Source organism: Lygodium microphyllum, chromosome 12 (assembly GCF_053477565.2).
Source record: "Lygodium microphyllum isolate KBCC chromosome 12, Lygodium_microphyllum_v1.1.10, whole genome shotgun sequence".
Taxonomy (NCBI): Eukaryota; Viridiplantae; Streptophyta; class Polypodiopsida; order Schizaeales; family Lygodiaceae; genus Lygodium; species Lygodium microphyllum.
The window spans coordinates 22,193,799-22,254,746 of record NC_141146.1 but is presented as its reverse complement, the minus strand read 5'-3'; the positions used below and the strand labels follow the sequence as shown (position 1 = coordinate 22,254,746).

The 60,948-nt window shown below is 42.8% G+C and overlaps 2 pseudogenes; both read left to right on the top strand.

Moving 5' to 3' along the window:
• The first annotated feature begins 6,852 nt into the window (after positions 1-6,852).
• Positions 6,853-42,054, top strand: LOC148027535 (kinesin-like protein KIN-13A; annotated as a pseudogene).
• Positions 42,055-47,381: 5,327 nt separating this feature from the next.
• On the top strand, positions 47,382-49,028 carry LOC148027534 (putative glycosyltransferase STELLO1 pseudogene; annotated as a pseudogene).
• Positions 49,029-60,948: the final 11,920 nt, after the last annotated feature.

Genomic DNA, 60,948 nt, shown 5'->3' with positions numbered 1-60,948 from the left:
TTTTTCTCACATAAAGTGAGAAATCTGCCTTGGAAATCTGAAAGCCAATAGTGACAAGATACTGTCCTATCTTGTCAGACCATGCTCTAGGTGCTTGCTTCAAGCCATACAAGGCTTTCTTCAACCTGCAAACAAACTCAGGATGAACAGCATGCACATAACCTGGTGGCTGCTCCATATAGACCTCTTCTTGCAAATCACCATGCAAGAAGGCATTCTTTACATCCATCTGATGTAAAGACCATCCCTTTGATGCAGCCATAGCAATGACTGCTCTTACGGTTGCCATCCTTGCAACCGGACTAAATGTTTCTTCATAGTCAATACCATATGTTTGTGCATACCCCTTGACTACTAATCTTGCCTTGTATCTGTTCACAGAACCATCTGCATTGTGCTTCACCTTATAAACCCACTTACAGCCAATTGCATTCTTACCTTTAGGCAAAGGTACTAACTCCCATGTAGCATTTGCTTCCAAGGCATCCATTTCTTCATCCATGGCTTTCTCCCATTTTTCTTTTCCCATGGCTTGCTCAAAAGATGTGGGTTCTGGTTCCTGTATCACTTTGACCATATATGCATAGTGAATGGCTGTAAATCCATCATATTTCAGCCTATCCACAGGATACCTAGCTCTTGTAGACCTGCGCAAAGTAGGTTCACTCCCAGGTGCTCTCAAAACATCCCTGGTCTTCCTTACTCCAGGTGTAACAATAGAAGGAATACCCAACTCATCATCAATGCTCTGTTCTGAGCCACTGGATTCACCATCCACATAAGAGTGACCTGCATTCACATCAAACATGGGCTGATCAACCTTCTCTTTTCCTTTTCGTGATACCTGCATACCACTATCTGCATTGCTTTGAGAAGATTCTCCTGATCTCAATCTGCCTGTCCATGGCGAAGAATGTGAACCACTGCTAGAGGACGCTCCAGGTCCACTAATATTTTGTGACTGCTGCTGTGAATTCTGTGTAGCATTACCATTTTGTGCATCTTCATCATCAATCACATTTACTGGTTTATACCAGCTACTCATCTCATCAAAAACAACATCTCTGCTCACTGTAAACTTACGAGTAGAAGGGTTATAGCATCTATACCCTTTTTGCTGCAGAGAGTAACCAATAAAGATGCACTTCTCAGCTTTTGGATCCAACTTGGATCTCAGCTCATCTGGCACATGTACATAGGCAATGCAACCAAAAATTTTCAAATGAGAAATATCTGGTTTCCTACCAGTATACCTCTCCTCTGGAGTCATTCCATGTATTGCTGCAGTGGGCGTCCTGTTCATTATGTAGACTGCTGTAGCAACTGCTTCAGCCCAATAAAAATCTGGCAAGTCTTTTTCATTGAGCATGGCACGAGATACCTCTCCAATATGCCTGTTTTTCCTTTCTGCAATTCCATTTTGTTGTGGGGTATAACTGCATGAATATTGCTGCTTTATGCCATGCTCCTGCAAGAACTTTGCAAACTCATTTGAGAGGTACTCTCCCCCTCCATCTGACCTTAGGCATTTTATCTGCAAGCCTGTTTCTTTTTCAACCATAGCTTTAAGAGTTTTGAAATGCCCAAAAACTTCACCTTTCTTTTTCATAAAATACACCCAAACTTTTCTGCTATAGTCATCAATAAAACTGACAAAATAATGACAGCCTCCAAGAGATGCAGCTTTAGTTGTCCACACATAAGAGTGAATTAATTCCAATGGCTTCTCACTCTCTTGAACATGTCTAGGAAATGGTTTCCTTGCCTGTTTTCCAAGCTGACAGGCTTCACATACCTTATGCATTTCTGCAACCTTGAATTTGGGCAATCCTGCAACAATATTTTGGGCCTGCATTGATTTAAGTCGCTGTACATTAACATGACCAATGCGTTCATGCCAGATATCAATATCTGCAACTACACCGGTCCCATGTGCAAACATTGCTGCACTCAATTCAGACATGTCTGCATCCAATGTAAACATTCTGCCCTTCTTCTTTCCTTTTGCTATCAAGCGACCTTTATTTTTCATATCCTCAACAAAGCATCCATGAGGATTAAATCTGACCTGCAAGCCCTGTTCAACCATTTGACCAACTGAAACCAGATTCTTGGTGATATTCGGGACATGAAATACATCGGACAGGTATTTCTTTTTCCCACCCTGCATAGACAAGGGAAATTTTCCAATCTGCACAATAGGATGTGCAGTATCATCACCAGTCTCCACAAATCCTGGTTTTTCCATTTTCCTTGCATCCTCCATCCATTCTGCATGACCTGTCATGTGGTTTGATGCACCTGAGTCAACATACCATACATCATTGCTTTCTTCTGCACTTGTCATAGAATTGTTCATGTGTTGCACCATGAACAAATGCTCATTTCTGTCATCACCCTGTCTACTAGAAGATGCATAATTCCCTTGTTGCAGTTTTCCATTCATGATGTCATTCTGCTTTTTATAGCAGTCTTTAGCCATATGACCCATTTTACCACAGTAGTAGCATTCAACATTACTGTTTGCATTTTGGCCTCTTTGCCATCCACCACGACCTCTTTGGCTCCCCCTGCCTCTAGAGTTACCACGTCCTCCTCCATAGGACTGGTTTTCTTGAGTTTGCTGCATATTCTAATTTCTGCCACGGCCTCCAAATCGGCCTCCTCTACCTCTGCCTCTACCTCTTCCAGCATTTGAGTAGAAGACAGCTTCTTTTGAAGTTCCTCCTGAAGAAGATGCACCACCATTTCTCTGTTCCTCAGAAATTAGAAGAGCAATCAACTCCTCAAAATCAGGAAATCTTTCACGAACTGAAATGGATGTCCGAAACTGTGCATAATCCTTTCCTAGACCATTCAAGGTCACGGAAACTAAATCATCATCTTCCACTGGCGACCCAATGGAAGCAAGTGCATCTGCAATCTTCTTCACCTTCATGTGGTAGTCGTTGATGCTCATACTTTCTCTTTGCACATTATGCAACTCTTGCTTGAGTTGCATTTTCCTGGCTTGCGTATTTGTGCTATACATTTTTGACAAAGTATCCCATGCCTCCTTTGGCGTACTTGCATCCTGAATATGCACAATCATAGAGTCTGAAATACTGATAGACAGCCAATACATAACTTTCCTGGCTCTCTCATGCCATGTTTTAAATGCCTGCATTTGTTGATTGGGAACATCAGGAAGAACTGGTTCTTCTTCATTTCCTGCAACAAATTCCCAATATCCTTTTCCCATAAGGAAATTCGTCATTCTAAACTTCCATGCCTGGAAGTTGTTCTTGTCAAGCTTTTCAGTGACAATCTGTGAAAGAGAATCAGACGCCATTACAGAATATTGCAAGAAATTCTGTCACTGCAAAAAAACACAGCTTCACCCTCACAAGGGCAAATCTGCAAAACTGGCGAAAGTGGTATTTGACCACACAGTCACTTCCTAGTGACGATTTTGCATAAACAGGAACCAAGGATGATTCTGAAACTCCCAATGTCTCTGCGCACAAGCATACGATGCAATTTCTACAGTAACTTTTCACCGACCTGTAGAACAGTGGTCGCACAGCATAAAACTGAGCCTTTTCTTGAGTGCGTGCAGAAAACTTCCGTCTGCAAAACAGGCCCTGAAATGGCCTCAAATCAAAAAAACAAGGTCGCCAAGGGCTAAAGCCCTTTCCCGCAGCATATACTGCCCTCTTGCTTCACCGCGAAGGGCGTCTCAACCTGAGACAATGCACTCCTGCAATTTTCGGCTGTGCTACCTGCAGAGATCTGCTCCCAAAACAGAAAATGAAAGCAACACTGCTCCTCTTACCAGAACACCGCGAGCTTGGCTTGCTTTCTTGAGCTCCTTACCACGAACAAGGCTCTGATACCATGTCAAGATTGTGGGAGAGAAGGAAGGAGTCTCGCTTGAAGCTTTCTTGCTTGCACAATGGGGGAAGACACACAAGGGTGGAGGCTGAAAACAGTTTTCCTCTTCTTAGTTGTGTAAGCCAAAAGAACTCAAGTACAAAGAAATAGAAGAACCCTATATATGGGTCTCAAACCAAACTCAACTAACTAAGGTGGCATACTAACTGAGCCACGAACTAGAGTAGATAAGGATAGCTATCATGTAGCTATTATTCGTGGGCGGTGTACCAACCGCGTCTGCAACTGACAAGTCGGTGACATAAATATACAACGGTCACCCTGGCGTATCACGAGTGGAGCTCGATATCTCAACACTCCTCAGCTTCCCTTAGCCTCAGCTATCACTAAGTGCACATGAGCCTTTACCTCATTCATCTTATCCTTCTTTCCTCCATAGCTGCCTGCAACCTACCTCCATTGGAGGACTTGGGGAGGACAAAGGAGCTCATATAAGCTTATGCTTTCTTCTGGAGATCTCTTCTCCACATCAGGGCACAACTCCTCGTCACATATACCCCCAACATTGTCCACGTCTGAGCCCGGCATTGCGTGGTTCCCAGAAATAGGCACAGGTTTCTGACAGCGTGAAATCCGTATTGCTGTGCACGCAGCAAGCGACACAATCCCAGCAGCTATCTTGGGCCTTTGATAGCCCCCCTAGAGGGCTATCCTCATCTACAAGGGTTCCTGGAAATTCCTCCCACAGAGAGAGATCTCTGCCAAACCCTAACTGTGTATTTTGTGGCAGCCATAGCCAACAAGCTCTAAGCTTGACATTTTGTCATTTTTTCACTCTGAGCTTCATTAACAGTGATTCTAATCACTGAAGCATAGTCTCTGAAGCCTATTCCAGATTCAAAAGCACTTGGGCATGCTCAATGGACATCACTAAGTGCATTGGGAAGCCGACTTCCAACCGGGTTCCATTCAAGCACTTCACTAAGCTTGACAATAGTGTTTCTAAACACTAATCATGAATCATCTAATCATTTGCTTGCTGGGCATTCACTAAAATCTAGTGAGTTTTTTATTCCTCTTCTTATATTGTTGTAAGGTTATGTGTACAATTAACACATAGACCATCATACACTAGAAGTGTATTGCATACCGTGAGTGACTTTGTTTCAAGTACACTGGTCAATGAAATCAAAAGCATGAGTGTCATTGTACTCTCCTTGGAATCATCGGCAACAAGCATTGAGATCATAGACCAACCTTGTCCAACACAAGCTTCATCCACTAAGCCATATCACAAGGAGGAGCCTGAAGTCCAGTCTAGGTTTTACTTCATTAAAACCTAAAAAGACTATTAAACCTCGGAAGAAGTTTGCACATAAGAAAGGACCACCACAGTCATACTTTGTAATATTACATTTATATGATTTTCAGCCTTTCTCTTCATTGCAACTTTGATTTCAAATTGTCTAATTTGCTTTCGCATTTGGTGGAAAGTTTGTAAGGGACTAGACACTGCCCTTGTCCTAACAAGTGGTAAGACCTTTCCAATGACCACAACATATGCTGATGTTTTTTCTCAAATTCGAAAGTTTTCCACCCATGGCAGGTACTTATAAAATAGAAAATGATGGAGAGAGGGTATTGGCCTCTCATTCAAGGCAGTAGAGCTGTAAACTCTACAAATCTGGTTGATATAGAGGATGACCAATGTGCTCAAGCAATCATAATGTTACACTTAGATGAATCCTTGATTCATCATGTTGATAAACTAAACATTGCTAAAGAAAAATGGGATGAGCTTGAAAAGCTCTATGGAGCCACTGGCAAAAATACCAAAATGTTCCTTAAAATTGAATTCTTCAGCTTGGAATATCGATCAGGAGAAGATTTAGGAAAATTAATCTCTCATATGAAGGGACTTATGGCACAACTTGCCTCTGTACAAGCTCCAATACATGAAGAAGATGCTATTGCTATTCTCCTAAAAGTTGTAAAACAGGTGTTTCCTACTCTTGTAACCACTCTCACCAACATTCCAGATCCTACACTGGAAAGTACCATTCAATCTTATTTGGATGAAGAAAAGAGGAACCACAAAGAAAACAGCAACAGTCAGGCAACTTCAAATTCCCGTGATCAAGTATTGGTTCACACATCTCTCACTAGATGTTCTTTCTGTAAGAAAAAAGGACATCTTGTAAACAACTACTAAAGAAGTATCCTAAGAAGATGAAATGTAACAAATGCAAGAAGACATGGCATATCACTAGTAAATGTTCCAACACTCCTGATATACCCAAAGAATTGGTGGCCAACTATGCCTCCAATCCATCTGAAGATCGACTGTTTTGACTTTTTAAATCATCTACCTAAAACAACCTTGTAAGCCTGATTTATAAAGGCATCCCAAGAAGGGGGGGAACCTCTTACATGCTGTGTAATCCAATGCCACCCGAGCATTGAGGGGGGGGGGTGTTAGAAGACATGCATAAGAACCCACTATAAGCAAGGGAGTATAAGGGCAGATGAGTGTGAATAGCCCTAGGGGTAGGGAAAACCCTAACCCTAGCTTGGCAAAGGCTATATAAACAGCCTATGGGTCACTATCAAGTGTGGGAGAGTGTACCCAAGTTGTACTCTAAGCAACTTAGTAAGCAAGATTTTGTTCTTGTACTTTGAGCTCTCTTCTCCCTCTTGTGCACACATTCCAATGCTGCAACTCTGGTTTTCAACAAAACCACCTACTATTAATAGCGTAGCTTGCACTAATCCTTACCCTTGTTTTTGTGGACCACACCATAGTGATTGGGTACTCTAGACATCCAGGCTGAAGTGAGAAAAACCATGGCAATACCCATTTGCAAGGGAGGAGCAAGATCTAAGAGATATGAATAGATATTGACTTGGTACTCCATGGAAACTCCAAAAGGAAGCTTGCAGGGAAGAAAGAAAAGACCTCTTAGAGGGGCTGTAAGTGCAATGGGTGGGCGGGTTCAGTAGTCGAGCACTGTGCCTTATTACGAGAACGTCCATGGCAGCCATTTCTCCATTGGGCTGCAGAATGGAGACGCCACTGATGCCGTCATCTCAAGATGGTTGCAATTTGCTCACCTGCAACATTTGGCATCTCTCACCATATCCCCTGCATTGGATCCTTGCCTCCTCCCAAACTTGCTGAGTGAGGATTACCTCAAGGCACAAATTTTTAGAATATCAAGCTCCCGTTACTCTTTAGTCAGTCTATCTTTATCTATGTGTGTCAGTCTCTTTCAGTTAGAAGGATGGAAGAACAATGAAATAAGAAAAACAATGGGTCGAGGCTCATCTTCCACTCCACTGTGTCTCTCTCCCTCTCTTCCAACATGGTATTAGAGCCTGAACACTTGAAGCTTGAAGGCTTGGCGGTGGTCATTTGACATCAAGACATCATATCTGAACAAAAAATCATCAAAGGAGACTGTGCATGCAGCCTGTTTTTTTGCACAAGCTATATCTTGCTACAGAAATGGTTTTTGGAGAAATGACACATAGGACCTAACCGTTTTGACGTGATCTACAACTTTGCAGAAGAAAGTTTTTTCAAATCTCACAGATTTTGAGATATTTAGCATAGACATGTGCAGACTGGCTATTTACTATAGTAAACAGCAGGTGATTCCAGGGAACTTGTGACTTTCATGCTTAGTTTTGGAGCTTATTTGCAGGCTAGAAATAGTGATTTGGTTGCTGTCCTGAATTTGGAAACAATATACCTACAGGGTTGAAGTATCTACGATGCTTATTTGCTAGTGACAAATGCTTGGATCATACAACTTGAGTGGTAGATGCTTTTTGGGATATTGTGAGTGTTGAAAGTAAAAATTTTGGATTGATTTGTTGTTGGTTATACCAGGGTATTGATCGATTATTGTATGCAAGAAGGATACCTATCATCTTCACTTGACATACATGCAATATATTCTGACCGGTTCGACATGTATCAACTCCTGCATAGAATGGAAACTGAATGACATGTTTTGGGGATATTTTGAGGTTTGAATACTCTTGTTTTAATAGAGAAAATATTGCTGGTTATAGCAATGGGCTGGCTGTATTTGGTACTACTACTTGCATATAGTATAAACATTGATACTTGTATGGACATAGTTTGTTGCTGGGATATTTTGCCACTACCATAGAATGTTTTGAACTGATTTGAGCTTGGTTTATGCTTAGTTGATTGTGTTTTTTCATTGTTGGAATACAATTTATAGCAAGCAGGCTGTCAGGAAAAATATCTTGAATTGCAGGAAAGTGTCCTGAATAGCAGGAAATTGCTCTTGATCTGTAGGAAAAGGAGTCAGATACTTACATGTTGTATACATCACTAAATACCTAAGCTGCAACTACGGAAAATTCTCAAGGCAATGACGATATCACTCAAATTGTGGGAGAAAAGTCGGACAACAAAAATTTTGCTTTATGGAAGTTCCGTAGTATGAAGAATTTTTTGGTTGGCAGAGGTTATTAGGACTTATGTACGGGTGATGAGGCTGAATATGAAATGCATGAAAGGAATCTGACAAATGATCAGAAAAGGGCTCATAAGCTATGGACTGAGAGAGCATGCAAGGTGTTACATTGATTTTCCGTATGTATATCAGATGCTATGGTTATACAAATTACTGGATGCAGTTCCCCAAAGGATGCATGGGACACACTCATGAAGAATTATGGAAATGTAACACATGCAAGAAAGATTCAACTAAAGCAACAGTTTAATAACATGTCTAGGAATGGAAGAAGCATTCAGGCCTACACTACAAGGATCAAGAACATAGCTGATTAGCTTGCCACCATTGGATCTTCAGTGTCTGAGGATAATAGGATTGCAGTGACATTGAATGGACTTAAAGAGTATAAAGCATTTGATACATCTATTTCTGTGAGAGCTGAATCCCTTGATTGGGATGAGCTAATTGCTTTGCTGCTACATGAGGAGGTTAAGATTGGGATGAATACAGGTTCTAGTACGTCTCAAAGCAGAGACACTGTTCTTTACTCTAGCTAGCGTGGCAAAGGCGACAGAGGCCATGGCTCTTTTTGAGGTCAAGGAGACACTCGAAACACTTATGGAAAGCATCGGCAGAATGCTTGGCATGGCACAAATACACAGGGCTAGTGTGGATCTGGTGGCTTTAGAGGCAGGGGGAGATTACCCCATTGTAGAGGTGGTGGATCTAGCTCATGGCAATCAAATGATTGGTCAAACAGAGATAAGGACCATCATTACTGTAGTAGATATGGACACCTTGCAAATGATTGTTACAAGAAGCAGGGAGATATGAAGGCAAAGGGCAAACAACATGGGCACTTTGCAACTTCTAGCGGTGCTCATGATGAGCAGGTTGACAAATTGTTTGCCATGCAACATGTGTCTTAGAATGCATCTAGGTAGAACTGAGATGAGAGATGGTACATTGATTCAGGGGCTTCAAATCATATGACACCCCATGAGAATGGTTTGATGAGATGGTTGCAAGTTCACATGGTTATGTGTGTACTGGGGATGACACCCAACATGATATTCAACACATAGGAATTGTTCCGTTGTTGATGCCTAATGGCAAGAAAAAGAGCATGTAGGATGTACTACATGTACCTACAATAACCAAGAATCTTTTATCAGTTGGACAAATGGCAGAACAAAATTTGTAGGTGAGATTGAAGCATATTGTAATGGCTGCAAATTGATTGCTAGAGGCCGAAGAGATTGAGAATGTTTACTCTTGATGCGTCAATTCCAGAATTGAAAACAGCCATGTTTGCACATGATGATGGTGCTATACGGGATGTTGAGGTATGGCATAAGAAGTTTGGCCATGTGAAAAGCTGAAATCTATATAGTAGAAGGAGATTGTGCTTGGACTGCCTAAGTTCAAGTATCATGACTTTGGACATGTATGTGATGCATGCCAGTTTGGAAAGCAGACACGATTTCCATTTATGAGACATGTACGTAATAGCTTATGACCCTTGCAGTTGGTACATTCAGATGTATGGGGTCCATGATGGGACCTAAAATAGTCCGGCACTGGCTAAGGCACTAGTCGGACCTCATGCACTTAGCAGATAACCCCACCACATGGCCTCGCGGGCCAGGAGCGTTTGTCGAGGGATACACTATCCTAAACACTAATCACTACGAGTTTATAGTGTGTAATCCAACGACTGTTCCCTTTCCCGTCTCCTCCGAGGGAGATTATACATATATCGATAGTAAATGCCACATATTACACACATAGGGGCACCCCATCGATTGATTGTCGTGGCCCTACTGTAGCTCTCCTACATCTTGGGGATTGGCCCCTCGATGCACTACTTCCACATATAGACACATTCAAAACAAACTCCCCTCTTAGTGCCAATATATTTATCGTTCTAGAGATGCATTGATTCTCACTTATCCGTCCCCTTAGACCCACCGTTTAGACCTACATCCAGGTTGCTCACTCTCTCTATGTGGGTCAAGTCCTGAAGAAACCAAGTGCTATGCATCTAGGAGCTTGTAATTGATACCATTTAACGATGTTTGATGCAAATGTGTATATGATTAAGTGCTCAAACAATTGAAAAATAGTCTCGTGCATTGTGCAAATCCATTCTTTTCATGTTTCCATACCCTAATGTGTAATTGCTACGATGAGAGAAGACACCGGGCCTTACACTCGTGCTGTACTTTCCTTTATTTAACTTAACATCATCCAATATGAATAATGCATCAAATACATCATATTTTATATTATATTTCAACACTCAAACTTTCCTCATCCCCTACCGTTTAAGGTTTTGCCTTGTTGCATAGGTAAAGGGGTGATTTCATGTGTATTTCGCACGAAATAAGTAGTAAATACTCACAAAAACATATAAATGGGGATATCCTGAGGCAAACACTCATGCTTTATCCTCATTATACACTCACAGACACATCCATAATTTTCCATTATTTTTCTCGTCCGTTCTCTATTTTTTCTTGTTTTAAAAAATATTTTTTTCCATTTTTTGCTTATTTTTTCTAATTAGCATTATTTCATAGCTATGGCTCTTGGTTCATTGGACAGCAACCATGTAGATTTTATTGGTGTTTTGTTTCATGCTTTCCCCATTTTAAGCCCAAAAACCCCACTTTTCCTCTAAAAACCATGCTTTTTGGGTTTTTCCATTTATTTCCCACAATTTAAGTGTATATTTTTTGATTTTTTTATTATGAAAGACTAAAACCAGCAGCAAACAACATGTCCATCAATTTTCAGCCCATAAGAACATTGTTAAGCCCATCAAATGCAGAAAAAGAGCCATTTTCTTTGTAAAAATGACATTATCGTGTATTTTTTATTATTCTGGGTTTTGAAACTTGTTGCGGGTCTGCAAACTAGGCACCGTTTGATGCTCAGCCTGCCTTCACACTGCCATCTTCAGCCCATCTTTAGTTTGGAAGCAATCCGGTATCGCACGTCGGATGAGCATTCACCAACTGGGCTTCATTCTTCTTCACACGCAGAATTGCCCCTTGCAGGAGAGAGAGGGAGGAGAGAGAAAGACTCAAATCTGATCTCCATTATCGGGCAGCCATTTGACGTGCGGTCTAGAGCAATGGGGAGCGAATATCAAGTGCATCTCATGCATCTAATCGGTTGGGGGTGTTGCTTACAGCCCCCATAGCCTCCCTCAATGATTGGGATGATGGCACCTTCTTCCTCATTGCCTGAAAAAAATGGTGGCCCTCCCCCCTCTCAAATTCTTTTTTTTTTGTGGTTGGGCTTCCTAAAGGGAGATCCCAAAAGGCATACCCCTTGGACTCCTTAAGTCCCATTGTGGGAGCTTTCGCTCAACCGCCAAGACCCACGGATCACTTATTGTTTCAAGCGTTCCAAGCGAGCTCTAATGGCTATCTCTCACCTAGCCGACGCGCCGTCGATCCTACTAGTGTAGTGAGCTTACCTTGATGCCCGATCGAGTACCCTTCTCTCTCTTGCACTCCGGTAGCTCCACGATTCTTGATGCTAGCTCAAGCATCCTCAAGCCTCCTCCATCTCCAAGCTCCATCCTCCATAGCCGCGCGCGCAAGAGAAGAGAAGAGAAGAGAAGAGAAGAGAAGAGAAGAGAAGAGAAGAGAAGAGAAGAGGAGATGGTGAAGAGCTTCACCCTCTTGATCCCTCACTCTCACACACACTCACTCCCTCACACTCTCAGACTCCCTCTCTCAAGAGCACACACAAGCAAGAAGGAGAGAAGAAGAGAGGAAGAAGAAGACTCTTTTTGCCACACACCAAAGAATGAGCTTCTCATTCTCTTTTCAACTTTATATACAAAGCCCTAAATCCTTTTTGGGCGGTCATCCCTCTTTTACATGGCCAGCCGTAGCCTAGGCCCTTTTTCCCATTTCCCACCATTCTAATTTATCCTATTCCCAACTAGTGCGTACACTTTGCACAGGAGCGAGCCTGGCGCTCTTTTACAAAGATTCAGGGGCACTCCCACATTTAAATAGTGCGCCCTTTTTCTCTTTTGTTGTCTCGGGCCAACACCGAGACTTTCTAAGGGTCGTGCTTGAACATTCAAATTTTTCAGGGATTGGTTACCAGTCAAGGCACTTTTCTCTGCTTTTATCCTGCGCCTTTTTGCTATTTCTATTTTTTTCATTTTCTGCTTCTCTGTGCTGCGGAAAACACGGTAACATTACCCCCCTCCTAGCCAAGTGCCAGTCCCATGGCACTGTGGTGGGACGTAGTGGCTAGTTAGGTCGGCTGCTAGGTGGAAAAGGTAGGTAGCGGGCACTGCTTCCAATGTGGTTGGGTGAATGATAAGTGATGGGGTTTAAGGACGATGACCAGGAAAGATTCCGGCGTGCTTTAGGCTCCATGAAGAGACTCGGCATCTTTCACCCTGTTGTGGCGCCCGTTGTATAGCTGGTTGTCTTTTGAATATCCGAAATGCTTGAAGCAATAAGCAATCCCTTAGGAGGATGGTATTGGAGGGATTTGTTCGGGCGAAATCCCCCGAACGCTGTTTGCCTTGAAAACCCATGGCCTTGGTTGAAGATCCTTGTCTTTGAGTAGAAGGTCTTCAGTTTTGAGTTGAAGGTCTTCAGGTTTGTGGAGTCAATAAGTGATCCGTAGATCTTGGGGCGTTGGGCATGGATCATTGGAAGATGAGGTTCCAAGATCTATGCCAATGGCAGCTCTACCTTGACTTGGTTCAATCAAGGTGGCCATCAGCAAGCAAGCAGATGGCCGGATGCCGGTACAGGAAAAGAAGTGTTGATCATTAAAGGAAGCCGTGGGCGATCCTCTTCTGCGGGTAGCCATGTCTTGAAGTGCGAACATAACCTGCAAGAAAAGTTGTGCACTCCCTAAGGGGTGTGTCTGTCTTGCCATGTAGTGTGTGTGGCGCTCGTGGCAGTGGAACTGGGAGATGGGTCTGACCTTGGGCAAGCCCTTGGTAACGTCCCACACTTGAGGACCCAGTTCGTGCTTCATTGGAGGTGCAGTGCAAGTCTTAGGGTGACAGGTTCGAAATTCCTGCCCTTGATGTGCCCTAAGTGTGAAGTGGGGGGGGGGGGGGGCTAGGGAGAACCCTAGGTGCGGTGATTGTGGTGCTTCTTTCTTTTTCTTCTTCTTCTTCTTCTCTCTTTTTTTTTTTTTGGTCATAAAATATAATAGCATAAGGAGGCGTATACATGGAGACAAGCGATACAAGGGCATGACAGGAGTTTACTCCTCGTCATCTGAATGGCGGGTAGGGGATGGCGGAGGGCGAGGGGCCTTGTTAAGGAATCTTTGACTCAACAAGTAGCTTTTGAGGTTGAGGCGGGTTTTGAGGGTGGTGGTAGAAAGGAAGGGGTGGTTGCACTGGGTGAATTTGCTGTCGCTCATATCTTCGAGTAGTGCAACACAGAAAGATGGCAAAAGAGAAGCACGCATCATGAGGCGAGTCATGGTGCTGCTGTCTATGGCGTTGGGGTCGAAATAGAGGGGTGGGAGGTGGCGTTCTTGGGGTGCGGGCTCTTGGTGGACTAGGATCCTAATTAGCCTAAGATAATTATAAGTGGTGATGAATGCGGGGTCGGGACAGGAGGTGAACTCGCTAAGAAATCTATCTATAGAGCTATACAAATCAGGGAGGGTGAAGAGAAGGGCATCCCTATGGGAGGTACTATTGGTGTTATAGATAATGGGGAAGTCGAACCTGCCGTGGATGGACGGATTGAAGTCTACCCCTACCCTTCGAGGATGCAGCATAAAAGTAGGGTCATTTCTCTCGGAAGGGAGGGTGTTGCAAAATGCCATCCACGCGTCAAGGTTGACGTAAAAAATGCGTCTCCTCCAGGTGGGTTGGCAATTATAGCCTTCCACTGATCTAGGCACTTGGAGGACTTTATCCTGCCAAAATTCGCGGTCCTTGGCTCCACAAGCAATTGGGTGAGCCTCACCCTCCGCTAACCACTTGGCTTTGAGCCTTGCACCCATAGCGATGACGTCCTCTACAAGTTGAATGGGCAGTACTCTATTCAAGGTAGTGGGAAACTCAAAGCACAAGTCGAAGGGGTTGCGGTTATATTCTTGCTGTTCCCAGATAATCAATTCGGCACGGAATTCAGCAGGGGGATCTTGAGTGTGCGGTAGGAGAGGGGCAGGTTGTCTTGGAACGGGTCTGGTATTCAGCTTTCTCCTTGCCTTCTCTACCATCTCTTTCCTATAGTTGGCCTAGGCTGCTCTTCTCTCGGCAGAGGTATAGTTGGCCTAGGCTGCTCTTCTCTTGGCTTCATCTCCTTTCGGTCTGATGGAGTGGAGCAGTGTATTGAGGAAGGTGTGTTGCTGGGCTATCATGGAGAGTTGGGCCGCCTCTACCTGATTCTCAGCTAGCACCCTGTCTCCTTCGGCTTTGGCTAGCCGGCGTGCTAAGTCCCGTATTCTCTACTCATTGTGATCGGCCCATTCTTTTACTCTTTTTTCCATATCTTTCAGGCTCTCCCCCCTGATGGAGGGTCATTGCCATGAGTTGTTGCTGCTGGGCCTCGAGCTCACGGTGCAGGCAGGACTGCTCCTGGCGTTCATCTGCGATCTGTGCATTGAGCTGGTTCAGCTTCACCTACATCCTTCGCACCTGTTTTGCCCTTAATTGGTCCAACTCTGTAGCCTCCTATCTGATCTTGTCAGGCTGGCTTTGTGCTTCCAGGTTGACTGCAGATAGCTGATCATTCTTGCGCCGAAGGTGGGCATTTGTTTCCCTCTCCCCGTTGAGACGCTCCATCAAGATTTTTCTCCTTCCTTCCCAAGCAGCGTCACGTTCCTTCAGGGCTTTTAATTCCTCTACCTCCTTAGTGCTGGCTTCCTCCCTGAGCGTAGCGATTTCCCTTTGATATTCTGTGATCTGCTTTGTTCTCTCTAGCTGGAGGGCGGCTTGTGATTCTCGTTCTGCTGCCAGCTCCTCTACGGCTGTCCTCCTTTCTTCCCTGGCTCTTTCCAACTGTGAGAGCAGCTCCTTAATATATTCATCGTATTGGCCTGCTGGAGGTGGGGGGTGGGGCACGGTCGTAGTGGTGACAACATCTTCTATTTTTTGCCTTTTCAGCTCCGGCCTTGGCTCCAGTTCAGCCGTGGCTGCCCTTTTGGCTCCTGATGCTGGGGTGGCCATGGTCGCTTCCCTTGCCAGCTCTCGTTCCACCAAGAATTGTAGCCAAGTGACCATGTTGCTCTCGTCGAATTTTGGGGTGGAACCTTGGGTGGCGGCGGCAAGGGAAGTCGTCATGATAGGAGTGGCTGGCATGGAAGGTATGAAGAGGGTGAGAGTTGGCATCATTGGATCCTTTCCTCTTCCTTTTGTAGAGGTAGGGGTGTGATTTCCGGCACGTTGGTACTGGGACCGGGTGCCTCCGTTCAGTGCGGGCCCTCTGCACCTTCCTCGTCTCTTCTGTGCTGCTCCTCGATGGAGCGATGAGTTGCGAGCTCTATTTCTTCCTCTTTCTTCCTTCTGAGCTCCTCCTCGGTCTTCTTTTTTCTTTCCTCCTCATCCTTGACTGACTCCCTTCGAGCCCTTTCCAGATCTTCCTTCTCTTTCTTCTTTCCCTCCTCTTCTCTTTTTCCATGCAGGGCTTTGGTTCGTTGTTCCGCATGCCTTTGTGGTGTAGCCTGGGATTCTCCCTCTTCGTCTGCGTTCGTCTCTGTTTCATTAGACGACCTTTGCTGCTCTTCTATGTGAGGCGGGGACTGTGACAGTGACTCGCCACTTTCTTCATCGCCTCCCTCTTTGTCTTCTCCTGCTTGTCCTTGCCCTAGCGCTTCTTGGATGATTGTCGTAAGGACACCTCCAAACCCTATGGTGGAGGCCTTGGAGGATGATGCCTTGCGGGTCGATCGGGACGACGGGGACTCCCCTCCCACGGCTCTTCCTCCTATTGCGACGGCCTTCACCGAGGCCTCAATTGTCTTCCTCACGAACCCATTAAGGTTCACCTCATCCAGCGATTGCGCCGCAATGCTGTTGAGCAGAGGTACATTGATTCGGGTCATTATGCTGTTGTACCTCTGGCTTGAGAACAAGGTGTGCACCATCTTTGCCTGGAGCTGAATCTCTTGGTTGGGGATGTCCGCCAGGCTAATTTCATCATTGGTGTGAACCTTCACTTTATCCATCCCCAACATGGTGTAGATGTCTCTTTTCGGCTTCCTTTCCACCTTATTCGGCAGCCCTAGTGCCCTTTCCACCAACTCCTGGGTCAGCTCGATCTGCACCTGTCTGGTGGCTTCATTGTCACGCACCGTGATGGTGCCCCTGTTCCTGTTGAAGGTGCGCAAGAAATCAGCACACAGGGTGTAATCTATCCTCCAGCCCACTGCGTCCAGGTACTTCTATAGGTGGCACTGCTCTATGATTTGGCGTACCACCGGCTCTTCGATGGCTACGTCTTCAAGGTTGAAGACGTGGTGGAACTTTAACTGGTTGAAAGCTCTTGTTTCCACCGTGAGGCCATACTTTACTTATTCCTCCTTCGAGAAGGAAATCTTGCCCACTTTGTCCTGGCTTGCCATGGTCGCCACCTGCACGTTCAGCCATTTCCATTTTTAGTACTTTTGGCAACTAATTTGCTGGAAGAATAAAAGCATAGCAGATTTTATTTAACATAGCCTTAACTTTTCCTTTCTACATTCCACCACATTCCACCTTCCACTACATTCCACCTTACTACCCCTTCCCCCTTTGGAAAAGAAGAATCTGTCCCAGGATTGGAGGTTACAAGGCCATGGCTTTCATCTCTATTTGTGTAGGAGGCAAGCGTAGAAGTTGGGGTTATATTCCATGTGAGCGGCGTGGTCCAGATCAAAGGGTCGAATCCCTATGTGTGTGATATACGTGAGGACATTTGTGAGGAAGTCACCGGAGTCGACTCGACTTGCGATGTGGAGCTCTTCCTCTGTTAAGAGGCGGTCAAGATAGGGATGTTCTGTGATATGCTCATCCATGGGTTGACCCCGAAGAGTGGTTAACACTCTATACGAGGTAGACGCGACGTAGATGGGATCATACTCTGCCGTTTTGATGGCTTGGCGTTGTTCGGCGTTGGTCATTATGCGACATCCGTCAACCTCCCATTGCAACCTAAGAGCATACCACTGCCTTAAGAAGGGTGATCCAGTATCAGCAAGGTAGGATAACCTTGCGATCTCTTGGTCAGTGATAGCAGACATTGTCCGTGGGTCATATGATGTGATGAGGCATTGCTTAATGGCTTGCTCTTTGGAGACCTCGCTAGTGAGCAACTCAGCGGCGGCAGAGCGAGAAGCTTGTGCAAAGGCGAATTCAAAAGTGTCCCAAGAGCAAGGCATATTGCACACTTCTGTTGCAAAGGGTTTCGCTAATAGACCCAAGTCCAAGCGATCATAGCTGAGGGCCAGCAATAGAAAGGTGGAATCGAGCTGTTTGATGCAGTCCACCACATCATCTCCGGTGTCCTCTACAAGGTTAGCAGCCAACGTTAGAAATGACTTTCTTTCATAGGAGGGCGTAAGGCCGACGGGTGGTTGAGGTTTGTTAGAACTAGAGGTCCTGACAGTACAGAGTTGCGGTTGGGAGTCCGTTTGAGCCGGCAACCTGGCTGTTTGCAAGAGGGGTGGGGTAGGGTCGGTCACAGCAGCTGGGTTGCTGCAGTCAGCTTGGCTGCGGAGAGTTGGGTTGACTTGGTTGGATGATGCCACCTGTAGTGGTGGCCGTTGCTTGGGCCGATAGGTTTGTGTGACTCTCTTGGGCCGAAGCATAGAGGAGTCGGATGGCTAGGGCTCTGGAGAGCACTGCGGCCTATGGTTTTGAGGTGTTGGGGGACATGGGCTGATCAGGCTTGAGGGTGGCGTAGGACTAGTGCCTTTGGCCATAGGGGCCTTAGGGATCCACAGCGAGGCATTCCCCTCATAGTAGCCTTGCGCATGCAGGAGGGTTTTAGGGACCCATATTTGCTTAATCAAGCAGCACTTCCGGTGATTGCGTCTTGGTTTCCTAGATTTAGAGTTGTAGGTCTTATGCAAACATGTGCGTCTAGTCCTAGGCAATTCTCGAGGCTGTTTAGGCACCCATTGGAAGCGAGGCTATTGGGCCCTTGCTTTGGTTGCTGCAGTCTGCGGTTTATGGGAATCGGGGAGCGGCAGACGCGCATTACCCCCCTCCTTAGTCTTGCCTACGGATGTTTCTATCAGTGGCCCTGCGGACGATGACGGTGTTACGCAACCCTTGCTGAAGGCTGTGACAATGCGCACGTTGCCGATTGCTAGGTGGATGCACTGCGACTCATAATGAACATTGTAGTGAGTCTGATTTTTGAAGGTTCGCCCGAGCAGTGACTCCATGTCTGCATCCGTAGCACTCGGCAACACGTAAAACAACATTGGAACAGTTTCAGACTCGATAGAAATGGCGACTCTGCACTTGCCGAGAAGTGCGTAAGATTGAGCCCCGTATGGGCTTAATTTGGCAGTTGTGGGTTGAAGTAGTGGTTTGCCAAGTTGGATCCAATGCTTGTGCATTAAGACATTGAAATGTGCTCCCTCATCAATCAAGGCGTTGAAGGAGCATGTTTGCTTGGCAGTGACCATGACACGGAGGTAGGCAGGTTCTACAACTTCCTCCTCATTCTTGTAGATTTCAGTGATTGTGGCTACTCGTATTTTGATCGGCGGTTCTAACATTGGTGGCTCATGCAAAGGATGAGTGGGAGGGTAGTACTTCTTGACACGGTTGCCATTGAAGAAGCCTATTCCTTCACCGTCTAGGGTCTCAAGCTCGACATTACCGTTTCGGCTGATTGCTCGAACCTTGAAGGGTCCAAGATCTCTGAATTTCATCTTTTGCTTATGTCCTTTAACTGAGTAGAGGAGCACTAAGTCACCCTACTCGAACTCGCGTTGCTTGACATGTTTGTCAAACCAGCTCTTGCGTCGGGCTTTCTCACAGATAAGTGTGTGGGTGGCTAGAAGACGAGTTTCTGATAGGCATTCCAGCTCGACCAAGTGTTGCGTCCATGCTTCCTTCCCTTCCCATTGTTCTTGGAGTGCTATTCTCAGGCTAGGGACGAAGAATTCTAATGGTAGAATTGCCTCAGTCCCATATGTCAGCCTAAAGGGGGTTTGGCTGATGGCCATTTTATAGGCTGTGTGGTAGGCCCACAAGGCTGCCATCAACTTGTTGTCCTAGCTGCTTCATGAGGCTGAGACTACTTTGGTCAGGACGTTGATGAGAATTTTGTTAGTTGATTATGCTTGGGCATTAGCCAGAGGGTAGTATAGTGAGGATTCGCGATGGATGATAAGAAAGGCGGATAGGAGATGTGCTATCACTTCGTTGATGAAGTATGTGCCTTGGTTGCTAACCAGTTAGATGGGGCAACCGAAGCGCGAGATCACTTACTCCCATAAAAACTTGGCAGTCGTCCTAGCGTCGTTTTTTCGTGTGGCTCTCGCCTCTGTCCATTTCGTGAGGTAATCCGTGGCCACCACGATGTACTTGGCTTGTGAGTACTACGCCGCGGGGCTGATTGGTCCTATGAAGTCAATTTCCCATTTTTCGAAGGGTTGGCGAGCAATAACTGGGGTTAACTCCATTTGATCCTTACGAATCGGGACTTTTGTCCGTTGGCACTCGTCACAATGCTTGACGAATTGCTTAGCATTGCGGAAAAGTATGGGCCACCATAGTTGGGATTGCAGCACCTTCCATGCTGTCATGTCTCCTCTAAAGTGTCCTCCTGCAATGCTGCTGTGCACCTCTGAGAGCACATCATGCATCTCATGCTCACATACACACCTACGTAGAAATCCGTCTTGCCCCAGCCTATAGAGTTGGCCTGCAATCAGCTGGTAGGGTTGGATCTTCAAGATCAAGCGCCTAAGTCGTGCATTTTCTATTAGTCGCTCAGGTAGTCCGTGCTCGAGCAGTTGGACTATGTCGTCTGCCCAGTATGGCGTCAGATCAGCCTTAAATAGGTCTCTCTCGCTGGACAGGTGGAATAAGTGGGCATCAGGTAACTCGTCAATGATGCCCTGTCCAACGGCTTCTCCTGTGGATATACGGGACATGTGATCAGCCATGTAATGTTGTTTTCCCTTTCGTACCACCACGGAGAAATCGAACTCTAGGAGCAGGAGGAGCCATCGAGCTATACGTCCTGTAGCACAAGGTTTGTTCACTAAATAGAGTAGGGCTTGATGGTCCATGAAGAAGATGAAAGGGGCGGCCAACAGGTAATGTCGAAACTTTTTCACGGCAAACCCCATGGCTAATCCCTCTCTTTCCGTTGTCGAATAATTCATCTCTGTCTCAGTGAGTTGCCTGTTAGCGAAACTCACTGGGTAATCTAGGTAATGCTCACCAGGTTGGCACAACACTGCCCCCATAGCAAACTTAGAAGCATCGATGTGTACGTGGAAGGTAATGGTCCAGTCTGGGGCTCGTAGAATCGGTGCTGTTGTCAGAGCCTTTTTCAATTCTTCGTATGCCCGTTAGCATCCCTCGGTCCACTCGAAGACAACCAGCAGCTTGTACAATGGCCTGGCGATCAGCGCATAGTTCAGCACAAACCATCGATAGTATCCTGTGTGACCTAAGAAGCATTGAACTCCCTTATAATTAACTGGGGGTGGATGGTCAACGATAACCCTGACCTTCGAGAAGTCAGTGGCAATGCCGTTCTTCGACACCACGTATCCTAAGATGCATCCGTGCTTCACCCAAAACTGACATTTCAAGGGGTTCAAGGAGAGACGATATAAGTGGCACCGTTCAAAGACTGCGCGGAGTTTGTCTAGGTGTTCAATCCAGGTTGAATGGACACACAGATTGTCAACAAAGACCTCTAACTCCTTGCGAAGCATGTCTTTGAAGATGGTGCACATGAGGTGTTGGAAGGTGGCAGGGGCATTGGTCAACCCGAAGGGCATGACTATGTATGCAAAGATGCCCCACTCAGTGGCAAAGGCGGTCTTGTGCTTGTCTACAGGATGCACTTGCACCTGGTTGTACCCTAAGAAGCCATCCAGAAACCTGTAGGCTTCCTTGCCTGCCACCCTCTCAAGCATGTGCTTGGTGTACAGCAAGGGATATCTCTCTTTGTAGCAGCGTTCACCTTCCTGTAATTGACGTACACTCAAATTTTGCCATTCTTCTTCATCACAATGACTATGGGTGATACCCAGTCTGTGTGCTCAATTTCGTAAATGAATCCAGCTCTCATTAGCTTGTCAATTTCCTCTTTGACAGCATGAGCGTATTTTGGATTCATGGGGTACGGTCGTTGCTTGACCGGTGTTGCGTCCGACGTCATGGGTATATTGTGAGTCACAATACTCGGATCTACCCCCGTAGCTCTTCTAAGGACCACGCAAATACGTCTATGTACTCCCGCAAGAGAGCGACAAGACTCAACTCTTCTTCACCAGTCAAGTCATTGGCAATGAACACTGGTTGGGGTATCTCCCCTTCCAGGGCTAGGTTTACCTCCTTGACCTTGGCTGGCCCTTCAATTGGTTCGCTCGTCTGCCCTTGATGCTTGGCACCTAGCAGGACCACTACCCTATCGCCTTTTTTGAATTTAGTGAAGCATTTAGGGAGGTCCTATGGCTTTCACTGCTCTTCTGATTGTGCATCCCTGGGGTGCTTTGCCCTATCCTGCTTTGACCGTCTGTGTCTCAGGTGGACGGGTAAGTCCCCCTTGGTGCATCTGGTCATGGGTGGCCTAGGGATCTCTGGGTTGCTATCCGAAGTAACTTCCGATTCAGAGTCAAACCCTCCATCTTTGCTAGAAGAGGTGGTCTCCCCTGGTGGCCGCAATTCGGTTCTAAGTATTGATGTCGTTCCTAATTGGGCTAGGCCTGCTTGCTCAAGGTCTATGGCCCCTATACCTTCCAACCACGCACAATCACATTTCATGCGCATGACTCCTTGCCCCAATCTAAGGGCCTGCCTTTTCTGCGGCTTGGCGTCTGCTCGTATCTGCTCAATTTCTCGTCCTTCAGTGTCGTACTCTATGGTATCCACTTCACCCTCGCTCTCATCATTGAAGGATTGGTAGTCTTCGTATTCATCGCAGGAATCTTTGTCATTCGACTGCCCATTGTCTCCTAGGGCTTGGTATGCCCCATGTTGTTGGTCTGGAACCAGGGCCCAGTTATACATGAGTTTCAGCTCGTGCACCCTGGTCCATTGCCACGTAGGATCCTCTAAGAGATCCTGGAGCGGTTCGAAGTTGGCAGCCGGGTTTCCCGCTAGCTGGTCTGCTAGGTATTCCAGTACCCCCTGGAGTTTCCTTTTGTTGGATGGCATTTGGAAGGTAACAGGCTTAGGCCTTCCATGGAGGCTTGCTGCCATCATGTAGATTGGTGTAGAGAGTGCTTCGTTTGTCTTGCCGATTGTTTTGATGGCCTGCTCATACACCTCATGGTCTGAGAATGGCAGGTCAATTGTAGCGAGAACATGCATCCAATCCCGCTCATCCTCTCGGTATGGGATATACTTAGTCAAGGACCCATAGGGCTTCCTGACCTGAGTGTTCCCTTTGAGCATAGCAAAGATGGCGTCTAGGTCGACTTGTGAGGTCTTCCAAGTGTCCATCTCTATTCTTACGGTGTCAGTTCTATTGCCAAGGAAGATCAAGCCGTTACCCCAATCTTCGATGACTCTAGCGTTGCGCATCCAAGGTTGGCCTAATAGGACATCGTAGTCCACTCCCTTCATGACTATAAAGTTGATAGAGAACTGGACACCTTCGATCTTCATTGGCCAATTCTTCAAGACCCCGAATGGCTTCACTCTCATACTGTTTGCTAGCATGACATTAAACCGAGCAGCTTTGACAGGCGGGTTTCCCCAAGTCTGTAGCACTGCGTGGCTAAGCATACTAACCCCGGCTCCCGCGTTTACAATTCCCTTCCTTGTTGTGTCACCCAGGGCTAGGACCGACATGACTGCGTGCATCTCAAAGCCCTTCCAAAAGGCGTTGATGTGCAAGGATTTAGGCACGGAGTGCAGCGTCAGACTTGGCAATTGTGTTTCTGCATCCTGGTCTTGAGGGTCTGCCGTGGCCTGCTCTTGCGATCCCTCGACCCACTGCTTAAGGTCTTGCCATAGGGCAGGGTGCTGCTTAAGCAAATCTCCCAGGCTAAGTGTTACAGGCGTGGTCACTAGCGTGGTCAAGAGGTCATCAGATACTCGTCCTCCTCTTAGCCTAGACTGTCCCGGCCAATGGCTGTGGTTGATCTGCGGCTCTGTTGCGTCTAGACTTGGTCTCAGTGGCACTACTTGTGGCGTAGTGGCTTTGGCCGACTTAGGTTGAGGTGGTGACATTGGCATGCTCATGCTGGAGAGATCATCGATCTCGTCCTCTATGATGGGTTCAACATCTTTGAGATGCTGTTGAGCCTCCCTCACCCATTCCTTCACCTTTTCTATGGCCTCTAATTGCCGCTTTGGATGCGGGTATTCCCCTATCTTAGCACTTCCCTTTTCGGCTGTCTTAGGGGCTGAAGTCTCTGCCTCTGCGTCTGAGACTTTCTTCCCAGTAGGTAAGGTCGTAGCACTCTTAGTATTTAATGCGACCTTAGCTTCCAATCTCTTCTTTTTCCGCCTACGGCTTTTCTTTCCTATTGAGGTTGCGTCAAGATTGCTAGGTCCTAGCAGAGAGATGCCAGCCTGCTTCGTTTGGGCTCGGGTCATAACTTGCAAGGGAATAGGTGTGGCCTCCCCATCGGGGTTTTCGACACCAAACAGCCCCAATGGGACGGATGGCAAATAAGTTGAGCTAGAGGACAACTTCCGCTTTGGGCAGTCTATGAAAAGATGGGTGATTCCGCACTCTGCGCACCTTTGGCCAGCCTTGTCCCTGTTTGATGCTCTCTTTTAGGGCAGTGTGATGAGACATGATCGGGTGTCCGCAAGTCCAACAAGTGATCGGATCCTGTGGCTACCCTCCTAGGCCTCTACCCCGTCCTCGTCCTAACGCCATCACCGGCACGGGTCAATAATCTATGAGGACCACGTTGCCCTTGTCGTCATGCAAGACATAAGGGTATATGTAGGTCTCTTCATCATTCGGCTCCTCCACATAGTGTATTGGAGCGTCGCTCGGTGGGTGGGTCACATAAGGACCAGGTGGTCTAGGAATGCCGATAGGATTTATGTCCATTCTAGAGATAGCTGGTTTCATATTGTTAGGCGCGGGTAGAGCCAATGGGGCTCCCCTTCTGAAGAATGGCTACGGCCTGTTAGCTAGATAGGGCTGGCCGTAGGGTTGCGAGTATGGAAGTCTTGGTGGCAGTCTGCAATGTGCGACATCGTGGCCGAACCTATCGCAGTTAGCACAAGGTCTTGACCTAGGGTCTTGACACTCGGCCGGCAAGTCGTTTCCGCCACAGTACACACACTGGATGTGCGTGCGCATTGGTCGTCTCAACATGTCTTGTATCTTGACTAATTCCATCTTGACCTTAGCCAAGCCTTGGTCTGTCTCGGTGGCCTTCCCCTTATCTTGGGATGATGGGTTTGACCGCTCACTAGAGGCTGACGTTCTCTCTAAGCTTCGCGGGTTAGTCTCTTCTAGAGTTGAGCTCCTAGAGCTTCGCTCTTTCAGCTGGTCATCGACTTTGATGGCTTCCTCAAAAAATCTAGCCACCACGTCCAGTTGCAAGCTTGAATTGCTTGCCAATGCCTTATATAACTCCTCATCTCTAATTCTGCTGATGAATACATTTGAAACTGCTTTGTCAGTCGGTCATTCACCTAGAGGGATTCTCTTAAAGAGACTTCTCACATGGGTCACGTAGTCACGATGTCCTCCTTCTCTTTCTACTTGACATTCATCAAGCGTACTAGCAGGTTATCGGAGTATCCGAGCTCGGCGAACCTCTTGACGAAGAGATCCTTGAGATTATTGAAGTTGGCTCGTTCCACGACATCCAGGCTTGTATACCACGTCCTACCCTTGTCGCCTAAGCAAAGCTCGAATGCTTGCGAACGTTGAGTCTGGTTGTTGAGGCCGTTGGCTTTGCAGACTTGCTCAAATTGCTCAACAAAGCTGTATGGATCGTCATGCGGTTGGTACTTGTCGAGTTGCTTGGCAACAATCGGTATTTTGGCCTGGCTCTTTGAGCCCTGGTTTGCCCCTAATCCTGCAAGCAGAGACGTCGCTAGTGTAGTGGCACTCTGCTCTACTGCGGTGTTATCGAGCAGCCGTTTCATGAGGAGCTCGCTCAGCGTCAGGTCTCCCTCTAGTGCTCTCTCATGGTCTATTCGGTTCCGGCCATCCAAGTTCAGCACTCGTTGCACCTCATGCAGCTCCATGCTTTGCCTTTGGCTCCTAGCTTGTTGATCCCTATTATAATCATCTATGCCTTGCAATGCCTTGCGGGCTAGCCTTCTCTCCTCCTCTAGGTCTGCAATGATTGCATCTGCTATCCTGCCACAGTGCTTGTACCGGCATGCGCATCGTAACTGCTCACCATCTGCTGTATAGCATTTGGGAATACACTCAAATTGAGCTCCTCGGTAGACCGATGGTCTGAGCTCTCTTCCGTCATGGTCGAATTCTTGCGCCTTGCTACGCTGTCGATTAGGTTGACTACTCGTGACACATCCTTGTCGTTGGCGCTCCTTGCTTGGTTCTACCCTACGCTTCGCGTGTTTGTCTATGTCTTGGGTCCTCTCCTATTGGTAGGTTCCTTGAGTGATTTATCTGAGTGACTTCCTTTGATTATTGAATACAAACCTAAAGTTATGATCACTTGGTGAGTGTGTCATTTCTGGTGCACTTGTGCCCAATCAGGCTTTCAGCTTTTTTAGGTGTGCTTCAAGTGCGAAAATTCAATGTGAGTGTCGCAAGCAATTCCTCGGCGTCTTACTCACTCTCGCTCGTTTCAGGCCTGATAGGCTTTGTTGCTCAAGTCCTGGCCATTCTAGTGGGTTCTAGGGTCTGCGCTGCTTCTTACCGTTCACTAGGGGGTAGGCCGCTGAGGAGTGCTCCAACACTGCCCCTTGGTCTTGACTCCTACGTGGGGAACTGCCTACAAGGTGTTCGTCATGTCATCCTGGAGCGGGTTGCGCTTCCAGTCGCTCGTGGGGGTCAAGTTTTGATGTTTTTTTCCTCTCTTTTTTTTTTGGTGTGTTCGACTCTGGGAATCGAATGTCCGATTTACCAGTGGTCTGATTCTAGTGGTCCGATTTACCAGTGGTCCGATTCTAAGAATCCGACCAGGTGGGTCCGAGTTGAGTAGTCCGAGTCTCAGAATCGCACGGGGGTTAGGTGTCCGATTTTAGAAAATCAAACAAGTGGTCCGATTGGACGGGTTGGTCCGAGTGTTCGATTATGGGCTGGTTCGATTTTGGGAATCGGACCAGATAGGGTGGTCCGATAGCTGACATGTCCTAATCCCTCCGATCGGACGGGGTTGGTCCGAGTCCGAGCGTCCGATTCTCAAAATCGGACTTCCGATTTTGGGAATCAGACACTGAGTTGGGTGTCTAATTCCACCGGCCCGATGAATTTTTGAGCACGGATTCGTCCAAAATCTCCAGATATCTATGACTATAGACCACAAAATTCACCAGTAATGATGTTGGAGTGGTGGGGGAGAGATCTATGTACCTGAGGATCGCCGAATGCAACGTCACTCCGTGCCCTGATCGATCGAACGGTAGCCCAAGCTCTCTCTCTCTCTCTCTCACTCTCAGCTGGTTGCAAATGAGGATTCCCTTGCCCTTTCAGAACTTATAACCCTGCTGGTCATTCCCTGGGTGCTACAGATCACCCTCCTAGCGATTCCTACACATTCAAATGCGCATTTCCTCCATTTTTCCCCTGTTTTCTCCGATTTTCTCCCTGTTCTACAGCAACAAGCCCTCTGCCTCTCGGGTGTGATTTCCTACTGTTAACCTACTCTAAACACAACATAAATCAAAAGCAAAACACTGAACTAAATTCTCCATGTTTTCCAATCATCAAACAACCAGAATATCCCAAAATGCTTACCTGTTTTGAAGATAAAAAACACCCAACTTCCTATCTATCTCAAGCTCCGTTTCGGGGATGAATACCCTACTTCAATGCTCGATACGAGGCGCGCAAGTGCTCAAGCTTGAATCCATTGGTCCCGGTAACGGAACCAAAATGTGGGAGCTTTCGCTCAACCACCAAGACCCACGGACCGCTTATTGTTTCAAGCATTCTAAGGGAGATCTAATGGCTATCTCTCACGTAGCCAACGCGCCATTGATCCTACGAGTGTAGTGAGCTTACCTTGATGCCCGATCAAGTACCCTTCTCTCTCTTGCACTCCGGTAGCTCCACGATTCTTGATGCTAGCTCAAGCATCCTCAAGCCTCCTCCATCTCCAAGCTCCATCCTCCATAGCCGCGTGCGCAAGAGAAGAGAAGAGAAGATAAGAAGAGAAGAGGAGATGGTGAAGAGCTTCACCCTCTTGATCCCTAACTCTTACACACACTCACTCCCTTACACTCTCACACTCCCTCTCTCAAGAGTACACACAAGCAAGAAGGAGAGAAGAAGAGAGGAAGAAGAAGACTCTTTTTTCCACACACCAAAGAATGAGCTTCTCATTCTCTTTTCAACTTTATATACAAAGCCCTAAATCCTTTTTGGGCAGTCATCCCTCTTTTACATGGCCGGCCGTAGCCTAGGCCCTTTTTCCCATTTCCCACCATTCTAATTTATCCTATTCCCAACTAGTGCGTACACTTTGCATAGGAGCGAGCCTGGCGCTCTTTTACAAAGATTCGGGGGCACTCCCACATTTTAATGGTGCGCCCTTTTTCTCTTTTGTTGTCTCGGGCCAACACCGAGACTTTCAGAGGGTCGTGCTTGAACATTCAAATTTTTCAGGGACTGGTTACCAGTCAAAGCGCCTTTCTATGTTTTTATCCTACGCCTTTTTGCTATTTCTGTTTCTTTCATTTTCTGCTCCTCTGTGCTGCGGAAAACACGGTAACACCCATTCACACTTGCCTTTGGTTCTTGGCCTCCCGGACATCCTATCTCCTGCGTCCAGTACCCGAATTGAAGTCTGAAAAATCCTGGGCATCCGTCTTGAAGTCCTCCACTTTTGAGCATCTCCCAAGGTCCTATCTGACATGCCAAATAATTATGAAAATTCATCAACTATCATCAAGTGGGTCTTTTAAGCCTTTTCCGAGCATTGCCGCTTAGAATTGTATTGATTGCCACCGCTGCCTTCAACGAAATCTATTTTTCCCTTGAAATTATGAAATTTTGGCTATTTTTAAGCACTTCTCGGCATCAAAAATCATTTGTCATTGGCAACCACGGGATAGAGCGACTTAGCCCGTCGAATCCCACAAACAGATCTGCACATAAACACAATCATAAAGAGCATCATGCTGATACAAGATAGATACACAACAAAACACATCACAGCTCTCACCCTACACCCCCTGTCAAAACCAAGGCATGAAATCCACGAGGAGTAGGCCTAGCATAATCTGACAGAAAGTCAAAATCTAGTCACTAACCAACTGCTCCAACACAACCAAGCTAAAAAGATCTATCAAAGAGGTCATCCTAAGTGGTGTTCTGAACTACCTACCTAACTAAGGACAACGCAACTAGGAGTTCCTACTAGGTGAGGACTCCTATAGCTTGATCAACAAATATTTTCTTTTAGCACATTGGGCCTTTAGCCTCTTATTTTCCATACTCAGGCATGTAAAAAGGAGGGACCTAAGCGTAGTGACCCAAGGAGAGCAAGGCATCGGCTTAGGTCCTATCTCGGTACCCAAGAACCTACCAAGCTTGCGCAAGGTGACACATAATCCTTTTCTAATACTCACTTTATTTTCACTCCAACCTTTTTTTATTTTCATTTTTCCAACCAGAAGCCACTCCTAGGAAGACAAGGCATTGGCCCTGGGTCTAACTCGTCCCTAGGAACCTACAGGCCTTCGCAATGCGATAAGCAATAGCTCAAGGATTTTTATTTCTTTCCATTTCTATTTTTATAGGGGTTAGAATCCCTTTTTACACACCTCCGTACATTCATATATTGTCTTTCAGATATTTAGGAATTTGTCTCTTTCCATCATTATTTTAGTAGGCTTCTCTAACTGCCTCACAACTAACAGGAACTCCTAGAACGCGGTCGCCTAGTAGGCTTCTCTAACTGCCTCTCAACTAATAGGAACTCCTAGAACGGTCACCTAGTAGGTCAATAGACTAGGGTCACTAGAATTCCCATCTAAAATAGGTCTTTCAATGCCTGACAATGCCTTGCAGGAGGCAATGTCTACTCAGACCTCCCCCAGACATACAGAGCCTAATCCTGGGACTTCATGCCTTGGTTTCCGGTCCCCACCAAATAAAAGAAAATAACCCTTACATACACATATATCATTAATTTCTTAAGGGAAAAAACTCGGAAAGAGGACGAAACCACTTGGAATGGCCACAAGAAGCTCCTTCGCAGCAAAGGCTCCCTCCAACGACTTCATTAACCTGTATGATGCAATCACTACAACAAAAAACCATTAACTGTACCTGCACCAAATAGACGAATGGCCCGCTTGGTGGCCTTAGGAAATAGTACATTGTACTGCAAACTAGCTAGCTCTCTTGGCCTAAAGAAAGCAAACATTAAAATCTAAAAACAACTAGCCCTCTTGGCCTAAAGAAATCAAGAAAACTTGCTCATGTAGATCCCTCCTTAGAAGAAGGCACATATACAAACACATGCTCCACTCCAAGGGGAAAGACAGGGCGCTCAGCCCTAAACTAAATGCATCAAGTTATGACCCATACCTCTTGCATATACAGCAAGAGGCGTAAGCATAACATGTTGTCGAATCAACCTATGGGTCCAAGATAGTAGTGGTAGATGGGTCTCGGCTACTCTTCTCATTACCCATATCAACCATTGCCTACCATATAACATGTGGTATGATAACAATCCCCACAAGCAACTAGGTCCTGTCTTATTATCAATAACAACATCCGAACTAGGATCACAGTTGAAAAAGAGGCCCTCCTCATAAGCAGCATTGGCTAATGAATTCGCAAACTGATTCCAATAACGTGGAATGAGCTGAAGAGATATGCTCTCAAATTCATCAAGTAGGGTTATAGCAGTTCGATGATACATACGAAGGATAGGATTCCAGACTATATATGTCCCATTAATTTGATTTAAGACTAGCTAGGAATCCCCTTTTACTAACAATCGCCTAATGCCACCTTTCTTAGCAACATTCAATCCCATAATCACGGCTTTATACTCCTCCGTGTTGTTAGTGAATCCCACCCCGAGATAAGCAGCTAATTTCATTGTAACTCTACGTCGGGGATCTCGGATAACTACTCCAACACTCCCTTTTCTATTAGGCCCCCTGGACACTCCATCAAAGTATAACGTGTAAGTCCACGATGGGTTTACACAGCCAGCCATCAGGAACTCCCCTATTCATAATTATGATAATCAAAATTCAACATATTTAGAGGATGAATTGACGGCTCCATTCCACCTTCTTCATTAAACTCAACAGGGATGCTTGTCAATATTTGTAAATAGTGATGGTAGAAAACTTTAATCTCCCACACAAAGGTATCGTCTTCTTACTCAACCACTTTGTATCCCTTGCTCCACTAGATAAGCCTTCCCTGATGATATCTTTGCTCTAGATATGGGTGCTCCAAATAAGGGATTAACCGCCCCATCGACCGATTTAAGCCCTCGTGCAGGTCTCAAATCAACCCCAGCATGGACCTGCAATGCATTTAGTGTGTTAGCATATTTAGAAATAATAAGGTTTAATCTTATTAAGATTAATCTTATTCTTAAATTCCACTCCTTGTAGATCAGCTAATAAAACCGTGGACTTATTTTTATCTATCTGAACTATCTTGTAAGGGCCATCCCATCTAGGTTCTAGCTTTCCTGGAAATAGCTCCCTACGCACATCGTAATATAGAACTAATTGCCCTTTTTTAAAGGTAGACTTCTTCGCCTTTAGATCATGCAACCACTTCATCCGACGTTTAGCTATCTCTTGGTGTAATAAACTTTGCAATTTGAGCTCGTCCAAGTGAGCTATAGTCATAAACCGCTCAAATAAGACATCTTCATCACCTAAATAATGATTGATTGCAAACCTTATGGTCGGTAACTCAATTTCTAAGGGCAAGACACACTCCTTCCCATAAACTAATTTGAATGGGGTGTGGCTAGTGGCTCGTTTAAACGTCGTATTATATGCCCAAATCGCCACATATCATTTTGTATCCCAGTCCCGTTTCTTTTCAGAGACTATCTTGGATAGGATACCCACAAGCTACTTATTGGTACTTTCAACCTATCCATTGGCTTGCGGATTATAGGGGGTCATCTTGTTATTCTTAATGCTCCATGCTTCAGTTAGATACTATTTCCTTTGGGGGACCAAAACGGCATATGATCTGCTCGAGTAGGAAGCTAGCAGTCTCTTTTGCATTGTCCTGCCTCATCGCCCGTGCTTCTGACCACTTTGTAAAGTAATTAACTGCTCTATAATGTATCTTTTTTGAGTAGTAGATGACAAGCTAATAGGTCCCACAAAATTGATGCCGCACTTCTCAAATGGAAGGATAGCCATAATAGGCGTAAGTGGACGCTTTCTATTCTCTCGACTGTCATGTCTTTGACATGTATCACATCTCCTAACATAGTCAAATGAATCCTGGAAGATGGACGACCACCAATAACCAGCTCCTAAAGCCTTCTGTGCCATCAATCGCCCAGTAAAGTGGCCTCCATAAGCGGAGTCATGGCACTCTTCCAAAATAAAGGGAACCTCGTCAGGTAGCACACATTGGTGATAGATATCATCAACACCTTGTCGATATAATGTCCCTACAATTAATGAAAATTTCAATACCTACTGTTTAATATTCCTCTTCTCGGGTTTTTATAGAGTAGCTCTAGTCTCTCCTGTAGAAAGATAGTGCGTTATAGCAGCATACCAGGAGGGAATAGATGCCGTATCAATCTTAAACAATGTTTCCATGTCACTTCCTTGAGCCATGACCTCTTTTGGCTCTCCGAAATCCACAAGACACTCGAAAATGCCCTGAAGCTTTGGCGGCTTGCTCTTAATCTCATAATCAAACTCCTACAAAGTGATTAACTAGTTTGCTAAACGATCAGGTGGCTATAACTTATTCAACAAAAATCGAAGCCCTTCTGCCTTCGTATAAATAGCCACCCTCTCATAAAGAATGTAGTGCCTGAACTTCTTGGTCGCAAATACCATCGCAAGGCACAACTTCTCCATATAGGTGTAGTTAATTTTCGATATGCCCAACTTCTGACTAGAAAAAGCTATCAGATGGTACCACTTTTCCTCCCAAATTTGGGCCAAACAGCAGCTAATACTATACATAGTTGCTGCTGAAAATATGTAGAACATTTCAGCCCTTTTAGGTGCTTTTAAAACAGGTGCTTTGGCAAGCTCCTAGTTTACATTGTCAAAAGATACTTTGCAAGCATCACTCCATGAAAACTTACAATTAAAGGACGATAGGTTCATCAGTGGCAACGTTCTTTCTGCTAAGGCATTGATAAACCTTCGATAATACCCTACCGATGACAGAAAGCTATGCACTTCCTTTGGAGTATGTAGTGGACTCATGGCGACTATGACCTTGATCTTTTCAGGATTAGTTGGCAATCCCTACGGAATTGACCACATGGCCTAACAAGAGCCCATAAGGGACTCTGAATATGCACTTCCATGGGTTGAGAGCTATGCAGAATTGTTTGCAATGCTCAAAACACTTCCGTAAGATAATTAAATGTCTATCCCTTACGGTGGTTGTCCCCAGATCATCAATGAATACTTTCAATTCCTCAGGGGAAATGTCACCAAAGATTTTGTCGGCTATTCTCTGCCACGAACCTAGTGCATTACATAACCCAAATGCCATCACATGTTACATGAAGGTACCGAAGACAGTAATAAATGTCATTTTTAGCTTGTCTTGCTCAGCAATTGCCATTTGGTTATACCTTGCAAAGCAATCCATAAACGAATAGATTTTCCTACCTGCTAGTTGATCCAAAATTTGGTCAATAAACAACAACGGGTAGTAATCTTTAACAGTTTGCTTATTCAACTCTCTAAAATCTACGCAAAGCCAGATCTGATTATTATTATTCTTCTTGATCACAACTGGTGAGCACCATTCAGGATGCTGAATAGGGAAGATCAAACCCGCTTTTCGCAACTTCTATAGTTCCTCGAACAACCCATCCCTTAACTCAAAAGGCATATGCCTTACTTTCTGACGTACAAGGTGGGTACCTTCCTTTACAGGAATAGTATGCACAGCTAGACTGGGAGGAATACCCCTAAGTTTGTCATAGCTCCAAGCAAAGATGTCGCAGAACTCCTGAATCAAGGACACATAGTCCTCTCTCTCTTCCGAACTGAGCTTTGAACCAAATTTGATTGGCCGCGAATCATTAGGCGTACCAAGTTCCAGCTCAATAACATCCGGTCTCTTATTCGATCATGAGCCTCTATCCGCTCATTCAAGGTTATTTGATAAATATCCTCTGTAGTGGAACCTTCCTTAGATCCATCGCTCGATGACATCTCACTATTAGATGGATCATCTACTGTTTCTAGTTCAGTGGAGGATAAAGGAGCTCTCTCACTCTGAGGAGACTCAGGGTAAGCATCCACTATTAGACGATGGGCACCTTGACCTAGAATCATTCGACCAGCGGGTATATTGACTACTTGATAGTCTGTTCGTAAAATCCAGGGCCTTCCTAGCAAAACTTGATAGCTAGGATATCCTGCAAACCTTATCACCCTAAAATTGAGATAGCATTCCACACTTGCAACAGTAATGTGGACTTTAGTGATGCAACCTTCCGGTTGTCTTAGACTGTCATTTGCCATCCTAAGAAGTGTGGAGCCGTCTTTTTGAATTTCGAGACCTAGCCGCTCCATCAAGTCTAAACTTATGATATTGATGGAGGATCCATTGTCCACGATAGCGTGCTCCACTAATATTCCGTCCACATATGCTGGAACCCTAGGGCAATCCTTTTTAGCATGATCGAACCAATCTTCACCCACTCTAGCTATGCCCAAAGGTTCTACTATATACCCGATACACAGGATTTTCTTGAATTACTTGCGTACTCCTGGAGAAAGTTTAATCAATTGTAGGAGATTCACATCTGGTTTGACTTTGCAAAGAGAACTTGCTAGGTCAAAGTCATGGTAGTTAGCCAAAGTTCTCTTCTCACGCCAAACCATTCTTTCCTTTGGTCGTTGGACCACCGGCTCTAGTGCCTCTTTTTTGACTTTTGTCTTCTTTCTTGGCACCTCTCTATCCTTCTCGGGATCCACTTTACCGTCAACAGGCCTTAGAGGTCCACCTTCCATATCTGGATTTAGGATTCACTTTTCTCTAGCATCCTACTTAGGGTTTCCCTTGACAGGTTTTACAGTTCCTTTATCACCCTCTTTAATCTTTTTCCCTCTTGTTATGGCTCGTAGATTAGAAGTTTTAGCATCATTGACACGTACAACCTCAATAAGGCTGACTCCACTGCCATGAGGCAACTCCTCTACAACAACCTTTCCTCATTGCAGTATTTGTCTTGGTCCCTCATCTTGCTGGAGATTATTCCATTGTGCGCGATGATTAACTAGACCAGGTTGTTTACTTCCTTGTTGGAGAGAACTAATCTTACTCCAACAGGTAGCAGCTAAGTGGCCAGACTTTCCACAAATATCACATTTGACATTCAGGAAATTCCTAGGGAAATGTTGGCCACCATACCACTTACAGCTGAATCTTGAGGGGCCACCCTCTTCAGGGCGTCGACTCCCTATCAAATTCTGTTGCTTCTTAAGGAAATTGACATCCACAGCTATTTGTCAATACTATTCAGAGATCATATCGGTGTAGTATTTCATCATGTCCTTAACTTCACCAAGGACATTAGAGGCCCTCGACTCGTAGCCGCGATCGTCAGTTTGTCGTCCCATGGGCCTAACCACTTGATTAGGGATTGGTCGTTGACCTACTAGGACAACATTAGGATTCATTGTTTGGCCCCCACTATTTAGTGAGGCCGCCTAACTAGCCATGGGCATAGTCATGCTAGGAGGAGCTGGTAACATAGGCAAATTTGGCATGATACCTCCTCTCCCATTCGCGTTTAACATGGGATCCCCTTGACTTCCATTGGTCAAGGCCAAGTTATTACCATTCCAATTTATCCTTGCTGCATAAGCCGCTTGCAAGCGCGACTCTACTCCTTCTGCTTGGATAATAGCAGTGCTAATGTCAGCCAAAGCAACACTACTCAGCTGCACCTAGATATTAAAATCCAATCCATGTAGGAAATATTGTAACTGAGCAGTTGCTGGAATGGGGATATAAGTATTTAGTTTACGAAGAACTTGCTTTAATTTCTTGGCATAGGCTTGGACATTCTCATTTGGCTCTTGGCATGTTACATTCGACCTGCTTTCCTAGAAAATTCTCGCGGAACTGGCAAAAGATACACAACCAATACTGTCCACCCTTCTTAGGAGCAAACTCTCTATGGAAAGCCGTAAAGAATTGGGCACTGCTAGTTATGGTTTCGGCTTTGAGACCATGGCACCATACTGCCACTCTTCCTTTTAACGTCATGTTGAAGAACATCATTAGGTGTCCTTCGTCTTGGATTCGATAATTGAACATGAGTGTTTGAAACTCCTTAATGTGGAGTTCTCCATCTTCTTCTGCTAACCCATGGAAAATAGGCAACGATGCTCCTAATGCTGGAAAATCCAATGTCCTTGCAGGAATTGTGATGGGTTGTGCCATGGCTACAATCGGATTGACAATAGGAGTTTGTGTAGATAAAACTACACCTCCACTTGTTGTGGGTTGATTAACTGGAAGTAGGGAAGTACTAAGACTTCCACTTGCACTCGAAGAGCTACTCGTAACACTTAGGTTACTAGAACCATTGCCACTTATGTGCAACGGGTTGCTCCTTTGAGGAGAATAACGACTTACAATCTCCAGCCACCGTCTAGCCCTCTCAGCACGTTTTACTTTTTGTATTTCGGCTTGACAGTCCTTGTTAGAGGACATAAACCAACTATTTGGTCCCTAGAAACCCTAGATTCGAGAACCACCACTTGTTGGCAGCTCTCAGCAGACGCACCATTGATGGGACCTAAAATGGTTTGGCACTGGCTAAGGTACTAACCGGACCTCATGCACTCAACAAACGATCCTAAACACTATCCGGCGTCTGTCGAGGGATACACTATCCTAAACACTAATCACTACACGTTTATAGTTTGTAATCCAACGAATGTTTCCTTTCTCATCTCCTTTGAGGGAGATTATACATATATAGGCAATAAATGCCACGTATTGCACACATAGGGGCACCCCATGGGTTGATTGTCGTGGCCCTACTGCAGCTCTCCTACATCTTGGGGATTGGCCCCTCGATGCGCTGCTTCCACATATAGACACATTCGAAACAAACTCCCCTCTTAGCGCCAATATATTTATCGTTCCAAGGATGCACTGATTCTCACTTATCCGTCCCCTTAGACCCACCATCTAGACCTATAGCCGGGTTGCTCACTCTCTCTACGTGGGTGAAGTCCTAAACAAACCAAGTGCTATGCATCCAGGAGCTTGTAATTGATACCATTTAACAATGCTTGATGCAAATGTGTATATGATTAAGTGCTCAAACAATTGAAAAACAGCCTCCTGCATTGTGCAAATCCATTCTTTTCATGTTTCCATACCCTAACGCGTAATTGTTATGATGAGAGAAGACACGAGCCTTACACTCGTGATGTACTTCCCTTTATTTAGCTTAACGCCATCATATATGAATAATGCAACAATTACATCAGATTTTATATTATATCTTAGCACTCAAACTTCCCTCATCCCCTACTGTTTAAGGTTTTGCCTCGTTGCATAGGTAAATGGGTGATTTCATGTGTATTTCACACGAAATAAGTAGTAAATACTCACAAAAACATATAAATGAGGATAACTTGAGGCAAACCTTCATGCTTTATTCTCATTATACACTCATAAACACATCCATAATTTTCCATAATTTTTCTCGTCCATTCCATATTTTCCCCCCTTTTAAAAAGCATTTTCCCAATTTTTTTCTTATTTTTCCTTATTTATTATCAATAAAGATAGAATAAAATTAGCATTACTTCAAAGCTGTGGCTTTTGGTTCATTGGATAGCAACCATGTAGATTTTATTGGTGTTTTGTTTCATGCTTTCCCCATTTTAAGCCTAAAAATCCCATTTTTCCTCTTAAAACCATGCTTTTCGGGTTTTTTCCATTTATTTTCCACACTTTAAGTGTATATTTTCTGATTTTTATTATTATGAAAGACTAAAACCAGCAGCAAACAACATGCCCATCAATTTTCAACCCATAAGAACATTGTTAACTCCATTAAATGCAGAAAAAGAGTCATTTTCTTTGTAAAAATGCCATTACTGTGTATTTTTTATTATTTCGGGTTTTGAAACTTGTTGCAGGTCTGCAAACTAGGCCCCATTTGATGCTCAACCCACCTCCACACTGCCATCTTCAGCCCACCTTTGATTTGGAAGCAATCTGGTGTACCGCACCAAAAGAGCATTCACCAACCGAGCTTCATTCTTCTTCACACGCAGGAACTGCCCCTTACAGGAGAGAGAGGGAGGAGAGAGAAATACTGAAATCTAATCTCCACAACCGGGCAGCCATTTGTCGCACGGTCTAGAGGGAGATGGGGAGCGAATATCAAGTGCATCTCAAGCATTTAGTCGGTTGGGGGGGTTGCTTACAGCCCCCATAGCCTCCCTCAATGATTGGGATGATGGCGCCTTCTTCTTGATCGCCTGAAAAAAATGGTGGCCCCCCCTTCCCCCCCCTCAAATTTGTTTGTTTTTTTTTTGTGGTTGGGCTCTCTAAAGGGAGCCCCCAAAAGGCATACCCCTTGGACTCATTAAGTCCCATTCACACTTGCCTTTGGTTCTTGGCCTCCCGGACATCCTATCTCCTGCATCTGGTACCCGAATTGAAGTCCAAAAAATCCTAGGCATCCATCTTGAAGTCCTCCACTTCCAAGCATCTCCCAAGGTCCTGGTTGACACGCCAAATAATTATGAAAATTCATCAACTGTCATCAAGTGGGTCTTTGAAGCCTTTTTCGAGCATTGCCGCCTAGAATTGTACTGATTGCCACCGCCGCCTTCGACAAAGTCTATTTTTCCCCTGAAATTATGAATTTTTGGCTATTTTTAAGCACTTCTCGGCATAAAAAATCATTTGTCAGTCCATCTCATAATGCTTCATTTGGTGGTGCTCGTTACTATGTATCCTTCATTGATGATTTGAGCAGGTATACTTGGCTTTACATACTGAAACATAAGGATGATGTGTTTGATGCATTCAAGGAATTCAAGAAGCATGCTGAAAATGAGTTGAGGTGTAAACTTTCATGTCTTAGATTAGATGGAGGTGGAGAATATGTCTCTAATCACTTTGGCAGGTACCTTGCTAAACATGGGATCAGAAGATGGTTAACTTGTAGCTATACACCGCATCAAAATGGTGTAGAAGAAAGGAAAAATAGGGCACTAATGGAATCGACAAGAGCAATGATGAATGAGAAGAGTTTTCCAAATGGTTATTGGGCTGAAGTAGTAGTGACTACTGTTTATGTGCTGAATAGAACCCCTACAATAGGGATTCATGATGTAACTCCATATGAGAGGTTGTATGGTCATAAGCTCGACATTTTATACTTGAAGGTATTTGGTAGCATTGCATATGTGCATGTTCCTGATGAAAAGAGGAAGAAATTGGATCTTAAAGCTGTCAAGAGTGTGTTCCTTGGTATGCACAAGACTGGAAAGCTTACAAGTGTTATGTACCATCTACACATGAGACATTGATTAGTAGAGATGTTGTTTTTTATGAGCTCACATCGTGGAATGGTAATCCTGTTGCAGTGGCTATTGATGGATTAGCCAGCACTAGTATTGCTGAAAATACACCTACAGTGAGTATACCTATGAGTGGTCCTATAGGTGATGGACCACCTACAGTAAGTCCTTGGTCAAGACGCTTGCAAAATCTTACTCCTATGTCCATTGCCATGGATATGTCAGTGAGGGGGAGCGTTACACTATCAAGCTCCCATTACTCTTTAGTTAGCCTACCTTTATCTATGTGTGTAAGTCTCTTTCAGTTAGAGTGATGGAAGAATAATGAAAGAAGAACAACAATGAGCCGAGGCTCATCTTTCGCTCCACTCTATCTTTCTTCCTCTCTTCCAACACAAATGTGGAAAAATAATTGTGATGAGACTTATATAGGGGATGGGCAAGGGATTCTCAGGAACTCTATAGTTGTGCCATCTTCAAAGGTCTGGATGACCCAACAGGGGGGGAGGCGACAGGATGTATGGAGGAAGACTTTCTAAGCTCTCTTCTCTCACTTCTCAACAGCAGCAAGTGATGGATCCCCTTCATCATCTTCATAACCATCATCAACAACAGCAAGGAGCTAGCTTTTATTCTTCCTTCTCCTCGCCTGAAATGGCTGTAGATCTGAAGCTCTCTGTTCTTGCCACTAGTCAAATCACTCAAGCATGGCAGTCTGCCTCTTCTTCCTTAGGCATGGCAGATCTGATGCACAATTGTGCAAGGCACAATGTGCATGGCTTGGAAGATAGGCAGAAGTTGTATATGCTTATAAATTCCATGAGCAATGGAGGGGAACATTCTGCCGAATTGTTCACTTCACCTCCCCAGGGTTTCGGAAAACAAAATGTTGTTGATGGCTTATTGTCACTTGAATCGTGTGGGGAGATTAGCACATGGATATTGGACCTGCACTCCATCGATGACATAGAGATTCTATCTGAGGATGCTGTTCATGAACCTTTTGAGGCTTCTCCATTTGCTACCATTTCAGAGAAAGGCTATGCAAATGAAGTACTATGGTCCACCAGCAGAACACCAATCAACAAGCTAAGAAATAATTGGAAAGAAGAGGACATTGTGACAGTTAATGGGAGTGGATGCTCACTTACTATTCATGAGCCCAACTTGAAGGTGGACCTTACAGCCTATGTAGAAAAACATGATTTTATGTTTGATGCCGTGTTGGATGATCAAGTTTCTAATGATGAGGTCTATCGAGTAATTGTGGAGCCAATTATTCCAACCATATTCCAACGCACAAAGGAAACATGCTTTGCTTATGGGAAGATAGGCAGTGGGACGACTTTCACCATGCAGCCTTTACCTCTAAGGGCTTACCAAGACATCCTGTATTTAATGCAGCACCCAACTCACAAGCATCAGGGACTGCAATTATGGCTTAGTTTTTTTGAGATATATGGAGGGAAGCTGGATGATCTTTTAAATGAAAGAAGGAAGCTTTGCATGAGGGAAGATGGTTGCCAACAAGTTTGTATTGTGGGCTTAAAGGAATTCCCTGTCTCTTAGATGTTGATCTTGTAAAAGATTATATTGAAAGAGGTAATGCATCAAGGAGTACAGGATCAACTAGTGCCAATGAAGAGTCTTCAAGATCACATGCTATTCTGCAGTTGGTGATAAAAAAGCATTCCAACAAGAAGGAAGAAAGGGGAGGAAAGCTAGTTGGAAAGTTCTCTTTTATTGACTTGGTTGGTAGTGAACGTGGGGCTAATACAACTGATAATGATCACCAAACAAGGATCGAGGGTGCTGAAATTAACAAGAGTTTACTTGCTCTTAAAGAGTGCATTCGGGCACTGGACCATGAGCAAGGTCATATTCCTTTCAGGGGAAGTAAATTGACAAAAGTTTTATGTGATTCTTTTGTTGGTGACTCTCAAACTGTCATGATCTCATTCATTTCTCCAAATACTAGCTCTTGTGAGCATACTCTTAACACACTTAGATATGCAGACATGGTGAAGGGTTTATCCAAGAAATTCAATTTGAAGAGGGATCCCAGCCCAAATACAGTTGTGCAATGTCAAAGGGAGATAGCAACTAGTTCTCCTCCATTGCTATTACTTGAAAGTTTTGATCAGATCATGGGTAGCAGGGTAGCTAAGACTAGTAAGAGACCTATTGATCAAGAAAACTAGCAAGGAGATTTTGATGGTTGACCTACACTAGCATCTACTCAGGGTCCTATAACCGAGGAAGACAATACAACAACATCGTCCTCTAATGATAAATATCAAGTCATTTTGAGGGATGGCATGTCTAATAGCTTCAATTACCAACGTGATTCTTCAATTGACAGAGTTGACCAAGAGAGAGTTTCTCCTCCTGGGATGCAAAACTATAAGGGATGAAAAGATAGAAAAAAATTGTGCCTAGATTTTGACTGATAAAAGCAGTGTAGTAGCAAGACAAGCTTCAAACAAGGAGGACATTGTTCAAAACATTTCGAAATCTAGGTCGAGGGATACTCCAAACATACTGGTTTCTCAAAATGGATATGATGGTCATATAACTGCTATACTTAAGGAAGAAGAGGACTTAATTGCTGCCCATAGGTTGGAAGTGGAGGACTTGATGGAGAAAATGCACCAACAATGAGACAATAGTATCTGCAAAAACAAATCAGTCATGGCTCATAGTTCCAGTTCCTTTTCTCACTCTTGGCATCCCTAAATGAATGCATTGAGTGCTACTTTACAACAACAAGAAGCTCTCTGAGTTGCGATCCACAACCAATTGATTGAGCAACATAGTCAGTTCATGTCTAAGTTGGATCGAGTGATCTCAACCATCTCAGTCACCAACATGCAAACCATGGCAATCAATGACAAATTTGCAACCCTTATGACTCAAGTTGCTCAAATGGCTACAATTAAAAGGATGGATCAACATGATTATGAGCAGTTGCATGAGCATTCTCATGGACATTATGGGTGCCATGATCACTGGCATGGTTTGGATGTGCAAATGCAACATCATGTGCCTACTTATGGTCAGCATGTATATGATGATTGTGCATATTTTGAGTAGTAGCATGCATCTGGTACTATGTATGTTCTTACGAGCTACATTCTAGTCACATACATGGACAACCATTTAGATAGCTTGATGTATATGGGCAACATCATGCAAATATATACGAGTATGTACATGGGGAGCTACATCATTATCAGCAAAATTGAGTGACTGATATCATCAACCACTTGATCACTGCTATGAGAGTAGCATGTCCATCCTTATGAGCAACATGATGCTTCTCACAAATGATACCATGATGAGAGTATCTCATTGCAGCAGCTTCATGAGCAAGTTGCCCATCAGCCCAAGGCCCTTAACTTTGAATGCCTAGTAGTAGCCATGCATGTGGGACTCATGGACCTGAAATGCCTAGGGGTTGATGCAATGAATGTTGTAGTGATTGCAACCTCGTCTGCTCCAATTCTACCTGACATAGTGGTTCCTAATGAGTTTATGGACAAGTCAATGCATGCTACTGTATGGGTTAGTGAGGATCTTGTGTCGCCATCAGTGCTTGAAAATGACACCATGAATTACTTCTATGATACAGCGGATGCATTGGATTACAATTATCCTTTTGACCCCGGTGGTAGTACGATGAATCATGCTTGTATGGATGACCCTTATGCTCTTGATGCTTATCATGTAGGTTATCCATTTGATCTTGGGGAAGGAATGGATTTAGAAAATCCCTACCTTGATTAGCATTTCACAAGTGCATCCTTCCCCCTACTTCAAGGGTGCAATTTTGACAGAGGATTAGCTAACTTTGCCCTAGTTTGCACTGCAAATAACTTGCAGACAACACACTATTCTAGAACAATTTTTACCCTACATTAATGGCAATCAAGTGTCATCTATATGGGCTGAAAGTGCTTGTCATAAGCTCTGTTTCAACATGTGGTACACCCTATTTAGAGCATCCTATCAGAAGTTATGACCTATTTACTTCAGCATGCTAGACAACATGCGATCCCTAGTCTCTACCCACCCAATTTTCATTGTCAAAGGGCTCAGAGTAGTACTCTACAACCCTTGCTTAGCCACCCATCACTCCCCTCTACTTCTCCTTGTTTTTAAGGGAAAAAACCTTCAAGGTGGGGATAGATTGTAACAAGCAGGATACACATCGACTAGGGTTTATACACCTTGTCACACTAACTAGGGTATATAAGGTGTAAGAGCCCCTGATTAGGGCAACTAGTTATTATCAAGATCATACTCTTCACCTTCATCTCCAACTTCCATGGCTTCCTCCTCCCTTCTCTCCTCTTTTCTCTCTTTCTCTCTCCTCCTCTAGTCTTCTCCCTTTTTCTTCTTGCTCTCTTTCTCTCTCTTTAGCTCTTCTTCTCTCTCCTCTCAGCTTCTTTCATTACACTGCTTGCTTCAACCTATGAGGATACACCCTCCTCCATGATCTCTACAAGGATCAAATTGAAGATTAAGACCCAATATCCTCCTCATAGCTAGACTTGGAAGGGCTACAATTGCATCTAAAGCCCGGCTCAGGTCTTTGGGTCCTTGCTTTATCTTTTGATCTTATGCAAATATGGAATATCAAAAGTATGCTTGAGATATGAACTTCATGCTCAACCACAATTTTTAGAAGAATACAATATTTGAAAAGAAAAGCATTCATCATCCACTCTTATGTTAGGCCACCAAATATGGATGTAGTGAAAAAATGTAGCTAGATTGGTCGTGCGTGTCATGAATGGTACACAAGACATAGGGTTTATTGATTGAATTTTATCTTAAAGCACTCCTCTCAACCCAAATGAAAAAAGAGAATAATCTTCACTCTATCATGTGTTGCGAACTCTTGAATGAATTAGATTAGAAGCCCACTTTAATTTTGTGGAGATTAATTATTTTGCAAAGGGAAGAGAGGGAGAGTGTGTATGTGTGTAATTTTGTGAAAGTGGGGGGGGGGGAGAGAGAGAGAGAGAGAGAGAGAGAGAGAGAGAGAGAGAGAGAGAGAGAGAGAGAGAGAGAGAGAGAGAGAGAGAGAGAGAGAGAGAGAGAGAGAGAGAGAGAGAGAGAGAGAGAGAGAGAGAGAGAGAGAGAGAGAGAGAGAGAGAGAGAGAGAGAGAGAGAGAGAGAGAGAGAGAGAGAGAGAGAGAGAGAGAGAGAGAGAGAGAGAGAGTGTGTGTGTGTGTGAATTTATGGCAAGCATGGCATAGAGAGAGGGTCAACACAGTCCTAGTAGGTCTACATTCCCTCGAGCTAGTGTGGCAGAAAGGATCTGAAGTATCATCATCATCATCATCCATCAGATCATCATTCTTGCAAGCAACATTTCTTCAAGTCTTAGTAGAGAGTTGATCTTACAATCCATAGCTCCCCTTTGCATTCAATCAAATCTTACGAAGGCAAAGGCAGACTATGGATGCAATACTTCAAAGATCCTTGTAGTTGTGGGAGTCGAGACAATTGCAACAACAAGGTAGTTTGCCCCAATATATCTAATTACAACATATTCAGCATTTGCATCTAATTATGACGTATTCAACCTTTGCAAACTGCGTATAATAAGTCTCAAAGCTAGGCTACAATAAAGAGGTAAGTCCTTTCCTGCTACATCTCAATATTGATTTACATTTATCATTTCTTGGATAGCAAAGGTAGGTGTAATTGGTTTTAGTAGAGCGTGAGTTGAGGTTATGTGCGAGAGGTAGTCACAACTATATGTGGTTTGAAGCTCTTAAAGGAATAAGAGTTAAGTCCATGCGTGAAGCACAACTATACTCTCCTAGAATGTGACATGTTTGAGCACTAATAGATTGTTGCATCTTATACATTCTTATCAGGAGAAAGGGAAAGTTAGGATGCACTTTGTAGGCAACATGGTTTATTGATGTACTGCATGCAATCGATCAATCATTATTGCAATGCTTTGCATGGCATAGTTGCTATAAAGATTCATCATGGAGGGTAGCAAGATTAAATAGAGCATATGTAAGCCAATGGGTTGGTGGCTAGCCCTTCATATCAAGGTGATGCTTATCCTAGCTATCCTGGCTTTTGACCACTATCCAATCGATGTAGTCTTCAAAATCGCCTCCATGTCAACTCAAGGTATCCTTCCTAAAGAAACATAAATTCATTGAGTAAACCCAATAAGCTTTGGCTTACTTTGGTTGGAGGCAAGTTGGACTCGCTCTTAGATTAGAAGGCTGTATGTTTGTATCAAATTGCACTTTCAAAGGAAGATGGCAGAGATCAAATTGCATTTAGAAGAAAACATATGGTTGGTGTTTCTAGATGTAAAGAGTTTATTTTGTATGATATTTATTTTAATCATATAGATGCTATTCTCATGTGGCTCCTAGTAGAACATATTGAATATTTTCTTATAGCTCAAGAGACGAATAAGATTGAAGGTTTGAAAATCCAATTAAAGGGAAGATGGTTGATAGGTGGAGATATCCCCATCCCTCTCTTTTTTTCAATACTCTTAAGATCAAGTATAGAAAAGAGATGACAATCGTGATGGAAGAGGAGAATGGATGCTCTCATTTTGATGGCCTCCACATGTTTTATAGGCCTCTGCTAATGCTCTCCACAACTTGCTTAATCATAAGGGAGAGCTGGTTGTTGTTAAGATAAAGAAGAGGGTGGATTTTGAGAGGAATGACAAAGCAATCATCTTGAAGTCAAAATACAACTAGAAGAACTTATACCCACAAACCTCTTAGAGAAGAAAAAGTAGGCTCTTAGATGTCTAGCAAGACACCCCTCTACTAAATTGAATGTGTTCATTTGGAAGATATTGGCTAGAAAGCTACTGATGAAAGATGTACTTGCCGATTTTAGAAAGTTTCAGTACTATGCCTTTTTTGTTTTAGGGAGACATGAAACTATCCTACACTTCTTATGGCAATGCCCAATGGCAAAGACATTGTAGACTAAACTAAAAAATTGGGTCTCCCAAAGTGGGTCTTAATGCTTCTACTAGCATGTATCTATCACTTTTTCAAGGACAAAGGTGCCTTGGATGGCAAAACCCTCAAGCTTTGGAACATTGTAAGAGTTACGATTTTGAAGCACACACGGTTTTGTAGAAACATGAGTCCTATGTAGAAAGCTAGAGCCCCATAGGTGCAAATTTTGTTTAGATCATGTGTATTTCAAAACCTTAGCCTGATTGAAAACCTTCGATAGTACCCCATGCATCCCCTCCCCCCCCCCCCACTATTGCAGTGAACTGTATGCCAAGATAGTAATGCAAATGGCTAAGATTTGTAACATCAAATGAATGTTGTGATTTGGCTTTCAAGGCCATAATACACATCTCGTGGAGCCCAATCAATAACATATTTTCCACCTAAATATTGAGAATCAACAAAACATTTGCATTTATGTGGACAAAGAACATGCTCTTAGTGTGAGTGACTAAAACCAAGAGCAATCAAATGAGTGTGCATCTTGCCATAGGTGCTTGTTTCAAACCATACGAGACCTTATGTAAAAAACACATTGCTTCTAGTATTTGAGATATCATTCAAGCTACTCTCCGAGAGCTAGGGTAATGGTTTTGGGGCAAAACCATCAGATATTTCTTGATGATGTAAATCTCTATTAATAAAAATCGTATTGTTTCGAAAAAAAAGGCACTTAAAGGAATTGCAATTTTCAAATGCAAAGCTCATTGTATTTCCATTCCCTCACACAAGAGAAAATTTAAGCAAAAATGTTATAAACCTTGAGATTGCACAAGATTGTGTCTCTATTGGCTTGTGTGTGTGTGGGGGCATCATGAGCTAGCACTGTGCCCCCTGCATTTAATCCTCCCTCACAATGCTTGTCCAGCTAGAGCAAACCAAGCCCCGACATTCAGCCACTGCCCACAAGTAGGGGTAGACCCGCCCTATAGCAAAGATGAGGATGACAAGAATGCTTCCACAATGAAGATTGACTTCAAAGCTGCTTACCTCAGATCTTAGTTGCTTCAAAAGGACGCTGACCGCCTCAGGCAGAAGCAACCTACCCAATCTTGTCATCTTGGGTCTCGTGCTTCTTAGTGTCCTCGTCCTCATCATCATTTGCAACCACGGTGCCTCCTCAGCCCTCCTCTTTGTACACTCAGGCCCCAAGAGTGCCAAGAAGAATCTATACCCTGAATTAGACTTCAAGAAGGTGCACAAAGTGGTAGATACTGGGAAATTCCATGTTGTCAAGGGTAGACAAATGGATCGCGGCAACAGCCCCTCCAAATCTTTCACGGAGCAAGTTCAGGCTACAATGAAAATGCAGGGATGGCAAGTTATTGTCGTTGGAGATACAGACACACCAAGTGATTGGGAAGTGAGGGGAGCCATTTTCTTGTTAGTTGAGCAGCAAGCAGCTCTTGGTTATAGGATTCTTGCCCACCTTCCATATGTTTCATATGTGAGGAAGAGTGTTGGATATTTATTTGCAATCTAGCATGGTGCAAAGGCAATTTATGATGCAGATGAGAATGCATTCGTAATAGGGGGGATCCAAGCAATCACTTTGACTTGGAGCTATATAATAATAGGAGCAATAATTTATTGAAGTATTTGTTGTTTCATAATAGAACAATTGTCAACCCTTACATTCACTTTGTCCAAAGATTTGTGTGGCCTAGGGGCTTCCCTCTGGAATCTATAAGCAACATAAATGTAGAGACTTGTTATGAACATGTGCCAAGTGGAAAACAATCTATTCTTAGTAAGGATTGGCTAATGGGTTCCTTGACATTGACATTGTTTTTTATAATACTCAAAAATTAGAATTTGAGTTTTTTGATATCAAGTTTGATACACATGCCCTTCATGTTGCACTTCCACAGGGTACAATGGCTCCCATTAATCATCTCAATACATTGTTCCATTCTCAGGCTTTTTGGGTGCTCATGCTTCCTCTATCATTAAACTCTTGAGTTTCAGACATAATGAGGGGATATTGGGTGCGAAGACTCTTATGGGAGATTGGGGGTTATGTGACACTATATCCACCATTGATTGACCGGCAAGTTACCTTGAAGCCACATTTCTTTGAAGATGAGAAGGAATTACATGACAATGTTGACATGGTGGCTGACTTTTTGGTCTCTTGGAGATTTAAAAAAAAAAGGCAACCTTCTTTAAACGAGTTGATGATCTAAGCTATTCTATGGCTCAAGCAGGTTTTTGGATGGCTCAAGATGTGGATTATACTGTGGCTTGGCTTCAGGATCTTGTTTCAGTGGGGTGTACCCAACCAAGAATGTTCACTCTTGAAGTTGACAAGGGGAAAGCTTTGACAAATCAGTCAGTACGTTGGGAGTTCGTGCCTATGGCACTCCCCTCCACACACCTTGGTGTGGTTGAAGCTTCAAAAATAGGCTTTGAAGTTGGAAATTTACTCAGATGGAAAAAATTTTACGGGGATGTTGTCTTAATCATGTCCTGTGATTGGCCAGTTAATAAAACAACACTTGGATGGAGAATGCTTTATGCAGAATTCTCAACATTGTGGTTATACTTTTCAAACAAAGTGATCCAAGTTTTGGAGTTGAAGTAGTTGAAGGATGGCAATCATACAAGTGAGTGAAAGAAATACTCTTTTACCTCAATGTGGATATACATGCTGAAAGTTATCAGGACATTCAAATAGCTTGTGTTTGTAGTTCATATAATTTGTTTGTGAAGGTCTATTCCATAAACAAAATCTTGCCTTGATGTCTTGGGAGGATTTTCAATTCACAGGTTTATGAATTACATAATTATTGAGAAATGAAGCTATTTTCTTGAGGAGCACCTTCTCTTTGGGCTTCTTTAGTCCATCTTGCATCGGTAGAGTTTTTCACAACTAAAGCTTTGAAAGTAGTAGGTTCCATTATGTTGCAGTGTTAATGCTGGGTCCAGGCTATTGTACATTATATAGATGGAATGATTTCATTAAGCCTTTTTTAAAATTCCAATGGTTAAGACACATAGTGTTGGTAGCTGCTATTCACAAGATGATGTAATGTTGAAACAAGCTACTGATTGATCTGTTGCTCTCTTTGAACTATAAGCACATTTTCTAGTGAAAATGGCGTTGTAGAGCTTATTCAAATGGATTTGAATGGCCAACAAAGCAAGTGTAATTGATATATCCACTTTAGTGAGGTTGTTACTTTCCAGTTTATTGCTGCAAGAATTATCTTGAAATCATGCTAAAAATAGGCATCATCTTCTCTAAATAGGAGGAATCCTACCTAACTTGCATATCTAAATAGGATGCTTGAGTTGAGCATGAGCTTTTGTATAATGTAGTCCCTTCAATTCTTAGATATGCTTGCTATTGCATTATAGAAGATATAAAAACACAAAGAGATATTCATTATAGACTCCGAAGTTTGAAGATATGGTCAACATAGACGCTTAGGGATTCATCAAGAAAAGATCCTTACACCGTTGAACATAATTAGATGTTGTTTTGTCCTAGACCATTTGATATTATGCTAAGGAATCAGAGGAATAGGTAGTGAGCTTGCTGCAAGTTAACGTTCATGTTACATGCTGCATTTAAGTAGCTTGATTGGAGATAGGATTTGTATAGTTGGCCTTATAGGTTTTAGCAGTAGCATCAGTAGAAGGAGATCAGATCAGCCCACTCACTATCATTCCAAGCTTATTGCCATTCTAGGCTTAACTTGGAGCAAATATTTTGAGCCTTACAACTTCACCAGCTACAAACAAACCAGCAATTGAAGTTTCATCTTGAAGACCAGTTTGAACTCCACCACACATGTAATGGTTGTTGGTACCAAGGTATCAGATACTTTTCATCACTCTACTGGCTTCATTTGGTCTTCCTGAGCAGCCTTAGCCATAGCTTGCAACATTAGAAACAAATGTCGATTGCAACATCAATCTCAGCATAGCTACTTTGAAGGCCTTCAATAATCTATTTCAATAGACTTACAAAATTTTCTTCCTTCTTATGGTTTCTTTCTCATGGAAGTCCGAGAATGGGCACTAGGTTAGGCTAAGTCATCACTTGAAGCATCAGATTTGCAAATCCCTTTGTGCTGATCTGGATTTGAACACTATTTCTCTCTTCTTGGTATCTAAAGACTACCAACCAAAAAAAGATCAATGTACTCTTGTTTGATCTTTAGAAATTGTCAAAGAAAATTTTGTTCCCCACCCTATGCATAGCAATGTCCTAGGAATACACAGATCTTGGAGCACACATTAAGGTAGAAAAAATTGAGTCCGTGGCAAGATAGTACCCTTGTCAATTCTAACAAGCCTTTTGATAACTGGATCATTAGTAGTTGTAACCTTGAAGAAGTTCCTATTCTTGAATTGGCCCAAATGTTGCTCACTCTTCGGAGTCATCCGATCATAAGTCTTATCATAATATTCAAGGACACCCCACATGAGAAGGTCCTCTGGCTCTCCAACATTGAAGCTAAGCTTGGTAGATCTGTTTATTTGTTATTGATGGGCACTTAGATTAGTAGTGTTTATGGGATCAATGATTGATGGTTTTTAAAAAAGAGTCCTATGACTCCAGGAGGTGATTTACTATAGGTTCTTTGTCCATTCGAGGGTATCGTCACTTCTAGTGACGTCTCTTTGGTTCCTATTAGTGATGTTGGTACCTTGCCTCTATTGTCAGACTGTTCATCGAGCTATGTTTTTGATGCTCTACATGTTCTTGACTTGGGCTTCTCTCCTCTCAATTCATAGTCTTCCTAGTCTTGAGACTCATATTGTCTACATCAAGCTAGCCCTCTTTGTTGCAGATTCTTCTATAGGAGCCACTTTTGTGATACGTTGGAAAGAGAGGGGGTTACAAGACCTCATGTTAGTCTCAAATGTCTCTATCAAAGCATATGCCACATGCAATGTTTTACATCCATTAGATTCAATCTGATCTTGTCCAGAAAATAGTCCTACAGGACCACCTTGTAGAAAACTTTTCGTATCTTTTGAACCATAACTCAGATCTCCAAGCTTTAAAAAGAAAAAATGTAGCCCTACTTGTGATATACAACTTATCTGAAGACACTTGGACCAAATTCTGAAGATTTCAGCCCCTAAAATTTTTTGTGCAACCTGCAATTGTTCATTATAGCATGTAGTTCTAGCTAGACATTGACCTTCGTGACTCTGTATCTCCTGCATACGAACTCGGATGTGAGTACCAAGGTGGTTCTATTCAAATTTCAGTATGCATCATGGCATGTCTTTTCATCCATTTGTTATTTTGAAAGCAATACTTTGAAAGGCCTCTTTCATCACCATCCATGCTAGAATACTTACTTCCAAGATTTATTTCGTAAGGGGCATCCCATCATTTAATTAATGCTATGTGTATGCATCCAATTTTATTCCGGTTCCGTGTTTCCAAAAATAGTAGAAATTTTTGTTGAAATATGTTTGTGATTTTGTTTTCATAGGCATTACAATTGTCAAAGAGTTGTGCATGTGGAGGCCTGCCATGAAAAGCTAAAACTGAAATTCAGAGTTACATTCTTCCTTCACTGACCATACAAGATTGAAGCATGATTTTGCATCCCAAAATTCTTGTGATTTGTCACCATAGCATGATTTTGCTATCCATACAAGAATGAAGCATGCCCATGGAGTGGATTTTTGAGAAAAAGTGGTGAGTTGGTTAGCAGGGATGCAAGCAACACACCTAGCATGGAAGGAACTGTTTGCTATGTTGCTCATGAGTATGTTGGGAATGGAGCACTTTCAAAGAGAAGTGACATCTCTAGTTTTGAGTTCTTGTGCTAGTTATTTTGTCATGTAGATGCCCTATTTAGGTGACAGTGTCACTTATAAAGGAGTTTGAGAGGGCTAGCCTTATATCCTAGGCTTGGACCTTATCTCAGTTAGGAAAGCTCCTTGGTGTGATGGATGAAAGGCTTCACAGAGACTTTGATCAAAGAGTAGGCCATTTTATACATACACATCCTTAATCTAGGCATGTAAGGTTTTGGAGAACTCACTAGTTGGGTAGAGAGGGTGTAGAAGGAGGGTGGCTCGCCTTAACTACAGCCTATTGACTGATTGGCCTCATCGAATTGCAGTCCCTTTTTGTGTTGTAATCCACAATCAGCCCCTTTAGTAGCCTCAACATCTATTGTTGTCATCAACGATTTCTTTCCCTACAGCACCCATCAAATTCTATCTAATAACATTAGGCAAGTCTTGCAGATTCTAGCGCCATTAAGTGAAGCTATTTACATATCAATCAGTATTGTGAATTTTTTGATTTGTTTGGTGGCTAGACAAACTAGTACATTTGTTAATTTTGTTAAGGCAGTGTACATGTATCAAACCTCAAACTCTTAGCGTTGCCAATTCTAGACCTTTTTTTGATTGAACTGTGGTCCCGTTTACCCTCTTCAAAGAACTTTGGACTGCATCTTTACATAGGTTGTTTCCATAGAACCCTTTTGTTTCAATTGTATAGACATAATTTCTAATCCTACGAATAGGAGTTTTCTCTAGTAGTCCACCTGTGCGAGGCAGATAATCATTAGACAAGAGAGAGGACGATGCATGCCTCTAGCTCACCCATGACACTCTAATCTCAGGCAGCACCATAACTGTCAATTGTAAGAAATAGGCTACCCCTTTGTCAAGTAATATGGCAAGTACGCTAGAGATGGGGTCTTCAACCACATGGAAGAACTACAAGCATGGATTGGAGGTTAAAATCACAAGATTTTGTTAGGGCTATCTTGAAAATTCATGTGGATTCTTTATGTTTTAGTTTATCACTTGTTTCTATGGTGAAGGTTGAGATGATGCTATCTTGAAAATTCATGTGGATTCTTATGTTTTATTTTTTCTATGGTGAAGGTTGAGATGATGCTACGCCTAAAGTTGGGAAATCATTGGTTTCTAGAGATCCTTTCATAAAGGGGAGGCTCTCACATCATCAAAAAATTCTTTAAAATTTGATCTTGAGCCATGGTCTTGGTCTTGAAAGGAAAATCTATGTTCTATGTTGTGTAACTAGATCCATGGGTCTAGAAAATCCATGTAATGGGTGTTTCTTATATGGGATGTGTTCACATTTTCAAAGATAGAAACTTTTACTCACATGAGAGCTCCTTCAAATCTCCCTAAAGGTGTAATTGATATCATTTCCTGTCTTAAGCTAGTCTAAAATATGTGCCTTGTATATTTTGTTATATATACTACTCAAGCTCATGACCTTGTATCTTATCTTAACTCTTGCACCCATGATTATCTATGGTTGTTGTACATGGATCCCAAAGAGAAGTTTACCCTCTAGTAGGTAGCTCTTGTTTAGGGTTGTAAAAGTGTACAAGACTTTGCACTCGAATTGTATAGAAGGGGTTATAAAAATGAACCTCATCTCAAAATTTAAATTTACAAAAGGAATATAAATATTGCCTTCAAAATTCACAAAAGGGGTACATAAAATGGTGCAAATTTTTTAAAAAGGGGTTTCAAAAATACCATTTGAATGCATATTATATAGAGGGTTAACCCAAGGTAGATTCCTTGGGCCTAACCGCTAACTAACTAAGCTACCATCACACACACACACACACACACACACACACACACACACTCTCTCTCTCTCTCTCTCTCTCTCTCTCTCTCTCTCTCTCTCTCTCTCTCTCTCTCTCTCTCTCTCTCTCTCTTTCTCTCTCTCTCTCTCTCTAACTAACCAACTAACTAGCTTACATAAACTAACTAATAACATCATAAAATAACCAACTAATATCTAACTTACAATAACTTACTAACTAATACCATCTCTCTCTCTCTCTCTCTCTCTAACCACCTAACTAACAAACATATTAACGAACCTAACTAATAACAAAATAAAGATAAACATAAACTAACCTACTCTCTCTAATATAACTAATCTCTCTCTCTCTAACCAACTGTAATATTTCCACACAATAAAAGTTAGTTGGTTAGTTTGAAAGTTAGTTAATCAATTAATAAGTTAGTTAGATTACTAACTAAAGACTAACTAAGGTAAAAACTAACTAACATTAATAGCTAACAATTTTTATCTAATTAAAAATATATTTAAAAAAAATCAAGAGTCATAAATTTGATAAAGTACATTTTTAGACCATAATTAGGAAAAATTAAGAGTTTTGTATAACATTGATAAGAAGTAAATTAAAGCAGAGTTAGAATGTATTGAAGGGAATCTAAAAATGAAGTTTATATGTTGGAGATGAATCTACTAAAAGATATATGCATTTTAGTATAAAAATGATAAATTTTTATTGTAATTAGTGATAATTAAGAGTATTAGTGAAAGAATAAGAACGAGAATCCAAAAAAGAGTCAAATTAGTTTATGATGGATTTATTTATTAAATCTTAGTTTAAATGGACTTTTAAAATTAAAGTTATTAAATTTTAATGGTAAAAATAACAGTTTTTTTTGTGTTTTTAGAAATTAATTAGTAAATATTAAGAATAAATGAAAAATTTTATGGATGAAAATTGGTACTCAAACTACATTCCGTATAAGAAATGTCTGGTTATTAAGGTTTGATGTATTATAATCATATGTAATTATTATAAATATTTTTATTTTTCTAGATAGTAGCAATGAAAAATCAACAACTTTTGATAATGAGTGATTTGGAAGAAATATTGAAAAGAGAATATGGTTTATTCATTATTCAAAAATATTCTCATAAAATTTTATTAAGAATGGACTTTATTTGTATGTACTTTCTTTGTTAAATATAGTGACTGAAACAATAATTAGTAAATATTAGTGATAGTATTAAGGCATTAGCAAAAATTAAGTATGGATTAATATTTTTAAAGTAATTTCTTTCTCTAGTAGAAATATTGAAGATAATGAAATTTATATATTATAGGTTGTAGTTCAAAATAAAAGTTAAATAGTGATGTTTAGTGAATTGTAAGTATGCAAAGAAGGTTAATAGTTGGACTGCTAAGAAAGAGGATAATATGACTTTAATATTGATAATTTAAAGATCACGAATATATAAATATCCACCTTAAACCTTAATTAATACAATGACTTTACACAGCCATTTTGCTTACATATTTGGGGGCTTTCTAGTAGGGAGCCATTAGAAATGCATGATCCTCCTCTACCAAGTTGACTAAAAATCACTATCTGTAGATTTGTTAGGTTGATGTCTCTTGAATAGCCAAATCAAAGTCTTTCTTCCTCTCCTTGGCCAATCTCTTTCTACATTCACCAATATAGGGACCACGCTTCTTTCAGTAATGACATTCTCCCTTCTTTTTATTTTTTGAGACTTGGATCGACTTGTTTGATGGTTTTCCAACATCACCCCTTTGTTAAATTTTTGCATTTTGTTAAACTTTACCCTTGCATTTAAACTTGTAAACATAGCCATAGTCACCTTAATGCAATGCAACATTCTTTTGAGCTTGCTCCTTTTGCAACAAGAGCTCTTCCAACTCCACAAATGTAAGGGCATGCCCCCCCACAAAGACAACATAAAAAAGCTGTGGAAACCAAGATATGACTCTAGAAGAAGTTCAATATAATGTTCACCATTTAGCATCTAGAATAATCTCATCAATATTGAGTAGCTACTCATGCAAACCTTATATATGAGAGCTAATCCCTCATACTATCACCCCCATCCATGTTTACATTGACCAGATCTCTATGAAGATAAGAGATTCTAGCCTCATTGCAAGTTGCAAGTATACACTCAAATATGTCCCATGTTGATTTTGAGGTCTTACAAGATTGAATGTGCAAAATAATGGCTCTTTTATTGATAATGCTATCAAAGAAAGTGCATGAGCATCCTTCTAATCCCATTTCCTTTGATCATTTGTAGCAGGGGGAGAAGGTGCATAGAATTAGCAACACTAGTAGTAGCAATTTATCCTCTAGTGTGATGTTGAGGTGTCTGAGGTACGAGACCTCTTGGTTGTTGCAAGTTACCTGTAACATAGTTCCACAAGTTCTTCAAAACAAGAAGGTTGTGGACCATAAAACTCCACAATGGGTAGTTTGGGCCAAAAGTTTGTCCTCTTGAGTGAGGACTCCCAAAATGTTGCTTTGATAATTATTTTCATGACATGCCATGTTGTCAATGAACAACGATTTACAGCCAAATACTTCAGTGCTACAATATAGAGTGTGTACTCCTTAGAGTACCAAAAATCCCACAAGATTATCAAATAAGTATCAAACTACCACACCAATGCCAAAGTGTACCCAATGTCGACCAAATTAATAGTTAGCCAAAAAATAATAGAAATGCACTTCCATACACTACTATAATATACTTGTCTCATAATGTGTGTCCACAAAAGTATAAATTACAGCAACTAAATTCCGCTTCTCACCAAAATTGTTGAATTTTTCTTGCTCAATCTGACTATAGCAGCAATTAAATATTGTTGTACTTTCGATTTCTTGCCTTGGAGTGCATGTAGAGAAAAAGGTTTGAGTGGTGGATTTTTGCCCCAAGAAAGTGCTCAAAATTTTCCAAAAAATCCAAATTTCAAGGGAAAATTGAATCACGTCGAAGGCGGTAGAGGTAGTTGGGTTGATTTTAAGTGGTAAGCAACAGACATGTTTCAAAAGTGCTTTAAAGACCCACCAAGTGACGGTTGCAGAATTTTCATAAATTTTTGGAGTGTCTGCTGATCGGACTTCTAGAAGTGGCTGGCAGTGGGGGACCCCAAGACAGTTAGGCAAAAATTTCCGGATCATTGATCGGATGCTGTAGGCGATGCCCAAGGCAAAGGCCAAAGTGTGGTTGATTGTAAATAGTCTTTAAGTGAAAGAGGGTGACCCTTGGGGCCTCACACCCCCCAAAATGATACGCGATCGGGGGGCGTTTTTTTTCCATGACAAAAAAAAAAGATGGGGGGCGCATAGGTGACGATTTGCCATGGAGGGTAATGGGGAGCCTAAAAGCAACCCCCCAATCAGAGTAGATGGATGATTTGCTACAATTTCTCACTCTCCAAAGTCTGGCTTCACGCGAGGAATGGCTGCCCGGATGGCTCGTTTCAAATCCAGTCTTTCTCTCTCCTCCCTCTCTCTCTTCCAAGTGGTAGTTCATGCGGATGAAATCAAGAAGAAGAGGGGCTGAAGGATGCTTGTCCATCGATGATGGGATCGCTCCAAAATCAAGAGGAGGCTGAGGGAATGTGTTTAGCACTGAATGATAATCACTGGTTGGTCCATTGACTGTTTGTATTAATTATCAAAAAACCCGCAACACGCACATAAGCGGTATGCCTCATTTTTATAAAGAAAATGTACTTCTTTTTTATGTTTGATGGTCTAAATGAAATTCATATGGAAACAAAATTTTTTTGGATCTTTTTTGCATCATGATTGAGGGCTTTGCCTAAGAGAAATGTAGAGCCGTAATGATACATAGTCGTAATAATTAAATTACGACCTGAAAAGCATATTTTTTGAGGAAAAATGAAGATTTTGTTGGTTTCGGGTGGGGAAAAGAGATTCATGTGGGATAAAATTATGATAAAAATCATCTTTCAACTATCATAATCAATCAATAATCATAGATCAGAAACTAACCTATTTTTATGAATAAACAAATAGGGAAAAATAAGAAAATGAGATAAAATTAGGTTTTCATGCTTTAAAAATTAAGGAAAAACATGACTTATGTTCGTGAATGTTTGGCAAGGTTAAGGCATGAGGTATAGCCTCATATTGTACTTTTTTTAATATTTTACTGCATTTTTATTGCTTTATATATTGAAAATGACAAAAAAAAAGCAAAACCCTACACCTATGAAACAATGCAACATATACACGGTAGGGGGAAAAGAGGGGTTTCGGAAGCATTTAAGTGCAAAAAATTATGTAAATTTTGATATTTTGTTTGCACATGTCATTTAGGGCGATAATCATTTAAGTTTAAAGAGACTAGTAGCATGAGGAAACTTAGTGTTAGCCTCTAGCAATGCAGCAACAACACATAGATTGAAAATCATTGAAGGGCTGATTTTTACACTCCACTTTGCTGATTTATTTTAAAATAAAATGTTTGTGCACAATAGGCATCCACATTCGCATTTTGCATGCCACATGGTATAAAATCTTGGATGCATAGCACATGTATGCCAAACATTGACCAATACTGAGAGTGTGAGGAAGTCCTTGCTGTAGATTAGACGAGTGGTTCCTTGGGGTAAGTTTAGTGAGGAAATACCAACTCTTGGATCGTTCGATATACCAGAGAGTGGAGCTTGTACGCTTGTTCTTTATGTTGGGTAGCGCATCAAGGGGCCAATCTCCGAGATGTAGGAGAGATGTGATGGGGCTGTGGTGTTTCAGCCGAGAGGTTGCCTCCTGTGTATGTGATACAATGTATTATACCTATATGTGTATGGGATCTCTGTATTATACCTATATGTGTATGGGATCTCCCTCTGAGGAGTAGTGGAAGGTAAACGTTGGATTGTATCCTATTACAAATGCAAAATCGATATTAGAGTTTAGTGTAGTCTATGCCTTAGATGCTCTTGGCCGCGAGGTCATGTGGGGTGTCTTGTGTGTCTTAGAGGTCTGGCTAGTGCTAGAGAGCCAGTGCTGCCGGGCCCATTTTAGGTCTTGACTGGCGGTGCGTTTTTCAAGAGCCGCCAATAAAATTTTTGTGCACAATAGGCATTCACATTTACATTTTGCATACCACATGGTATAAAATCCTGGATGCATAGCACATGTATGCCAAACATTGATCGACATTGAGAGTGTGAGGAAGTCCTTGCTGTAGATTAGATGAGCAGTTCCTTGGGGTAAGTTTAGTGAGGAAATATCAACTCTTGGATTGTTTGATATACCAAAGAGTGGAGCTTGTATGCTTGTTCTTTATGTTGGGCAGCGCATCAAGGGGCCAATCTTCGAGATGTAGGAGAACTATAGTGGGGCTGCGGTGTTTCTGCCCGAGAGGTTGCCTCTTGTGTATGTGATACAATGTATTATACCTATATGTGTATGGGATCTCTCTCTGAGGAGTAGGGGAACACAAACGTTGGCCTGTGTCCTATTACAAACACAAAATCAATATTAGAGTTTAGTGTAGTGTGTGCCTTAGACGCTCTTGCGCAAGGTCATGTGAGATGTCTTGTGTATCTTAGAGGTCTGGCTAGTGCTAGAGAGCCAGTGCTGGGCCCATTTTAGGTCTCGACACGTGGTGCATTTTCCGAGAGCCGCCAATAAGTGGTGGTTCCAAATCTAGGGTCTCTAGGGACCAAATAGTCGGTTTATGTTCCCTCTAACAAGAATTGTGAAGCCGAAATATAAAGAGAGGAACGTGCTGAGAGGGCTAGACGGAGGGTTGAGATTTTAAGGCGTTATTCTTGTCAAAGGAGCAGCCTAATACGCATAAGAGGTAGTGGTTTTAATAACCCAAGTGTCACAAGAAACCCCCCCATCTGCCTACATAGAAGATAAACCTCCATTCACAAAAAAATCTCTTCTGTCTGCACACAGAAGAAAAGAAGTCCCCCCAAGATTTCTGCCCCTTCACTATTACCAAGGACTCCAGGATCTCATCGTGATTCATGTGAGGGTGAAGCAATTCCTAGGAGTGATTGAGAGATTTACAGCTAGAGCCTCTTCGCACTCCCGCCTCCTCCTGCCTAATGGATTCCTCACCGAGCGACCTCTTGTCGTCAAGGCTGGTCCAAAACTCCTCGCAATGGTACAAAACAATCCCCCTTGGAGTAGGGTTCTGCGTTTAGCCATGAGGGAGGCATAGCGTGAACTTTTCTTTTATTATCCTGATTATATATTTACAATCAGATTTAACTACTACAAGTACAATCAATCTTTCCTATGCAACCATCAATGCATACACAAATAAAAAAGAAACAGCATCAAGTGTTTTTAGCATAGAAAGCAGCCCCACCTAAATCTAGGATTTCTCTTTTAAGGTCCCACCTTATTCTCACCTTATTCTTAGGGTTTCACTTTCTACTTTTGCAACTCTTTTTCCTGCAAGTTATTTCGTGAATCTAATTAACTATGAGAAGTCTATTTTATCAATATGAAAAATTTGGTAATTCTGCCCTAAAAGATAATATGGGCATTTATACCTATGGCAGGCAATTCATGCGCTGCCCTGCCCTGACCCATGCTTAACAGGATTTCAAATGCTTTTCCAAGTTTATTTAGACTTTTGAATTTGTACCGACAAATTCTTATCAATGTTCAACAAGTCCTACAAACTTCCGATATTTATTTAATTTCTTGATATTGATAGTTTCAGGGTTGTCAAGTATTTCATAGTTTTTTTCACTTCAACATTCTCAATATTTTAGGTTAGGTTTTCTCATTGATTCATACATGGATCAACTCATGCTATTGAGACTCTCATTAAAATAATCATTAATATTACCATTGTGTATGTTTTCAGTAAGAAAATAATTTTTATTTTATTTTACTCATATTCTATGGTTTAATCGATGATGTCTGACCATTTGTCAAAATTTCAACGTTATCC